Source organism: Triticum urartu, chromosome 5A (assembly GCF_056163025.1).
Source record: "Triticum urartu cultivar PI428250 chromosome 5A, HENAU_Tu73, whole genome shotgun sequence".
NCBI classification, from domain to species: Eukaryota; Viridiplantae; Streptophyta; class Magnoliopsida; order Poales; family Poaceae; genus Triticum; species Triticum urartu.
Genome location: NC_141877.1, coordinates 567,884,200 through 567,954,461, shown reverse-complemented (window position 1 = coordinate 567,954,461; position 70,262 = coordinate 567,884,200). Strand labels below are relative to the sequence as shown.

Sequence of the window (70,262 nt, the reverse complement as noted above, 5' to 3'; positions counted from 1 at the left end):
TGAGGTGAACTACTCACACTTCATCGGAGGGGCTATGGTGATGATGTAGAAGCCCTCCATGATGCATACCCCCTCCGACAGAGCTCCGGAACAGGCCCCAAGATGGGATCTCGTGGATACAGAAAGTTGCGGTGGTGGAATTAGGGTTTTGACTTTGTATCTGATCGTTTGGGGGTACGTAGGTATATATAGGAGGAAGGAGTACGTCGGTGGAGCAACAGGGGGCCCACGAGGGTGGAGGGCGCGCCTGGGGGGTAGGCACGCCCCCCTACCTTGTGGCCTCCTCCTTTGTTTCTTGACGTAGAGTCCAAGTCTCCTGGATCATGTTCAGTGAGAAAATCACGTTCCCGAAGGTTTCATTCCGTTTGGACTCTGTTTGATATTCCTTTTCTTCGAAACCCTAAAATAGGCCAAAAAACAGCAATTCTGGGTTGGGCCTCCGATTAATAGGTTAGTCCCAAAAATAATATAAAAGTGGATAATAAAGCTCAATAATGTCCAAAACAGTAGATAATATAGTATGGTGCAATCAAAAATTATAGATACGTTGGAGACGTATCACCGGGAAACCCCTGGCAAACTATATGGGCCGGCCAAGAGAGGGACGGACCTGCCCCTAAGGGGCTGGTGCGTCCCCCATATGGGCTGGTCAAATTGGAGTAGAAAAGGGGAAGGGGGAAAGGAAAAAGGGAATAGGATTCCCCCTTCCCCTTTTCCCTTCCTACTCCGAATAGGAATAGGAAAGGGGGGAGGCCGAATTGGGAGGACCCCAAGTAGGATTCCCTCTACTTGGGGCGCCCCCTCGGCTGCCTCTCCTCCCCTCCAACCTATACATATATATATATATATATATATATATATATATATGTATATATATATATATATGAAGGGGGGCACCACTAGAACACACATGAATCATTGTTAGCCGTGTGCGGCGCCCCCCTCCATAGTTTACGCATCCGGTCATATTCACGTAGTGCTTAGGCGAAGCCCTGCGCGGATCACTTCACCATCACCGTCACCATGCCATCGTGCTGACGGAACTCTCCCTCGACACTTTGATGGATCAAGAGTTCGAGGGACGTCATCGAGCTGAACGTGTGCAGAACTCGGAGGTGTCGTACGTTCGGTGCTTGATCGGTCAGAACGAGAAGAAGTTCGACTACATCAACCACGTTATCAAATGCTTCCGCTTTCAGTCTACGAGGGTACGTGGACATACTCCCCCCTCTCGTTGCTATGCATCTTCTAGATAGATCTTGCGTGAGCGTAGGAATTTTTTGAAATTCCATGCTACGTTCCCCAACAGGTAACACATGGCATTGTTTTCGTTGAGCTTACGGCTTCGCGTTGCCTTGCTCATTCTAATTTTCTGTGTTTCAAAGAACTTCCCCTGACTACCTTCTCTATGATTGGGTTTGAAGACTTTGCTTAGAATTATCTTATTCCATGGGATTTGAGTCGTTTGTCTCTTGTTTAGATTCATCTCTATTCAGTTATATATTAGGTTATGTTACTTTGTTTTTCTTTCAAGAATTGTCGAATATTCCATTCACCCCTCCCCCATCTGGTCAATATCTAATCTTAGAATTTTCAAGACGTTTTTTCCCTGCTATAATAAGGTTGTGTGCGTGCCGAGCAAAATTTGTCTTGCAAAGTTCTATATTTCATTTGGGTTTGCCTGAGAAGCCATAGGATACTTACAGGCGACTATGGAAAATTCTTTCTCTCCTTGATCTTCATATGAGCCCGTGGACTCCCATCCCTTTGTCTGTCGCTCTAGTGGCCGGTTACGAGGAGTGAAATTATGGTGCCTCGGCTCCTGCTAGTAGATAATTTTTTTAATCCTCGCAGGGCAGCACTCGGGTGGATGGCGATGCTTCATCTTCGAGTCGGTCTTTTGGCTCCGATCCTACTCTAGTTCGCCCATTGGGTGGGATTCGTAGAGCTGCGATATAGATCCCTGCTAGCTCCTTGGGGCGACAAGATTAGAATTTATCGTCGCGCGTACACGACAACGAGGTTTGGTGTGGTGATCCTAATCGATTCAAGGGTTCGACAGTGACGACTGTGGCTCCAGGGAGTTGATCATTAGGGGCACATGTTAAACACTTCCTAGCTGTAATTGACAAGATCAGAGCGTTGTCGGTATAGGAGCGGCAACATCAATGCCTCGCGGCTTGTTCTGATGGCAACAATTGTCGTTAGATGGTTGAGGGGCCTCAATGCAATTTTTTATTATGTTCGTAATGTTTTAAGTATATCTTTATAATATATTTGCATCTTTCTAAAAGATAAAAGAATTACTTTGTGTTTATTGAAATTAAAGTTTTACCATGTGTTCCTTAGAAAAACTGTTAAATTCCAATTTTCTCATATTTTTTAAAGGGATCTTGGAAGAAATTGTTGGTTTCATTTTCTTGAGCTGGAAGAAACAAGTATGGGTTAGCCCGATATCTATTAAGGCACTAAGCTCATTAGATCTGCAAACCAACCCGTTGTTTGGTTGGTAAAGAGTTCAAGTCCTAGACTTGACATTGATTCTTGCATTATCCTGGATTTATCTCAGGCTTTCGACGATGTTCGTTCAGTGGAAGGAGACGTTCCCGTCGACTGCAAGGCGTCTATGGTGACTTTGTAAAATCTCAAGATGCTGTGTCAGCTCAGTCTCTCGGAAGTGCTCATGAGGGTAGGGAATGCGTACGCATGTTCATAGAAGCAAGTGTATGCTCACCTATGTGAGCGACTTTGATTACATTCATAGAAGTAAGTGTATGCTCACGTATGTGAGCGACTTTGATTGCATTGTGTTAAAAAAAGCTCATTAGATCTAGAGTATTCTTGTGTCTCTGGGGTTGTGGGGTCGCTGGGGCATATATGTAAGGGAGTTTGTCGTTGGTTTAAAGTTTATGTTTTTTCATATCTATTTTCTATTTTTAAATCTTCTTAACTTCATGAACATTGTTAAAGTTTCTGAAATTTATTTCAATTTTTTATTATTCTTTAAAATACGTGAACATTTATGAAATTCCCTGTTGTTTTTGTAATTTAATGAGTTTATTTAATTTGCATCATTAAAGAATTGAAGCCTTTTCAAAATGTGTGAACATCTTTTGATTTAACGAACATTTTTAAAAAGAGAGTCGACTTTTATAAGATAGAAGTGGATCAAGCGAAAGAAAATGCCGAGTGGGTGAGTCGAGTAGGGAGCCGAGCTAAACGAGCAGTAGCTTCATGGGCCAGCCCATGTAAACATTATAGTAGCAATTCCACAGTTTCATCGTCGAATAAGAGCACAAAATGGAGAACGCCTTAAGCAAAAGTTATTTTAGGGAAGCCAAGTCTTTATTGCCTTAAGCACCAGCTAGCAAGTTGGCGCATGCACGCGGACCGCGGCCAACTTCAAGCTAGCTCGTTCGCTCGCATGCTTCGCCCTCTAGTTTTTTGTTTTGTTTTGTTTTCCAGGTAGTGAAAACCAAGCAGTTTCTTAGTACTATCGGAAAATTTTTGAATCGTTTTTGACAGATTTAGAAAAAAGTCCGTGAATCTGGATTTTCTTGCGAATTTTAAACAAGTTCATGCATTAAAATTTTGAAAAAAACAATTACTAAAAAAATTCTTTTCAACTGGAAAAAATTTCATAAATTTAAAAACTTTCATGAAAATTAAAAAAGTTCACAAAAATGAAAAAAAATCACGAAGCTGAAAAGAAGTGCACAAAACTTTTTAAAAGGTACACAAAATGAAGTGAAGTTCCTGAAATTGAGAACTTTTACGAAAACATCACAAAAGTGAAAAGGTTCAAACAAATTCATGAATTTTTAAAAAGTTCATGACTTGAAAAAGTTCATAATTCTGAAAATAAATAAGTTAACAAATTTGAAAAAAAAACATAAAATTGAATAAAAAGTCATAGATTTAAAAATAAAATCATGGGTTTTGAAGAAGGTTCATGAATTTGTCAGAGAGTGTTCATAGATTGAAAAAAATAGTAACTTTCAAAATGTTCATGGATTTGACAAAAAATGGATTTCAATTAAGTTCGTCGAATCGATAATAGTTCAGAAATTTGAGGAAAGATCATGAATTTCAAAAAGATGTTCATGAATTTGAACAAAGTTAGTGAATTAAGAAAATATAAAAAAGACAAAAGAAAAGAAAGAGAAAACAAAAAAATGCCAAACAGAAAACAATAGAAATCCGGATGAGGAATGCGATGTTTTTTTCTTTACAGTTGCATTTCCCACAAAAGAAGCGAAAAAGGAATCAAGTGGGCATAGTAAGTAACTTGTCCCAGTTGGTTGCTGTGGCTTGAAGTAAACCTTGAGGGTTGGAGTTCGAATCGCGGGTGGCGCATATTTTTGAAGATTCAAAAGAAAAGAATGAGTTGAGTCCATGACGGGGGGGGGGGGGGGGGGGGGGGAGGGGGAGAGGAGGGGCACCAGTTTGTGGATATGCCTTTAACTGACATTGGGTACGCATGTTTGGCTACTGCAGCCGCTTGACATTGTATCAATTCCTATGGACCTTGGTAATCAATAAAGCAACGAGTATTACCCTTAAAAAATTGGCACTGAGGGCGTGAAGTAGGGTTTGGGCACAGAACGATCATCGGCTGACACTGACGCTGAAATGTGTAAGGACACGCCAACCATACACCAAGCAACTCCATTCTCCTTTAGAACAAAATATCGCACACTAGCATGATATATGAATGAACAAAAGCTCCACAAGAACATTATTAAAATCCAAACCAATGCGGATAAAACGAAAACGAAGCAATCGACCATCATAGTCTACTAGAGGAAAACGACAACCCCAAGAGAGAATAATGGCCCGGCAAAGCTCGCATTAGCCTCCAATATGCTTTATGTTGGCTAGATGGGCGGGTTATGCCCATGCGCATAGCATGTTATGAAAACGTGATGTACTCATGTTGGTGTTGGGGAACGTAGTAATTTCAAAAAAAATCCTACGCACTCGCAAGATCATGGTGATGCATAGCAACGGGGGGGGGGAGAGTGTTGTCTACGTACCCTTGTAGACCGACAGCGGAAGCGTTATGAAAACGCGGTTGATGTAGTCGTACGTCTACATGGCCCGACCGATCAAGCACCGAAACTACGACACCTCCAAGTTCTAGCACACGTTCAGCTCGATGACGATCCCCGGACTCCGATCCAGCAAAGTGTCGGGGAAGAGTTCCGTCAGCACGACGGCGTGGTGACGATCTTGATGTTCTACCGTCGCAGGGTTTCGCCTAAGCACCACTACAATATTATCGAGGATTATGATGGAGGGGGGTGTCGTGGTTATAAGTCTGACAGTAGTGTAGGGGGGTAAGTATGGAGAGGCAAGATCTTAGCTATGGAGAAGTTGTAAGCACGCAAGGTTTACGAGTTCAGGCCCTTCTTGGAGGAAGTAATAGCCCTACGTCTCGGAGCCCGGAGGCGGTCGACTGGATTATGTGAGTATGAATTACAGAGGTGCGAACCCTTGTCTCGGAGGAGGGGGTGGCTTATATAGAGTGCGCCAGGACCCCGGCCAGCCCACGTTACAAATGGTTCAATGTATATTAAGGCAAGGCGTTACTGGTAACACTAGTAATAAAGTGCTATGATGACCATAAAAGCTACTTAATGGCTGACCGTTAGCGTGCGGAGTGACTTTAGGTCTCCTGGCCGTCGAGTGGTTGGATCTTGGTCGAGTGATTGCTTCTTGGTCGAGTGTCTTCGAGTCTGTCGAGTGGAACACCTCCAAGTCGATTGAAAGGTGATTTCTTCTAGAGATGTCCTTGGGTAGGGCAGTTAGGACAGGTCCATGACCCTACCCTAGATACATAGCATCATCATTAGCCCCCGAATGGATCGAGGTTTGAGTGGGGAAGGAGTTGAGAACTTCTCCGACTCGTTTTTCATGCCGTGAGCATATCTTGTTTCGGATCAACGGACCTGAGTGATGACAGCAACTTCCTTTTCAGTCGCCTTGATCCATTCTTAATTCTTCGTCGAGTGAGTTTCTTTACTTGTAAGGCTCCGAGTGACGGTGCGGAGGAGATCTTTGGTCTGACAAGTTGTTTACTGCCCGCAGATTTCACGGGATCCGAATTTTGGGAAGCGCGCGGGACGGGGAGGCCGCGGTAATCGGATGGGATAGAGCGGAGCCGCCTCGATCCCCGTGCCGCCTTTTTTGCCACGTATCGCGCGCGCGATCATTACGGGATTTGACAGAGCCACCTGGGCCTACCCGTCAGCCACTCAGAAGCGGCCTCATATAAGGCGTTGGACCGGAGTCTCCCGAACAATGCATTCCCATTTCCTCTTCTCCTCTTCACGCCCCTCCGCTGCGCTCGCTCTCGCCCCAGCATCACCGCTCCATACGCGTCTCGCCGGCGACAATGGGGAAGGAGAAGACGGCGGCTCTGGAGCGGGCAAAGAAGGCGATAGCGAGGTCGAAGGGGAAGGCGACCAGCCGGGGCGGATCTTCCTCGCGGACCGGCCTGCCGAAGGGCTGGATCCAGGGCGACTGGATCCACTCGAGGATCACCCAAGAAGACCTCGACGACCTGGCCGAAGGGGGGCTAATCCCCTATGACTCGGCGTGGCTTCCGGGGAAGGAATCTGAGCCGCAACCTCGGGAGGGTGAGCGTGTTCTTCTTGCCACCCACGTCGACCATGGATTTTCCTTGCCTCCTCACCCTTTCTTTCGAGGGTTTCTGAACTTCTTTGGGGCACAACTCCACCATTTTACCCCCAACTCAATCGTTTATCTCGCCGCTTTCATTTCTTTGTGTGAGAATTTCCTAGGTTGCCGGCCTCACTGGGGTCTTTTCAAGCATATTTTCACTTGTCGCTCCCAGACAGTGAAAAAGGCTAATCCGAGTGACGAGAGGACCCAAGTGATCCAGATGTGTGGGGGTCTTGGCATCCAGACAAGAGGGAAAAAGCTCCTTTCCGGCCATGATTCTTCCTGACTCAGTTCGCGGATGGCAGTCGACCTGGTTTTACTGTAAAGACCAGTCGACGCCAGGGCAATCGACTGGCCTCCCTCCCTTTACCATGGACCGAGTGGAGAAACCCTCCCCTTTGAAGGTGCTCCCGGAGGAGAAGGCGCACGTGAAGGTGTTGGTCGATCGAGTGGTCCAGCTTATTCGTGACGGGGTCACTGGTATGGATCTCTTGGAGGTCTTCCTTCAGCGGCGCATCCAGCCTCTTCAAGCTCGAGACCATCCGATGTGGATGTATTCGGGTCTTGAAGACTCCACTCGGATCCACCCGGAGGAGGTCGACGACGACACACTGGATAAGTGGCTGTCGGGTATTACCGGGAACAAGGACAATCCCAGGGGAGCCAGGAGAGTTCCCCCATTCGACCAGTCTAATGCACCAGAGCAGGTCTGATTCTGAGTTTTTGCTTGTAATCGGAATTCACTCGCGCAGCTGCCTATATTGTGTCGACTGACTTTGTTTTCCCTGCTTTCTTTCAGGCCATTATTGAAATGTATTCAATGCCCAACGGGGAGCAAGAGCAAGCACTGGAAGGCGAGGCGAGTGGCGGCGACAGTGGCGAGTGGACTCCTGATGGTGAAGGGGATGGAGGAAGCGACGACTCAAGTGATGGAGAAGAAGTCGAGTCGCCCCCTCGCAGGAAGAGGCGATCCAAGCTCGGCCAAGAACGGTCGAGTGCCCGCGACAAGGCAACTACTCAGGCTGGTCAGTCTTCGAAGCGTCCTCGGATCTCTTCACCAACCCGACTGAGAAGGCGCCAAAGCACCCCAAAGTTGCAGAGCCGAGGACTCGGAAGGCGTTGCCGAAGATCAAGATTGATATCCCCGTCGCCTCCGCGTGAGTGTCTCTCTTTGTATTCACTCGACGCTCCGCGCTGTTCGTTTTTCTTGTTTTAACTGGACGAACTTTGGAATTGTCAGCACTGCCACTTCCGGGACCTCAGCTTACAGGGATGATGATGAGGTGATGGAGGATGCAGTCACTTCTAATCCGGGTATGATTTCTGCCATACTATCTTTATTCGGTCGATTCATCTGCAATGTGCATCATTGGGTGACGTGATTTTGGCAATTGAACTTTGCACAGCTCCCAACATTATTGACCTCCCTGATGACGATGAAGAGCCCGAGAGGCCTTTGACGAGGAAGAATAGGCGAGCTCCTGTAAGTGAGGCGCTACAGTCGACACCGAGGGCGGAACCAGTCGTTCAGGACACTGGCGACGTCAATCGGGGTTCTGTTACCTTCGCCGAGCCACTGTCGACTGCCTTGCCTTCTTCGTCGACTGCTCGGACCCCTGTCGACCCGCCTTCAGTTTTTGCGACCCATCATGTCCCAGAGGACGAGGTGAATGCTGCTAGGGAAGCCATACGCCAGGCGGGCATTATGATGGAGAAGATGAAGACGGTGCGGGATGCCAGCCAAGCCGCCTATGATGCCAGCTCGGCTCTCCAGAGCAACGTCCAGGTTAGTTGGTCGCCGCTTGTTCTGTTAGGATATGCTATCTGAAGACTCTTTCCGAAAATCTTTTCATCTATACACCCACTGGGTGTGTCGATTGAATTTTTTGGACTAGTGGGGGCACGCTGAGTGCACCCACTGGGTGTAGTCCCCGAGACTACGGTGGACTGCTGGCAGTCGACTGTAGTCTTTGTATTTTGTCGAATGTATAAATAGTTTGTCTCTTCCACTCGGTCTGGTTGAGTGGGATCAGAACCGGTGGGGGCACGCAAAGTGCACCCACTGGGTGTAGTCCCCGAGACTACGGTGGACTGCTGGCAGTCGACTGTAGTCTGAGTTCTACTTTCTCTCTTTCTGCCCTTTTTTTAAACTCGACTTCGGCGGGCCGGTCGAGTGGGATCAGAACCGGTGGGGGCACGCAAAGTGCACCCACTGGGTGTAGTCCCCGAGACTATGGTGGACTACGGGCAGTTGACCGTAGTCTTAGTATTTATTGCCTTTGTTGTTTTTCGCTGTAAAATAACTTCTCCCCTTTGATTTCAGAAATCTTGTGATCTTGGAGCTCGCTTTGCTGACTTGGAGAAGCAGCAGATCCAACTGAACCTTGACTTGGAGCTGGCCAGGACAGAGCTGCAAAAGGTCAGAGACGGCGCCGCTGGTAAGACGAGTTTGTTGACTGGTCAGTTTTAGGCTCGAGTACCCTTCTGCTATTTCTGAATCAATCGTCATTTCTTTGCAGAAAACTGAGAGAAGCTCTGGCGAACAAGGATGAGGATTTGGCTGGTGCTCGTAAGGTGGCTGACGACAGGACCGCTCTGGCCGAACAGAAGTTGGCTTCGGTCGGCTGGTTGGAAGAAGAGAATACCAGGCTGAAGACCGCTCTGAATGACTCCAACAAGGAGTGCTCGCGCTGGAAGAAGGTGAATCTCGTCCAGGGCGAGAAAATGGAAAGCATTGCTCGCAGGAGGGATGATCTGGAGAGCTATCTGATAAGTCTTGCCAAGAAGTTGTTCATCAAGCTTGAAGGTGCACATTCTGTTTCGACTGATTTTTTTGTGTCGACTCAGTGTACGAAAATTGACTTATCCTTGGATCGTGAATGCAGAGTTTTGCCAGAACTTTGAAGAGGAGACTGGGCGGATCGAACCAGGTTTGGATCCAATCAACTCTCCCGTGAAAGATGAAACTGCCATGAATCTGCTCCGTCTGGAATCTCGCATCGACAGTGCCGTGGACTACTTGGCTCGACTGAAGGTCGCCATGTCGCGGATCGACCCGACACTTTGGCCAGAGGCCACACTCCAAAACGATCTTGAGTCTCTGATGACTCGACTTAACAGAATCCCTGACCGAGTGCTGGAGTGGAAGAAGTCTTCTGCTCGGTGTGGCGCTGATGTGGCTCTGTCTTTGGTTCGTGTCCACTGCAAGGAGGTGCGACAAGATAAGCTGGCCGCAATCAAGGTCGCCAACACCCAGAAGCACGACTTCCGAACTTTTATGGAGACTTTTATTGCTGTCACCACTCGGATTGCCGATGGCGTCGACCTGGACGAGTTCGTCGAGCCTGCCAGCCCTCCTCCCCCGGAGTGAACAAACTCTTATGACCCACCTTAAATTTGCCTCGGAATGCCGAGTGGTCTTTGTAACCGTTAAACTTTTTCGGGCTGCATGCCCGAGTACTTCGATCTATGATTCGGAACCTTTAGAATTTATCTGAACTTGGTTTACCATTGAATATCTTTATGAATCTCCTGCTGAGTGAACCCATTCTTCATTCGAGACAACTTTTGTATTCGCAGCGCAGCTCCGAAGGAGAGGGAAGCAGTCGACCCATGTCTTGTCGCCCTTGCGGGTCGGCGGCGGAGTGCGCATCGTATTCGTGGTGAAGCTCTCCAGGGGAAGGCGGCGGTCGACCCACACCTTGTTACTGCAGAGCGGGACGGAGCGCACATTGTATTTGTGGCGAAGCTCTCCAGGAGAAGGTGGCAGTCGACCCGCACTTCGTTACTGTAGAGCGGGACGAATCGCGCATTGCATTTGTGGCGAAGCTCCCCAGGAGAAGGTGGCAGTCGACCTGCCCCTCGTCGTCCTTGAGGATTGAGATGTGTTTCATACTTAGGCGAGTTCTGGACTGCAGCTAAGCCCCCGAGTGGGAGGATTGCTCTCCACTCAGTAGGATTTTTTCAAACTTAGGCGAGTGCCGGACTGCAGCTAAGTCTTCTAAGTGAGAGAACTTAGGCGAGTACTGGACTGCAGCTAAGCCCCCGAGTGGGAGGATTGCTCTCCACTCGGTAGGATTTTTTCAAACTTAGGCGACTGTCGGATCGCAGCTAAGTCTCCAAGTGAGAGAACTTAGGCGAGTACCGGACTGCAGCGAAGCCCCCGAGTGGGAGGATTGCTCTCCACTCGGTAGGATTTTTTCAAACTTAGGCGAGTGCCGGACCGCAGCTAAGTCTCCAAGTGAGAGAACTTAGGCGAGTACTAGACTGCAGCTAAGCCCCCGAGTGGGAGGATTGCTCTCCGCTCGGTAGGATTTTTTCAAACTTAGGCGAGTGCCGGACTGCAGCTAAGTCTCCAAGTGAGAGAACTTAGGCGAGTACTGGACTGCAGCTAAGCCCTCGAGTGGGAGGATTGCTCTCCACTTGGTAGGATTTTTTCAAACTTAGGCGAGTGCTGGACCGCAGCTAAGTCTCCAAGTGAGAGAAGTTAGGCGAGTACTGGACTGCAGCTAAGCCCTCGAGTGGGAGGATTGCTCTCCGCTCGGTAGGATTTTTTCAAACTTAGGCGAGTGCCGGACTGCAGCTAAGTCTCCAAGTGAGAGAACTTAGGCGAGTACTGGACTGCAGCTAAGCCCCCGAGTGGGAGGATTGCTCTCCGCTCGGTAGGATTTTTTCAAACTTAGGCGAGTGCCGGACTGCAGCTAAGTCTCCAAGTGAGAGAACTTAGGCGAGTACTGGACTGCAGCTAAGCCCCCGAGTGGGAGGATTGCTCTCCACTCGGTAGGATTTTTTCAAACTTAGGCGAGTGCCGGACCGTAGCTAAGTCTCCAAGTGAGAGAACTTAGGCGAGTACTGGACTGCAGCTAAGCCCCCGAGTGGGAGGATTGCTCTCTGCTCAGTAGGATTTTTTCAAACTTAGGCGAGTGCCGGACTGCAGCTAAGTCTCCAAGTGAGAGAACTTAGGCGAGTACTGGACTGCAGCTAAGCCCCCGAGTGGGAGGATTGCTCTCCGCTCGGTAGGATTTTTTCAAACTTAGGTGAGTGCCGGACTGCAGCTAAGTCTCCAAGTGAGAGAACTTAGGCGAGTACTGGACTGCAGCTAAGCCCCCGAGTGGGAGGATTGCTTTCCACTCGGTAGGATTTTTTTTAAATACTTAGGCGAAACGGATTCGCAGCTAAGCCCCCGAGTGGGAGGCTGGCTCGCCACTCGGTAGGAAACTGTTTTTACAAACTTAGGCGAAGCGGATCTGCGGCTAAGCCACCCACTGGGGGATTTCTTACACAAACAAAAACAATAATAATCGCTGGGAAAATTATAACGCTCTTGTCTTTGATAAATAAACTACAGGAGTTTTTCTTATTACATCTCATCCGAGTGAGAATTCAAGTATAAAAGGGGCGGAGTAGCTCCGCATTCCAGGCTCGTGGCTCATCAATCTCGACATTGTAGAGGTGGTATGCTCCATTGTGGAGGACTCTGGTGACTATGAAGGGGCCTTCCCAAGTAGGAGCAAGCTTGTGTGGTTTCTGCTGATCCACCCGGAGGACTAAGTCTCCTTCTTGGAAGGCTCGGCTCTTCACGTTTCTGGCATGGAATCGACGCAAGTCTTGCTGATAGATGGTCGATCGAATCAAGGCCATTTCTCTTTCTTCTTCTAGGAGGTCGACTGCGTCCTGCCGGGCTTGTTCTGCTTCATTTCAGAGTAGAGCTCGACTCGGGGAGCGTTGTGAAGCAGGTCACTCGGTAAGACTGCCTCGGCTCCGTAGACCAGAAAGAATGGGGTTCTTCCGGTCGATCGATTCGGGGTTGTCCTCAATCCCCAAAGGACTGATGGAAGCTCGTCGACCCATGCACCTGCTGCGTGCTTGAGATCGCGCATCAATCGAGGTTTCAGTCCTTTGAGAATTAGGCCGTTTGCCCTTTCTGCTTGCCCATTCGACTGGGGGTGAGCGACCGAAGCATAGTCGACCCGAGTGCCCTGAGAGGCGCAAAAGGCCCTGAATTTGTCAGAATCGAAGTTTGACCCATTGTCCGTGATGATGCTGTGCGGAACTCCATATCTGAATATCAACTCTCTGATGAAACTGATAGCGGTGCAAGCATCGAGATTCTTGATAGGCTTGGCTTCAATCCATTTGGTGAACTTGTCGACTGCTACTAGCACATGAGTGAAGCCGCTCCTGCCTGTTCTTAGTGGTCCAACCATGTCCAGCCCCCAAACAACGAAGGGCCAGATGAGTGGAATGGTTTTCAGGGCTGACGCGGGCTTGTGCGGCATATTGGAGTAATACTGACATCCTTCACATTTTTCAACTATCTCTTTTGCCATCTCATTGGCTCTTGGCCAGTAGAACCCCGCTCGGTATGCTTTAGCCACAATGGTCTGAGAGGACGCATGATGACCACAGGTCCCCGAGTGGATATCGTTAAGGATCATCTGTCCTTCTTCTGGTGTAATACACTTCTGGCCGACCCCAGTCGCGCTTTCTCTATATAACTGTCCCTTTATGACTGTAAAGGCCTTGGATCGACGGACGATCTGTCGAGCCTCTTCTTCGTCTTCTGGGAGTTCTTTCCTTAGGATGTACGCGATGTACGGTTCTGTCCAGTCGGGAGTGATAACCAAGACTTCCATGATCAGGTCGACCACAGCTGGAACTTCAACTTCAGTCGGATCCGTGGTGCTTTTTGGCTGCGGGACCTCTTCAGTGAAGGGATCCTCCTAGACTGATGGTGTGTGGATGTGTTGCAAAAACACATTGCTGGGAATGGCTTCTCTTTTGGAACCTATTTTTGCCAGATCATCAGCTGCTTGATTTTTCAGTCGGGGTATGTGATGAAGCTCTAACCCTTCGAATTTCTTCTCCAGCTTTCTCACTGCATTGCAATAACCAGTCATGGCTGGACTTCTGACGTCCCATTCCTTCATCACTTGATTAACCACCAAATCTGAGTCGCCATAGACCATGAGGCGACGGACGCCGAGTGAAATGGCCATGCGCAACCCATATAAAAGTGCTTCGTATTCTGCCTCGTTGTTAGAGGAATCAAAGTGGATTTGAAGAACATATCTGAGTTTATCTCCTCTGGGGGAGACCAACACTACTCCGGCGCCAGAACCATTTAGCATCTTGGAACCGTCGAAGAACATGGTCCAATGCTCCGAGTGAACCTGAGTCGGCAGTTGCTGTTCAATCCACTCGGCGATGAAATCTGCGATTGCCTGGGACTTGATAGATTTCTTTGCCTCAAACTTGATATCTAGAGGAAGGAGTTCAATCGCCCATTTTGCCACTCGACCAGTTGCATCCCTGTTATGCAAGATCTCTGACAATGGAGCATCGCTGACGACTGTAATGGAATGATCAGAGAAGTAGTGGGCAACTTTCTTTGTGGTCATATAAATCCCATATACGAGCTTCTGATAATGAGGATATCTTTGCTTCGATGGGGTCAAGACTTCAGAAATATAATACACTGGGCGCTGAACTTTGAAGGTTTTCCCTTCTTCTTCCCGCTCGACCGTAAGTACCGTACTGATGACTTGTCCTATGGCTGCAATGTAAAGCAGCAAAGGCTCCTTGCTGATTGGGGCAGCAAGCACTGGCTGGGTGGAGAGCAGAGCTTTGAGCTCTGCGAACGCTGCGTCAGCTTCAGGAGTCCACTCGAACTTGTCAGACTTCTTCATCAATCGGTAAAGAGGCAATGCCTTTTCACTGAGACAAGATATGAACCGACTTAGGGCGGCCAAGCAACCAGTAAGCTTCTGAACATCGTGCACTCGCACAGGACTTTTCATTCGGAGTATAGTACCGACTTTTTCTGGATTGGCGTCGATTCCCCGTTCGGAAACGAGAAAACCAAGTAACTTTCCGCCAGGAACCCCGAATGTGCATTTTGATGGATTAAGCTTGATATCAAACCTTCTGAGGTTGGCAAAGGTTTCAGCAAGGTCAGTCAGCAGGTCGGAACCCTTTCGTGACTTGACCACAATATCATCCATGTACGCCTCCACATTCCGACTGATTTGGGTGAGCAAACACTTCTGAATCATCCTCATGAATGTGGCTCCGGCATTCTTGAGGCCGAATGGCATGGTAACATAACAGAAGCACACGAATGGAGTGATGAAAGCTGTTTTGATCTCGTCAGGCCCATACAGACGGATCTGATGGTACCCGGAATAGGCGTCTAAAAAATACAGTCGCTCACATCCCGCAGTCAAGTCAACTATCTGGTCGATGCGGGGGAGAGGAAAATGATCTTTCGGGCAGGCCCGATTGATATGTTTAAAGTCAATGCACATGCGAAGTGACTTGTCCTTCTTGGGGACCATGACAACATTGGCGAGCCACTCGGAGTGGTAGATTTCTCGGATGAACTCCGCCGCTAAGAGCCGAGCTACCTCTTCGCCAATGGCCTTTCTCTTCTGGACGGTGGACCATCGGAGATGTTCCTTGACAGGTTTTATTTTTGAGTCGACTCTTAGGCGGTGCTCAGCCAGCTCCCTGGGAACACCAGGCATGTCAGAGGGCTTCCATGCGAAAATGTCCCGGTTCTCACGGAGGAACTGGATGAGCACTTCTTTCTATTTGGAGTCGAGTGTTGTCGAGATATGAGTTGGAGCAGCGCTGGGGTCATTCGGGTGGATGTGAGCTGTCTTCGTATCGCCAGTCGACTGAAAAGCTGACTCTGTAGCGGGCTTCTTGGCTCGCAACAAATCACTCGGATCTGCGGTCTTCTGGTATTCCTGCAACTCCATCACTGCCATATGAGCATCGGCGATCTTCGAACCTTTCTGAAAACATTCTTCCGCTTTCTTCCGATTGCCCATAATAGTGATCACACCTTTGGGGCCAGGCATCTTCAATTTGCGACACACATAACACGGTCGGGCCATGAAGCGTGCATAAGCCGGCCTGCCCAAAATAGCATGGTAGGCACTCTGGAAGTCTACAACTTCAAATGTCAACTTCTCTTTGTGGTAATTCTTGGAATCACCGAAAACCACATCAAGAGCAATCTGGCCGAGTGATTCAGCCTTCTTCCCAGGAATGACCCCATGGAAACTCATGTTACTGGCACTGAGTCTGGACATCGGAATGCCCATCCCTTTCAACGTCTCAACATACAATATGTTCAAACCACTGCCACCGTCCATCAGGACTTTGGTCAGTCGAGTGCCTTCAACAACTGGGTCGACCACCAAAGCTTGCCTCCCAGGGGTGGCGATGTGCCTTGGGTGGTTGGACTGGTCGAGTGTTATGGCAGTCTGAGACCATTTCAGGTAACTAGGTGTCACCGGAGCGACCATATTCACCTCTCGGTTAATAACTTTTAGTCGACTTTTGCTTTCAACATCGGCAAAAATCATCAGAGTGGAATTGACCTGAGGGTATCTGTCATCACTGTCTTCTTTGTCCTCGACCTTGTCTGACTCCTTTTCCTTACCTTTGGGCTGCTTGCCCTGGAACTGTTGTATCAAGAGTCGACACCGTCGAGTGGTATGTTTCGGGTAAATGAAATTACCCTCTTCATCTTTCTTTGTGTGGACGAGACATGGTAAGTCCAACACATCATTTCCGTCCTGGTCTTTAACCTTTTTGGGGTTCCAAGGTCCTTTAGGTTTCCCTTTAAACTTTCCTTGGGTTAAAGCCAAGGCTTCCCCGGGAGCCGATGGCTCGGCTTTCCGCTTCTGTTTCCGATTGGAATTTCCTCCGGTTTCTTGGGCGACTAACTTGAGCTTGCCACTCCTGAGTCGATCCTCATCTTCACCATTAGCGTACTTGGTGGCAATCTCCATCATCCGATTCAGGGACATATCTCCGGTTCGACCGAATTTCAAATTCAGTTCTCTGTACTTGACGCCTTCCTTGAAGGCACAAACTGCTTGGTGGTCAGGCACATTCTCCACCGAGTGATGTAACGTGATCCACCTCTGGATGTAATCCCTCAAAGTTTCATTCGGCTTCTGCATGCAAGACCGTAGTTCCGTCAGCCCAGCCGGTCGCTTGCATGTGCCTTCAAATGTGGTGACGAACACTCGAGAGAGATATTCCCAAGTGTAAATGCTGCTAGGTGCTAACTGGTTCAGCCACGCTCTGGTCGAGCCCTCTAACATGAGAGGCAGGTGCTTCATGGCCACTTCATCATTGCCGCCGCCAATCTGGATGGCCACTTGGTAGTCCTCAAGCCAAGTATCGGGCTTGGACTCACCAGTGAACTTACTGACTCCAGTCGCCAACCTGAAGTTGGGAGGAATCACAGTGGCCCTGATGGCTCTACTAAAGCACTCTGGCCCCGAAATATGTACTCTGCTGCTGGTAGGTGCATCTCTATCGTGACCTTCTCGGTGAGCCCTGTTCCTGTCGACCAAACCTTGGACGAGAATGGATCTCGGGTCAAAGCCTGGCCCTCTGGGGTCGACTGGAATCCTTCGCCCACCACTATGGGGGCGCCTGTCATCCTGTTGGCGAGGCACATACGACCCGCTCCTCGGGGGAGGCGTGGGCACTCGACGTCGACCGTCACGATCGACTCGGTGATCATACTGCTCATGGTTCCCATACTGGTCACGCCGGTCTCCACGTCCCTCACGCCTCGGGGGCGATCTCGGGCTATGAGCCGACTGGACTGTGTCCGCGGCAACGGATCTGCTGTGAATCCTGTTCCGCGACTGAGAAACAGCGGAATTCTGATCTCCTGCTGCCCGGAGTAACGCTCTGATCTGCAGCAAGCCTCTGCCAGCCTCCGACTGGGAAGGCTGAATCGACTCCGCTATACGGGCCGCAGCTGCTAAATTCTGAATCGGAGTTCGATATACCTGCGGGGGCGGGAAGAGCTGACATCGACTGGATTCGGGAACCCGTTGTCGCGCACGCTCGTCGAGTGCTCGCTGGAGGTTCTCCAGTTGAGTGCGCTCGGCCAAGTTTGCCAGGCGCGCATCCTCCAAGGCACGAGCCTCGGGGGTTTCTCCAATGATAGGAGTGTGCAGTGCATCCATGTTCCGGCGGCGAAGTTCTTCTCTCTGCAGCAGAGGCTCGGGAAGATACTCCTCAAGGAGACGCGACGGGTCGCCTCCACCCGCGCCTCCGTCGGTGCGGGGAAAACCGGGAGGACTGGGCGGTCCATCGACCATCAGAACCTCCACCGCCGGATCGCTGGTGTCGCACTCGGATGCGGTCTCTGCGGAGCCAGTCGAACAGGCCGTAAAGGGATTCGTCGGGCTCGATTGCCGCGACTTGAGGGGTGGCCGACTGACGTGCCACCGCGTGTCTCACCCACCGCTGAAGTCTTGACCAACCGGAGCGCTTGCGCCGGCGGGAAACGGGGAGGGAGGACAACACAGGAGCCAACCGGTAGGGGGTCGACGGTTGCCGCAGGAGAACGCCACGGACGCACGCGCTAAAGTGCGTTGCCCCGCGAACAAGGAGTTCGTCCATGTCGAGCAGAGCCTCCTGGAGCCAAGCAGAGTCGTCGATGATGAACGCGAGCGCGCCGAGACAGATCTCGCGGCCCTCCGTCGAAACTCCGCCGAAAACCATGATGATTCGGGTCGGAAAAGGTCGCAACTCCTCCAACAAACGCTAAAACACCTGCCCCACGGTGGGCGCCAACTGTCGTGGTTCTAAGTCTGACAGTAGTGTAGGGGGATAAGTATGGAGAGGCAAGATCTTAGCTATGGAGAAGTTGTAAGCACGCAAGGTTTACGAGTTCAGGCCCTTCTCCGAGGAAGTAATAGCCCTATGTCTCGGAGCCCGGAGGTGGTCGACTGGATTATGTGAGTATGAATTACAGAGGTGCGAACCCTTGTCTCGGAGGAGGGGGTGGCTTATATAGAGTGCGCTAGGACCCCGGCCAGCCCACGTTACAAAGGGTTCAATGTATATTAAGGCAGGGCGTTACTGGTAACGCTAGTAATAAAGTGCTATGATGACCATAAAAGCTACTTAATGGCCGAGCGTTAGCGTGCGGAGTGACTTTAGGTCTCCTGGCCGTCGAGTGGTTGGATCTTGGTCGAGTGATTGCTTCTTGGTCGAGTGTCTTCGAGTCTGTCGAGTGGAACACCTCCAAGTCGATTGAAAGGTGATTTCTTCTAGAGATGTCCTTTGGTAGGCAGTTAGGACACGTCCATGACCCTACCCTAGGTACATAGCTTCATCAGGGGGCACCGCACACGGCTAAGAGAACGATCATGAAGATCAACTTGTGTGTCTATGGGGTGCCCCCTACCCCCGTATATAAAGGAGTGTAGGAGGGGAGGGCCGGCCCTCTCTATGGCGCGCCCTAGGGGAGTCCTACTCCCACCGGGAGTGGGATTCCCCCTTTCCTAGTCCAACTAGGAGTCCTTCCATGTAGTAGGAGTAGGAGACAAGGAAGGTGAAGAGGGAAGAGAAGGAAGGAGGGGGCACAGCCCCTCCCCGTAGTCCAATTCGGACTAGGCCTTGGGGGGGCGCGCGGCCTGCCTCTCCCTCTCCCCTAAAGCCCAATAAGGCCCATATACTTCTTCTCTCGTATTCCCGTAACTCCCCGGTACTCCGAAAAATACCCGAACCACTCGGAACCTTTCCGATGTCCGAATATAGTCGTCCAATATATCGATCTTTACGTCTCAACCATTTCGAGACTCCTCGTCATGTCCCCGATCTCATCCGGGACTCCGAACTCCTTCAGTACATCAAAACTCATAAACTCATAATATAAATGTCATCGAAACCTTAAGCGTGCGGACCCTACGGGTTCGAGAACAATGTAGACATGACCGAGACACGTCTCCGGTCAATAACCAATAGCGGAACCTGGATGCTCATATTGGCTCCTACATATTCTACGAAGATCTTTATCGGTCAGACCGCATAACAACATACGTTGTTCCCTTTGTCATCGGTATGTTACTTGCCCGACATTCGATCATCGGTATCTCAATACCTAGTTCAATCTCGTTACCGGCAAGTCTCTTTACTCATTCCGTAATACATCATCTCGCAACTAACTCATTAGTTGCAATGTTTGCAAGGCTTATGTGATGTGCATTACCGAGAGTGCCCAGAGATACCTCTCCGACAATCGGAGTGACAAATCCTAATCTCGAAATACGCCAACCCAACATGAACCTTTGGAGACACCTGTAGAGCTCCTTTATAATCACCCAGTTACGTTGTGACATTTGGTAGCACACAAAGTGTTCCTCCGGTAACGGGAGTTGCATATGAAGGAAATATGCCCTAGAGGCAATAATAAAGTTATTATTTATTTCCTTATATCATGATAAATGTTTATTATTCATGCCAGAATTGTATTAACCGGAAACATAATACATGTGTGAATACATAGACAAACAGAGTGTCACTGGTATGCCTCTACTTGGCTAGCTCGTTAATCAAAGATGGTTATGTTTCCTAACCATGAACAAGGAGTTGTTATTTGATTAACGAGATCACATCATTAGGTGAATGATCTGATTGACATGACCCATTCCATTAGCTTAGCACCCGATCGTTTAGTATGTTGCTATTGCTTTCTTCATGACTTATACATGTTCCTATGACTATGAGACTATGCAACTCCCGTTTGCCGGAGGAACACTTTGTGTGCTACCAAACGTCACAACGTAAATAGGTGATTATAAAGGTGCTCTACAGGTGTCCCCAAAGGTACATGTTTGGTTGGCGTATTTCGAGATTAGGATTTGTCACTCTGATTGTCGGAGAGGTATCTCTGGGCCCTCTCGGTAATGCACATCACATAAGCCTTGCAAGCATTGCAACTAATGAGTTAGTTGTGAGATGATGTATTATGGAACGAGTAAAGAGACTTGCCGGTAACGAGATTGAACTAGGTATTGAGAAACCGACGATCGAATCTCGGGCAAGTAACATACCGATGACAAAGGGAACAACGTATGTTGTTGTGCGGTCTGGCCGATAAAGATCTTCGTAGAATATGTAGGAGCCAATATGAGCATCCAGGTTCCGCTATTGGTTATTGACCGGAGACGTGTCTCGGTCATGTCTACATTGTTCTCGAACCCGTAGGGTCCGCACGCTTAAGGTTTCGATGACAGTTATATTATGAGTTTATGAGTTTTTATGTACCGAAGTTAGTTCGGAGTCCCGGATGTGATCATGGACATGACGAGGAGTTTCGAAATGGTCGAGACATAAATATTGATATATTGGACGGCTATATTCGGACACCGGAAGTGTTCCGGGTGATTTCGGAGAAAACTGGAGAGCCGGAGGGTTACCGGAACCCCCCCCCCCCGGGAGAAGTAATGGGCCATATGGGCCTTAGTGGAGAGAGAGAGGGGCTGCCAGAGGTGGGCTGCGCGCCTCCTCCCCCCTGGTCCGAATTGGACTAGGAGAGGGGGGGGGCGGCGCCCCCCTTTCCCTCTCCCGCCCCACTTCTTTCCCCCTCCTAGTAGGAGTCCTACTCCTACTAGGAGGAGGACTCCTCCTGGCGCGCCTATAGGGGCCGGCCGGCCTCCTCCCCTTGCTCCTTTATATACGGGGGCAGGGGGGCACCCCTAGACACAAGTTGATCCACGTGATCATATTCTTAGCCGTGTGCGGTGCCCCCTTCCACCATAGTCCTCGGTCATATTGTAGCGGTGCTTAGGCGAAGCCCTGCGACAGTAGAACATCAAGATCATCACCACGCCGTCATGCTGACGGAACTCCTCCCCGACGCTTTGCTAGATCAGAGCCCGGGGATCGTCATCGAGCTGAACGTGTGCTAGAACTCGAAGGTGCCGTAGTTTCGGTGCTTGATCGGTCGGGCCATGGAGACGTGCGACTACATCAACCAAACGCTTCCGTTGTCGATCTACAAGGGTACGTAGATCATACTCTCCCCTTTCGTTGCTATGCATCACCATGATCTTGCGTGTGCGTAGGATTTTTTTTGAAATTACTACGTTCCCCATCAGTGGCATCCGAGCCTAGGTTTTATATGTTGATGTTATATGCACGAGTAGAACACAAGTGAGTTGTGGGTGATATAAGTCATACTGCTTACCAGCATGTCATACTTTGGTTCGGCGGTATTGTTGGACGAAGCGGCCCGGACCGACGTTACGCGTACGCTTACGCGAGACCGGATCTCCCGACGTGCTTTGCACATAGGTGGCTTGCGGGTGACAGTTTCTCCAACTTTAGTTGAACCGAGTGTGGCTACGCCCGGTCCTTGTGAAGGTTAAAACAGCACCAACTTGACAAACTATCGTTGTGGTTTTGATGCGTAGGTAAGATTGGTTCTTGCTTAAGCCCGTAGCAGCCACGTAAAACTTGCAACAACAAAGTAGAGGACGTCTAACTTGTTTTTGCAGGGCATGTTGTGATGTGATATGGTCAAGACATGATTTTATTGTATGAGATGATCATGTTTTGTAACCGAGTTATCGGCAACTGGCAGGAGCCATATGGTTGTCGCTTTATTGTATGCAATGCAATTGCCCTGTAATGCTTTACTTTATCACTAAGCGGTAGCGATAGTCGTAGAAGCATAAGATTGGCGAGACGACAACGATGCTACGATGGAGATCAAGGTGTCGCGCCGGTGACGATGGTGATCACGACGGTGCTTCGAGGATGGAGATCACAAGCACAAGATGATGATGGCCATATCATATCACTTATATTGATTGCATGTGATGTTTATCTTTTATGCATCTTATCTTGCTTTGTTTGATGGTAGCACTATAAGATGATCTCTCACTAAATTTCAAGATAAAAGTGTTCTCCCTGAGTATGCACCGTTGCCAAAGTTCGTCGTGCCCAGACACCACGTGATGATCGGGTGTGATAAGCTCTACGTCCATCTACAACAGGTGCAAGCCAGTTTTGCACACGCAGAATACTCAGGTTAAACTTGACGAGCCTAGCATATGCAGATATGGCCTCGGAACACTGAGATCGAAAGATCGAGCGTGAATCATATAGTAGATATGATCAACATAGCGATGTTCACCATTGAAAGCTACTCTATTTCACGTGATGATCGGTTATGGTTTAGTTGATTTGGATCACGTGATCACTTAGATGATTAGAGGGATGTCTATCTAAGTGGGAGTTCTTGAGTAATATGATTAAATTGAACTTAAATTTATCATGAACTTAGTCCCTGATAGTATCTTGCTTGTTTATGTTAATTGTAGATAAATGGCCTGTGCTATTGTTCCGTTAAATTTTAATGCGTTCCTTGAGAAAGCAAAGTTGAAAGATGATGGTAGCAATTACACGGACTGGGTCCGTAACTTGAGGATTATCCTCATTGCTGCACAGAAGAATTACGTCCTGGAAGCACCGCTGGGTGCCAGGCCTGCTGCTGGAGCAACACCAGATGTTATGAACGTCTGGCAGAGCAAAGCTGATGACTACTCGATAGTTCAGTGTGCCATGCTTTACGGCTTAGAATCGGAACTTCAACAACGTTTTGAACGTCATGGAGCATATGAGATGTTCCACGAGTTGAAGTTAATATTTCAAGCAAATGCCCGGATTGAGAGATATGAAGTCTCCAATAAGTTCTATAGCTGCAAGATGGAGGAGAACAGTTCTGTCAGTGAGCATATACTCAAAATGTCTGGGTATAATAATCACTTGATTCAGATGGGAGTTAATCTTCCAGATGATTGCGTCATTGACAGAATTCTCCAATCACTGCCACCAAGCTACAAGAGCTTTGTGATGAACTATAATATGCAAGGGATGAATAAGACTATTCCCGAGCTCTTCGCAATGCTGAAAGCTGCGGAGGTAGAAATCAAGAAGGAGCATCAAGTGTTGATGGTCAACAAGACCACTAGTTTCAAGAAAAAGGGCAAAGGGAAGAAGAAGGGGAACTTCAAGAAGAAAAGCAAGCAAGTTGCTGATCAGGAGAAGAAACCCAAGTCTGGACCTAAGCCTGAAACTGAGTGCTTCTACTGCAAGCAGACTGGTCACTGGAAGCGGAACTACCCCAAGTATTTGGCGGATAAGAAGGATGGCAAGGTGAACAAAGGTATATGTGATATACATGTTATTGACGTGTACCTTACTAGAGCTCGCAGTAGCACCTGGGTATTTGATACTGGTTCCGTTACTAATATTTGCAACTCGAAACAGGGACTACAGATTAAGCGAACACTGGCAAAGGACGAGGTGACGATGCGCGTGGGAAATGGTTCTAAAGTCGATGTGATCGCGGTCGGCACGCTACCTCTACATCTACCTTCGGGATTAATATTAGACCTAAATAATTGTTATTTGGTGCCAGCGTTGAGCATGAACATTATATCTGGATCTTGTTTAATGCGAGACGGTTATTCATTTAAATCAGAGAATAATGGTTGTTCTATTTATATGAGTAATATCTTTTATGGTCATGCACCTTTGAAGAGTGGTCTATTTTTGATGAATCTCGATAGTAGTAACACACATATTCATAATGTTGAAGCCAAAAGATGCAGAGTTGATAGTGATAGTGCAACTTATTTGTGGCACTGCCGTTTAGGTCATATCGGTGTAAAGCGCATGAAGAAACTCCATACCGATGGACTTTTGGAACCTCTTGATTATGAATCACTTGGTACTTGCGAACCGTGCCTCATGGGCAAGATGACTAAAACACCGTTCTCCGGTACAATGGAGAGAGCAACAGATTTGTTGGAAATCATACATACAGATGTATGTGGTCCGATGAAGTTGAGGCTCGTGGCGGATATCGTTATTTTCTCACCTTCACAGATGATTTAAGCAGATATGGGTATATCTACTTAATGAAGCATAAGTCTGAAACATTTGAAAAGTTTAAAGAATTTCAGAGTGAAGTTGAAAATCATCGTAACAAGAAAATAAAGTTTCTGCGATCTGATCGTGGAGGAGAATATTTGAGTTACGAGTTTGGTCTACATCTGAAACAATGCGGAATAGTTTCGCAAATCACGCCACCCGGAACACCTCAGCGTAATGGTGTGTCCGAACGTCGTAATCGTACTTTACTTGATATGGTGCGATCTATGATGTCTCTTACAAATTTACCGCTATCATTTTGGGGTTATGCTTTAGAGATGGCCGCATTCACGTTAAATAGGGCACTATCAAAATCCGTTGAGACGACACCTTATGAACTATGGTTTGGCAAGAAACCAAAGTTGTCGTTTTTTAAAGTTTGGGGCTGCGATGCTTATGTGAAAAAGCTTCAACCTGATAAGCTCGAACCCAAATCAGAGAAATGTGTCTTCATAGGATACCCAAAGGAGACTGTTGGGTACACCTTCTATCACAGATCCGAAGGCAAGACATTCGTTGGTAAGAATGGATCCTTTCTTGAGAAGGAGTTTCTCTCGAAAGAAGTGAGTGGGAGGAAAGTAGAACTTGACGAGGTAACTGTACCTGCTCCCTTATTGGAAAGTAGTGCATCACAGGAAACTGTTTCAGTGACACCTACACCAGTTGGTGAGGAAGCTAATGATGATGATCATGAAACTTCAGAACAAGATCCTACTGAACCTCGTAGATCAACCAGAGTGAGATCCGCGTCAGAGTGGTACGGTAATCCTGTTCTGGAAGTCATGCTACTAGATCATGATGAATCTACGAACTATGAAGAAGCGATGGTGAGCCCAGATTCCGCAAAATGGCTTGAAGCCATGAAATCTGAGATGGGATCCATGTATGAAAACAAAGTATGGACTTTGTTGACTTGCCCGATGATCGGCAAGCAATTGAGAATAAATGGATCTTCAAGAAGAAGACTGACGCTGACGGTAATATTACTGTCTACAAAGCTCGACTTGTCGCAAAAGGTTTTCGGCAAGTTCAAGGGATTGACTACGATGAGACCTTCTCACCCGTAGCGATGTTAAGTCTGTCCGAATCATGTTCGCAATTGCCGCATTTTATGATTATGAAATTTGGCAGATGGATGTCAAAACTGCATTCCTGAATGGATTTCTGGAAGAAGAGTTGTATATGATGCAACCAGAAGGTTTTGTCGATCCAAAGGGAGCTAACAAAGTGTGCAAGCTCCAGCGATCCATTTATGGACTGGTGCAAGCTTCTAGGAGTTGGAATAAACGCTTTGATAGTGTGATCAAAGCATTTGGTTTTATATAGACCTTTGGAGAAGCCTGTATTTACAAGAAAGTGAGTGGGAGCTCTGTAGCATTTCTGATATTATATGTGGATGACATATTACTGATTGGAAATGATATAGAATTTCTGGATAGCATAAAGGGATACTTGAATAAGAGTTTTTCAATGAAAGACCTCGGTGAAGCTGCTTACATATTAGGCATAAAGATCTATAGAGATAGATCAAGACGCTTAATTGGACTTTCACAAAGCACATACCTTGACAAGATTTTGAAAAGGTTCAAAATGGATCAAGCAAAGAAAGGGTTCTTGCCTGTGTTACAAGGTGTGAAGTTGAGTCAGACTCAATGCCCGACCACTGCAGAAGATAGAGAGAAAATGAAAGATGTTCCCTATGCTTCAGCCATAGGCTCTATCATGTATGCAATGCTGTGTACCAGACCTGATGTGTGCCTTGCTGTAAGTCTAGCAGGGAGGTACCAAAGTAATCCAGGAGTGGATCACTGGACAGCGGTCAAGAACATCCTGAAGTACCTGAAAAGAACTAAGGATATGTTTCTCGTGTATGGAGGTGACAAAGAGCTCATCGTAAACGGTTACGTTGATGCAAGCTTTGACACTGATCCGGACGATTCTAAATCGCAAACCAGATACGTGTTTACATTAAATGGTGGAGCTGTTAGTTGGTGCAGTTCTAAACAGAGCGTCGTGGCGGGATTTACGTGTGAAGCGGAATACATAGCTGCTTCGGAAGCAGCGAATGAAGGAGTCTGGATGAAGGAGTTCATATCCGATCTAGGTGTCATACCTAGTGCATCGGGTCCAATGAAAATCTTTTGTGACAATACTGGTGCAATTGCCTTGGCAAAAGAATCCAGATTTCACAAGAGAACCAAGCACATCAAGAGACGCTTCAATTCCATCCGGGATCTAGTCCAGGTGGGAGACATAGAGATTTGCAAGATACATACGGATCTGAATGTTGCAGACCCGTTGACTAAGCCTTTTCCACGAGCAAAACATGATCAGCACCAAGGCTCCATGGGTGTTAGAATCATTACTATGTAATCTAGATTATTGACTCTAGTGCAAGTGGGAGACTGAAGGAAATATGCCCTAGAGGCAATAATAAAGTTATTATTTATTTCCTTATATCATGATAAATGTTTATTATTCATGCTAGAATTGTATTAACCGGAAACATAATACATGTGTGAATACATAGACAAACAGAGTGTCACTGGTATGCCTCTACTTGACTAGCTCGTTAACCAAAGATGGTTATGTTTCCTAACCATGAACAAGGAGATGTTATTTGATTAACGAGATCACATCATTAGGTGAATGATCTGATTGACATGACCCATTCCATTAGCTTAGCACCCGATCGTTTAGTATGTTGTTATTGCTTTCTTCATGACTTATACATGTTCCTATGACTATGAGATTATGCAACTCCCGTTTGCCGAAGGAACACTTTGTGTGCTACCAAACGTCACAACGTAAATGAGTGATTATAAAGGTGCTTTACAGGTGTCTCCAAAAATACATGTTGGGTTGGCGTATTTCGAGATTAGGATTTGTCACTCCGATTGTCGGAGAGGTAACCCAGTTAAAGAAACTACCCCTCGCGACTTGGTTACACCTCCCCTCGCAGCCTTCCTTCGCGCAATTAAAATAAATAATAAAACAGGACCCACGTCCCGTCTCCCAGTCTTCCCCACCTCTCTCCCGATCCATCCTCTCTCTCGATCTCGTGAGGAGAATCGCGGCCGCCGCCTCCGCCCCGATGCTCGTCTCGCTCGCTGTGGCACAGCCCGTGCAAGCCGCCCTTGTACGGCCTCCTCTCCTTCGCCACCGCAACAATCGTCGCTTCCATGGACTATGTCAACGAAGTCTTCGGAGGTTGACCCCTGTGGGGAAGCTGGCGGGAGCTCACGGCCAACCAGATCCAGTGCAGCGCCGCCGATGTCTGGGTGGAAGACGGGCGCTAGCTTCCTGGGTCAGCATACCACCGGGCAGGAGGGCAGACGGATGACAGAGGCTCTCCAAGGAGGAAGTCGACCAGCTTGTCACCAGGGGAAGCCGACCAACATATATAGGCATGGTTGTCATTGACGGAGATTGTGAGTTTTGATTTTTTTTGCTGATAGGTTTTCGCCCCATAGCCTCTACTTCTTCTGCTAATAGCTAGCCATGATCTTGATCTATTGGTGGTTCGTGATGGATGACTATCCTTTGTTTCTCTTGATTGGATTTGGTGTAGGGGTGGACTATCTTTGAGATCCTGCGGTACATGTGAGCATAACTGGTCGGCGTACGAGGAGGCCCTCAAGGACAATCCGGTACTTGCCAAGATGATGGTCAGCGGCGGCTTCTACTCCCTCGGCGACTGGATAGCCCAGGTGCCAATCCAATCCAATTCTTTTACATCCCCTTTCTGCTGCTGCAATAGCTAATTCGGTTCGTTCTTGTTTGTGTTGCTCCTAATTGTTTTATTTGTTGATGTTTACAGTAGAAATTGAATTAACAGGAGCTTACTTGCTCTACCTTTTGGTATTGCTGTACGCAATAAAGCCTTCCTCCTGCTAACGAAAATTTCGCTGATTCATGTCATGATTAACCAGATTTTTTGTTGCATATAGTTCAGTCCTCATATAGTTCAGTGAAATGATGGATTTGGACCAGCGCACTATGGATCGTTGATGAAGTTCAAGAAACTACAAATAGAAAATGATTGGTACAAAGTGAGGCCCAAGCTGTCCTGCTAATGTGCAGGCCAGATAATAATTAATCGTGCACTTGAAGTAGCATGTTCTTCCAGATAATATATCTTCATGTCCATGTCTTCTTATATAATCAACTAATTAGCGTACCTACTACTCTAGCATTTCTGAGCAAAATAACAATGATAAGGACAGGTGCTCTGCTAGCTAAACTGAAGTAAAATATACTATGCAGGCATTTGAATACTTTGGTGAAATGCCAATTACTTCTCTGTAAGGGTAATAAGATAAAGATTGATGCCTCATGTGCAATCAACAGAAGTGACAAAGTATTGTCTTCTAAAAATTATATAAGCTTGAGTTGTCATGATAACCAAACATTGTACATTACCAAGATATTTTTTACTAAACTGAAATAGAATAAGGTGCTAATACTTTTGTTGCACAAATCTGTAAGTTTGCTCATTAAGTACATGCACTGATGATGTTTGTGGTACCAGGGTGCTCGAGCGCGACGACATGCCTACTGAGTTCCTAGCGCTTGCGAACGCCAGAGTTGGATGCGCCCATGCATGCATTTTAGCTCCGAGGATGGCATCGAGAACGTACACACTCAGGTGCTCCTCAGCAGCAGTTGATCCACGTGGGGTTCTATTTGAGTTCCTCCGTCCCCTGGCAGCGAGGCAGCAGGTCCCTGTCCCCCCTCTCCGTCTCCGGCATGTTGATCCGGTGGCGTCACAGCGGTGGCGTGTGTGGTGTCATGTCATAATAAGGTAGCATCTTTTCTTTCCCCACCCTAATTTTTGTGGTCAGCGTCCGGAGCCCAACCTACCAATCGTTGTCCCCAAACCTCACCGACTTCTTCTGTGGGTGCTCTTTCTCCCCCCTCTCTCATTTCACTTGACGCTGATAGCTGATTGCTAGCATCCTCAATTGTGCTCTTGTCTTCTAAATTTGGCATGGTATGCATTTGCTTGAGATGAGGGTATGGGATGGAGGTGGCTCTAATTTCGAGGCTGTGGTTTATTGGGCTTATAATTTCGACATGATTAATGATATGAACCGTATGTTCTGTTTTCCACAATATAGCTTTTTTCTATGCAATATGAGGCTACGTTTCAAGTTATTATTATCTATTGCTTGCATTCGATGGTTGTACAGTAACATGCTCTCTGAGAAAAGGTTATGTTTCATATTATTATCTATTGCCTTGCATTCGATGGCAAATAGACAACCGATGTGTCATATCTTTGCCCACTCAGGATGCCGATAAACAGTTCAAAAAAATAGAAAGACTTATATATTTCACCATGCTAGCTACATATGTTTATGATGGTTTATTTTCACCAAAATTTTGCTGCACTTTCACAGTTGAGAGAAGCTGAGCAACACACAGTTCCGAAACTGTGCACTGCACAAGGAAGGAAACACTGTAGTATTAGCTGTTGTAATCTACGAAATTTTGTACTGCGTGAGTAAGGTTAAGAATGGCCAACTGATTGAACTTGTTCACAACATTAATAGTAGTCATGATAAACTTATTATTCCTGACTTTCTATGTCTTGTTGTTTTCTACTGTGGACCTATTTGCAGGTTTTTACAGAGGAATTAGTTTACGTGATACTGGTTCACTTGCTACAGCTGAAACATATTTTGATGTTATTGTTATTGACTGGAGCACACTAATCCTAATCTAAGAGGTCATTTCTCTCACTTATTTGCTGGAGGAGTTAGAGAGAAGATATTTTCTATGACTACTGTGTTTTCTTTCCAGAAAATCTGCATGACGCGGTGTAAAATTTATACTTGTTCTCAGCATGTTACTAGGATCTAGCTGCCCAAATGGATTTTTGTATGTCCTGCATGGAGTTCCCAATAAGTTATTCCTTGTCATTTTTAGTGCCACCAATGCATGGGGTCTTTGTATATTAGAACTTTTCATGTCTCTGTTTTGGCTCATGTAATACTTACCGATACGATTTACTTGTTCATCAGAATAATGTGTTGATTCCTTGACACAGCATAAGTTTTTTTTAAGCTCATTCCAGGAGATACACTTGCATCTTTTATCTACATGATGTGCCTTGTGAAGTTATGAAACAAGGAATGTGACCAAGGCTCCAACAAATCATCATCACTAAATGCTACAGAAGGAAATGATCTATGCCATCTGTTTTGTCTAGAGAGATCATGGTGTGAAGGGACTCAATGTAGGGTACTGGTACTGAGTGCTTGTTGCTATAACATATTTATTTTGTTTTCTAATAGAGAAATAAATGAGTTCTTTCGGCCAACAAAAGAAAACATATATTATCTTCAAGGAACTAGCCTTTTGAGTCAACAAATTATTCCCATCATGCCAAAACGGAATCCATGGTAGTCTAGCATACTCGAATACTGTGATACAAGTAGGAGTATAAAATACAAGAAATTTCTTTCTTTATGCGCACATTCCCGGAAGCATGAATGTATGTTCATGGAGAAAACATGGTCAATTTTTGTGTAAAAAAACTGATAATGTTCAATGCATGTTTAGCATGGGCAGCCAGATGTTCTTGTGAATTACTAGGCATATGGATAATTCATCTCTTAAGCATTGCAATCTTGCCTCAGATCTTTCTGTTTGCTCCGCCAGACAAAACCTGGCAGCAATGGGTTGGCCAGTGGGACAAACAGGAAAAGAGAACTGAGAAGTGCCAAGTGGTCTGCTTTGAGTTAGGGGAAATTTTGAAATGGTAACGAAGATCCAGATATGCATGGTAGTCTAGCATACTCATTATTGTTATTGTTAACCTTTTGAAATGGTAACGAAGATCCAGATATGCATACATGATTCTCCGGATGATTTTTTGTAGCCTGCACCAGGAGTGCCCAAGAGCAAAAAGGTTGGGTTTGTACAAGATAATATTTGTTTGAACACACTCATAACCTGCATATGACATACATGACGTGACTTAGTGATAGTTCAACAAATGTCTCTTTGTCTAAGTTTGTTATATATCCCGTGGCAACGCACGGGCATTCGACTAATGTCAGCTAATGGTGTGATACCGAACTGTAATGAGTACAGGTGACTTGTCACAACGGCTGAATAAAGTAAGCCCATTTACAGGTGAATTGCATGTTTGTTCTAACTTGTATTTTCTATATATTCACAAAAATTGTTCAAACAGAAAGATACTTCCACCAATCCATAGTACTTGTTTAAACTTATCTTTTAGTGTTAGATACGAGTAATACGGACGGATCGGAGGAAGTACTAGCAAAAAAAACTGCTCCCTCAGACAGCTCCAAAAACAATTCAAAACCAGTTGTTCTTATAAAAAAGGAACAAAGAGTAATTATATTTACTAGTGTAACCAATTTTTTTTCAAACTCAGCTTAAAAAGTAAACAGCCTGCTAAAATGTTAAACATGCAGTATAGCAGATAAAGGGGTATTTTTTTTAGGAAAAACTACATTGATCAGTCAATATTAAGCTTGTATTGTTGGGGCCCACTCAAAGAGTAGGTACCCTTTAAAAATTATTGTATGCTGCTTAATGTCACGTGCACACGGTATTCTTTAGTAAAAGGCGAAAGAATAGTTCGCTATGTGCTCATGACGCAGCTGCGTGATTTGTTCGGCCGGACGCAGCTCCATTATATAGCCAGTTGGCGGTAGTCCATTCCTCTCTCCGGCGATGTGGGACTATTAGCACGGGACAATGCTTCTTTCTGTTCGGCCGTTCGGGCTGGCATTCGGTGTGGCGGGCGTCTTTTATTCGTGGGCCAAAGAGTGAGTTTAGCCAATTTGTGGGCTGGCATTAGTTAGCCTCACGCTCGGTTACTCAAAAACAAAAACAAAAAAAAACAAATAACCTCATGCTCACACCTAAAAAGAAGTCGGCCTCACTCTCTATACATCGCCTCAAGCGATGTTAAAGTATTGTCTAAAAAAAGCGATGTTATAGTATGCCGGCCCAATATATAGCCTGAATTTTTTTAGGCAGGTACACCTAAAAAAATGCTACGCAGCTCTTTTACCTTCACTTTTTAAATTTTTGATTTCTTTTTTACCTTTTTAATATTTTTAACATACTTACAAATATATTTCAGAAATGAAATACTTAAATTTATTAAAATGTTCATCGCACATTTATCTATTATTCATGGAGTGTATAAATGACGTTCATGCAACATTAAAACAAATTTAATATCGTTAGAAAAAATCATGACATCTCAAATATGTTAATAAAATGTAAAAATTCCATGTAATTATGCCTTCTTGCCTGCCTTCAGTTCCTGCCTTCAGGCTGGCCTGCTCTTGCCTATGAATGAGACGTCTACTTCCCATTAAGTCAAAATACCTCATAGATATATTTTTTAGGATAATTCATTAGTTATAAAGAGAAAGATGGCTTCTGACAATGTTTTTAGTCCCCTCGTCCCCAAGCAAGAAAATGGATGTGCTAATGTGCAACGATTTTCGCGCTAGTTGCTCAATCCGTTGCTTATTCAGAAGAATCCTCAAATGAATATTCTTTATTTCCTCTCACAAATGCTCCCCTTTTCCATTCGAATGTAGATGATTGAACAAAATGTTTCATGTGATTCAAAAAATGTTTATGGTATTTTAAAAATGTTCTTATTTTTCAAAATATATGTTTGTGACATTTCCAAATATATGTACACAATTTTTAAAATTGCCTGCAAAATTAAAAAATGTTTCGTGCCATTCAAAAAATGTTCATGGCATTTAAAAAACTTGTCCACACTTTTTTAAAGATGTGTTCTTGACATTTTAAAAATACGTATACAGTGCAAAATTGTTTAATGCAGTTGAAAAATGTTCAGCGTGTACAAAAAAATGTTATTCGTGCATAAAAAAGGTATATTTTTTGAAAAATAAAAAATTTGATGAAAACACAGAGAAAAAAAAAGAAGGAAAAACTACACGAAAGGTTCTAAACCCGAACTGAACCGGCACATAACCCAAAACCGCAACGGGGCTATAGTGTTAGGCCGGCCCATTTAGTCAAGCGCGAGAGGCTCAGAAGGAGCGAGATATAGCCCTGGTGAATCAGAGTGATTTATATAAAAAATTCTAGATCGGGGTTGATTCTTCAGTGCCTTGTTCCTGGACACAGTGTGTTGGATTACAGATTAGGTGCTCTCGTTGCCTTGAGAATGGCCAACGAGCGCGTGAGTATCGCACTGCCTAGTGTCCGCTCTGCTTGTTGGCAAACCTTGCCACGTCGTCGGCATCCCGCCTTGCCAGTGGGAATTGCCAAGCACCAGGCCTATTCCAAGGCAATTCGGTGTGATTCATGGGCGTTGGTTGTATCCGCTCCCATGGGCTTGGTAACCCAAGACCAGGTTCTGCGCTCTAAAGTGTTAACCTTAGGTTCATTCCAGCTAAAGGAGGCGATCCAGCCTTTGCTTAATGCCGTTGAATCAATGCATGCATGGTTGGTTGCTTCAGTTTGGGAGTTTTTCGGAGCATGCGAAGGTTGCGTCAAATAGACTCTCTCTTATGCTGAATATGAGGCATGCCCCTCTATGGTGGATCTTGATGTTTGATTTAAGCACAAGTGAGTGATGCATAGATCTATGATTGTTCTCACCTCATACCATGGCCAGTCCATCGTCACTACATGCATTACCATTTGCCAATGTTACCGCCATGGTTGAGGCAATTGTCGGGGACCTGGCTCCGATGTTGCAAGTCATGCTTGGGCATAAGGGATGCATGTGGAACCGGCTTTGCCGTTGTCAGGGGAGCATGGGGAGGAGGTGCTCGATTGTGACTTTGGCTCCCGTTCCAACCACTCTGCAGCCTAGCCAAGTGTTTGAAAATGGAGAGAGGAGTTGTCTTTTAATATTCCTATGGGTGAGGATATTGTTGTGGCCGGTGTGGTTGTGCCTAATCCCGAGGCCCTCTTCGCCGCTAAGCTTTATGATTTCCTCATCGAACTAGATTCTATAAAATATGAAAAGACGATTGGATGCCTCTTGAAGAAAAGCGCATTGACGGACAAATGTAAGTAGGGCAGTGCAATGCTCAAGGAGAAATCTAGTGGGAGCAAATGCAAGAAGGGTGGTGCTAAAGGGAATGCACAAGATGTTTCATCATGGATGATTCTAGTTTTGTGGGATGTGTACCTGGACTCCGTAACCTTCCCTGGACTACGTAACATGTTAGGTGATCCTATGTAACCTTCCCTCTAAATATCCCCTCCCCCTGATTTTCACAGGATGGCCCCCCTTCCTCCCATTATTCCAATCCAAACCTGCCAAATCATCTGCATCACGTAAATCGTATGTAGCTTTGCGTGGATGCAACATTCCTTGCAGTAGTATCATTGGGCATGTTTGTCGGCCAGCCACCGTGGTCGTGTGTATGTGTGTGTTTGTTCAGGCAAGATCGTAACGCCTTTCGTTCGATTTTACATAATTAACTGTGCAACTCTTTTCTTATGATATCTTTAGAGTAAATTTGTCCAACAATGAATTTGGGATACTGGTAGAAAACGGACCTTTAGTCTCAGGGGACTAAATAAATTTTTTTGATTTTTTTCCTGATTTTTAAATTTCCGAATTATTTTACAATTTAATCTCTAATCACCCCTCATCACTGCTCTGTTTAATCTATAATCTTTATTCTTTAATCACCCCTCATCATTTCAAATCGTCTAACTTCCCGGCCGGTCACCCATCCTGTCACTACTCCAGCCTGAGCACGTTTAACTTCCGAGTTCTATTCCCCCTATTTTCCAAGTCTGCATTTGTGTTTTCCTGACAATAGTAAGATGTCAATCCTATTAACCCCAGGAGTTTAGTTTGAGCATGAAGTCACACGTTTCACTGTTTGAGTTTAAAACTATTATTCTTAAAAAACAACAATTATTTAGTAACACTAATATTTCTTGAATAAGTAGTTTGACCATAGTTTGACCAGATTTGACCAAAATTCAAAAAAACTCAAATAATTATTTAGTAACACTAATATTCGTGAATAATTATTTAGTAACATTAATACTTCTTGAATAAGTAGTTTGACCACAGTCTGACCAGATTTTACGAAAATTCAAAATAACTGAAATTTGAGCATAACTTTTTTTTCCTTTTAGAATTTGAGGATTCAAAAAAATTGCAAAACGACCTACGACAATCAAAATTGGATGCGGATTTTCGTGCTGAGCATTTTGATATATTATACGTTTTTTTCCGACATCGTATGCAAAAATTATAGCCGTTTTACTTTTTCATAACACTTTTTTGCAAAACATGTCCAAATTTAAGTTTTTAAATTTTCCTAACTATTAGATGTAGTAATATAACTACATCTCGAATGATTTTATTTTTTTGAAGTTTTTATCATTTTCTTTTGTTTTTTCAAAACTAAAATGACGATACACAGGGGGAGGGGGGTAGAGTTTGAGACACGAACCCCTTTAGTCCCGGTTCGACGCACCCTTTAGTCCTGGTTCGTGTCTCAAATCGAGACTAAAGGTCTCATTTGAACTGGGACTAATGCCTTTCCGACGCCCTAGCCGCTCGAACCGGGACTAATGCTCACATAATGGAACCGGGACTAATATGTACATTGAGCTGTGATCAAAACCCTGTTTTCTACTAGTGCAGATTCCTGGGTGCTCCTGTCACTTATTCCACTGTGAAAAATATAGAGTTGGACTTTTTGGACGCTAAGATGATTAAAAAACTTGATGCTTGGATTGCATATTCAGCATCATCTGGGGCTAGATTGACTCTGTTAAATTCCAGTCTGGATGGAATCCCATTATATCTTATGTCAATGTTTTTGTTCAACAAAACTTTTATTGACAAAATGGACAAACACCGTAGAAGATTTTTTTGGAGGAGAAAAAATAAAAAGCGTGCTTACCATATGGTGAAATGGGCTAGGGTTTGCCGATCCAAGAGTATTGGGGGATTGGGACTCAAAGATCTCCATAAACAAAATATTAGCCTCTTAACGAAATGGTGGTGGAAGCTTGAGACTTGTGATGGGCTATGGCAACGTATTATTCGTGCCAAATACTTTAAAAATAGGACTGTAGCTAATATTCGTAGCCGCTTCTCTGATTCTCCTTGCTGGAGGGCAATAATGAAAGTAAAAGAGACGTATATGGCTGGAAGGGTCGTCCAGGTTAATAGTGGTAACCTGGCTAGGGTGTGGCACGATCCATGGCTGGATGAAAAACCTTTGCGAGATAAGATGCCTGTCTTATTTAGTATATGTCAAGATCAGGATGGGACTATTGCTGAGTTTGTGGCAAAGGACTATAAACTGGGGTTCAGACGGAGACTGTTTGGAGAGGTTAATGATCAGTGGGACTGGGTGGTCTCTGAGGCTAAAAAATATACCCTAAGCACCTCCCCTGATGTAGTTTCATGGAGCCTTAATAAGAAGGAGAGGTTCTCCACCAAATCAGTTTATGAGTGGCTGGAGAGGGATTTGGCTGGTCCGAATAACAAATGGATTTGGAAAGCTAGTATCCCTTTAAAAATTAAAATCTTCTTGTGGCAGTTGTTTCAAAATGCTGTGCTTACACGAGACAACTTGCGAAAAAGGGGCTGGCCTGGAAATCCTGCTTGTTCCTTCTGCAATAACATGGAAGATGCTAATCATCTGTTTTTTACATGCTCACTTGCTCGAACTGTATGGGGGGTCTTGGGTGTAACAGTTGGGGCTTCCTGTTGCCCTCGATCACTGTGGCAATGTTGGGCTTGGCTTTATAAATTCTTTCCAGGCGAAAAGAAATTCTATATGATGATTATTGCTGCGATTTGCTGGGGGATTTGATGCCTCGAAACAAAGTTACTTTTGATAAATACAATGCTCGTACTCCGCTGGAGGCTGTTTTCAGTGCTTGTTCTTTTATGTTGTACTGGGCAGGACTACTGAAAGAAGAAGACAGGACGAGGTTCAAGGCTAGGGTGAAAAGGCTGGCGTTTGCGGCAGCGGCTCTGGCAGACAGGTCGTACACTCAGGGGTGGATGCTGCTGAGGGATGGAGATGAAGTTCAGATTGGCTAGCTTGGTCATCTCGCCAGTTTCACCGATTCCACTGGGGTTTGATGCCCGTTCTGGTGTTTGTCAGAAGTTGTTTCGCAGTTGCCTTATGCCTCTCCTGGATGGCTGCGTAGTTTCTTCCATATACTTTGCTGCACTGGCGGAGTTTCAGCAAGGCTACATGGGCCATGGCCCGCCCAGCTTTGCACCACATCCTTCTTTTATAGCCGGCCCATGGGCAGGGGAAAAACCAATTTCATGCAATTTAGTCTACCCAGCCCGTCTAGGAATTTGCTGCAAGCTCCGCCACTGCTTTGCTGTCTAGGATAGTAGCATGTTAGTGTCGTCAGATTTTCGCCCCATGGCGGTTGATCCGTTCCAGGGTCTTCTTGTTGTGGGTTTCCTGGCGGTGCTCCAGCTCGCTCTACCCCTTTTAGTCCTATTTGGGTTTTGATGGTCGTTTTATTTTGGATGTGGTTCTTAGAGACTTGTTGAAACCGAACCTATGTATTTTCATTGATTGCAAAATTAATGAAAAGGGGTGTGAGCCCGGTTGGAAAAGGAACGGGCCGTCTCATGTCACGGGCCTGTATATATGTCTAAGAAGAAGACTTTGAATGGTTCTGACTGTGCAACTGGGTGAAAGCGAATCCTCTAAAAAAGCTTGGTGAAAGCGAGCGCTAAACAGAATAGCATCATTTTCCGCTGAAGGTGCAGCACTAGAGCGCGCGATCCATTCCCTCCACGACATATATCGTTTTGCCTGCGTCTCCGAGAGAAAATTGGATCAGTGATTAAAATCCGCGCTTGCTTCCGCGGTCATCCACGCTTCCGACCTCCTCCGAATCGCAGAACGCAACGGAGGGGTGGCGCCACCGCCGGACGGCGACGCGACCGAAGGCTAGCTGTTTGTCTCGCTCGCGCGGGAGGAGAAAGAGAAAGAGAACGCCGGTTGGTGACAGACAGTGCGGGATGGAGAGCTACGAGTCTACGCCCCGCGACGGGTGGCTGGGCGACGCCAACGGCCCGGCCGGATTTGATTCCACGAACGCGCGGATCCCTGCCTCCCTCCTGCGGTGGCGGACCTGCGAAAGCGGAAAGGGAAAGCGAAAGGTGGCGCGTACACACGACACGACTCGCCCCGGGGTCAGCGCTGCCCGTCCCGTCCGTGCTACTGCTCCATTGGCTCCAGCACACGTGGTACAAAATAGCATGACCCGGATCTAGGCCCTAGATACTACCTCTGCACTCGGCTGCTGTTTGTTTGTGCAGCCAAAGGTGCACACACATAGTGATACCGGCACTACCTCGGGGTAGGCGTTGCCGGCGCTGGCTCTGGCCCACGGGTGGTGTGCATAAACCTATGCCGAAAAGCCCTTCCACTACAACCGCGCGCGCCACACACGGCGGCGCGCGCTAATCAGGCGGCCGAACGCCGATGTGGCGGCGAGGTGGCGCGCGCGGGGCCCCCGCCCCGGCGACAGGGTGCGCGGGCGCGTGCCGGCGGCGCGACGGCCACACGCGGGCGGGCGTTGTATAGGTGCACCGTGCACGCCCACCACCATTGTCTTGTCCATTGATGTATCGACCTACCGATCGGCGATCGTAGGCGAGTAGCGGCAGCGATCTGTCGCTACATATACGGTCCACTCCCACTTGGCCAGCGGACGCGCACGGCGAGCGGCACGCGCGCGCGCAGCGACGGGGGAGCGGAGACCGGTCGATCGATGGAGGTCCACACCAGCATGCATGCGCATGCGGCATCGTTGGACCGATCGATCCATCCATCGCGCCTGCCGTAGGGTCACTGTTGGAGAGATGCTTAACCTGCTACGTGGACGGCCGGCGTGAGACTCAGCCATTTTACTCAACCAGCGACGACGCGCATTATCGACGGTATCGTCAACGATGCAGGCCCCAAATCTCTTCATGATTTGCTCCTACTGGCATGATGCATGCATGGAAGCTGCGCTAGAGCCCAGTAAAAACAGATGAGAATCATTTATCCACACGGTCTTCATGCAATCGTGCTCATGGCATCTACTCCCTCCATTCCAAAATATAGTGCGCCCGCGCTTCCCGATGTCGAACTTTGACCATAAATTTTACGAACAAGACCGACTGCGGCGGGAGAAAAAGTTACATAATTAAAAACTTCTTTTGAATATGAATTCACTGATATAACTTTTGCTCCCGCCGCAATCGGTCTTGGTAGTTAAATTTACGGTCAAAGTTAAAGCACAGGGATAGAAGAAGCACTACATTGTGGAATGGAGGGAGTATCCAGTTTACTTTTCAATGCATGGATGATGGATGGGTTCACTTCTTCCGTTCTTCACATGATGAGAGAGGACAAGGGCACCGGAAAGCTGGCCACCTTTAATCGCCGATCCCCATGTCAAAAGCGATTGGTACCTGCTGGCCACGGCACAGTAGCCAGCGATCCTTCCTGTGCATGCCGTCCTCTTGTACAGCAGGCGGAAGAAACAAGCCACGCCCATGCATGCATGCACCGCGCGTGGCCGCCACCCACGTCCATGTGCGCTCGCTCACTCGAACCAGATGCCTTCTTCCTCCACCCTCCACTTGTGCCTAGCTCCATCCCTCGGCTCCATCCATGCACGCCGATGCCAGCCATCGGCAGATCGAGTACAAAATCCTCTTGAACAGTCCTGTGGATGACACGAATATATCGATATTGTAGATATTTGGTTTGAGGCGTGAGGCAATTGGGGCATGCATCGTTTGCTTTTTTAGGCGGGAGCATCTAAATGATCCGGATGAGGCAGAGAAGAGAACAAAGGTCGGGGCATGGGAAACTACCATCACACACGTCAAGCATGCCAAAAACTTTAGCCAAGGCGCTTTTGACGACACCTGATTCCCGCTCAATGCCCAAGGTTTCGTCTCGAATTGTTTATCGAGGAAATTGATGTTCCCTGTTTCCGGACCATAAATTAATACACGAGGTTGCTAACTATTTTACTCGATATATACTGATGCTCTGATGCTCTGAATACGGGTTAACCGTACGTGCAATGCTGAGTAGCCTGCGTCCCTCCGCTACGAGACGACCCACAATAAGCTGCGCAACTGGCAGGCCCGTCTCGCCAATGGCGCCGCGCGTTGCACGATCAGGGCCAGGACTAAAAAGCCACTTTGCTAAAGCTCAAGAGCAACCCAGCGGCTTTAACAGCTTTCACTTGCCAAGAACCCCAATCAGCCGAGCGCGATCACACGAAGTGGCAACGCACGATGAGTCGTGTGCCACGGCGCGCCGCGCGCGTGCCACCGTGTGCCGGGGGTTAAGCCGGCGCGTGCCCGTCGGGGTGCCCCGGTGTCCATTCGCCCGCCGTCCGATCAGAGCCACGGACGGCCGCGATGTGTTTCCTTCGCCCAAACCCAAGGCGGCGGCAGGGGTACGAGGAGTGGAGGGAACACGGAGACGCGAATGTGGAATATAAATTGGGACGACCAGAGGTCAGACGCTACCATCCAAGAATCTCCGCAAGTGTACCGAGCTACTTGTCCACCGGAGATACATAGGAGCAAATCATTGTAGCTTCGTAGCTCTGCTCGGGGGCAGCCACACCCCACAGCCAGCGAAGCAGAGCGTGTGTGTGACAGAGCGTGAGAGAGATGTCGTCGACGAAGCCGCCGGCCGACGCGACGGGAGGGAAGGCAGCGGCGCAGGGGGAGGGGGAGGGGGAGGGGGAGCGGTACCCGGTGGAGGAGGTGGCGCTGGTGGTGCCGGAGACGGACGACCCGGCGACGCCGGTGATGACATTCCGGGCCTGGACGCTGGGGCTGGCCTCCTGCGTGGTGCTCATCTTCCTCAACACCTTCTTCACGTACCGCACGCAGCCGCTCACCATCTCGGGCATCCTGGCCCAGATCCTCGTGCTCCCCGTCGGCCGCTTCATGGCGTCCGTGCTGCCCGACCGCAAGGTCCGGCTCCTCGGCGGCCGCCTCGGGAGCTTCAACCTCAACCCGGGGCCCTTCAACATCAAGGAGCACGTCATCATCACCATCTTCGCCAACTGCGGCGTCTCCTACGGCGGCGGCGACGCCTACTCCATCGGCGCCATCACCGTCATGAAGGCCTACTACAAGCAGTCGCTCAGCTTCCTCTGCGCCCTCCTCATCGTCCTCTCCACGCAGGTCCGATACCTTCATCATCAATCTCGTTCGTTCAATTTCGTGGGCCATGGTTTTTGTTAGCGCCATTCACAGAACCAAAAGTTCGAAAATTTATTTTGAAGTTCTGTTGATTGATCAATGCGCATCAAGGAATTGACAGTGCCCTCTGTTCCGTTTGGTGTTCGATTCCACACGCGAATGCGACGGGCACGACGGGCACGAGGCATCTAGCTAAGGGCTAGGAGATGTGACCAACACTATAGATGTCTGGCTGCCAATCGATGGTGTGATGTTTTGGTCCGCGTAGAGAGTTACCGCCAATGATTCTTCGGAGAAAGGATGGAGGAAAATCTTGGCGCCACCGAGAATCCATGGCCCTACGAATAATTGGCGGAACTCTGTTCTTCTTGCGTATGCATGCACCTCTTGTGGAATTTCGACGTGGTCAACTTTGAAATTCTGTCAAAAAAACTAAAAAATTCTGTCAGGTTGCGGTCATCAGTGCAATATTGCATCGTGGATGTATATTCTCCAAAAAAAAATACATCATGGATGCACTGTCATGTCATTAAGCGATTATTAGTTAAAAAATATAATCCAGAAGAAAAGTGTCTGTGTTTTTACTCATGTGATGTTTTTTTAAGAGTACGAAAGCAAACACTGGAGAAAGTGCACTGACTTGTGCAAAACTGCATGCAGATTCTGGGCTATGGCTGGGCTGGCATGCTGAGGAGGTTCCTGGTTGACCCTGCCGAGATGTGGTGGCCTTCTAATCTCGCCCAGGTCTCCCTCTTCAGGTAGATTCTACCCACGAGCTCTGCTAAAGCTAATCTTAATTTGGGGAGGTAATTTGGGTTACTTACAACTTTGGATGGAATGCAGGGCGCTGCACGAGACGAAGGAGGGCGGGAAGCCGGCGAAGGGCCCGTCGCGGATGCGCTTCTTCCTCATCTTCTTCTTCGCGAGCTTCGCCTACTACGCGCTCCCCGGCTACCTGCTTCCCATCCTGACCTTCTTCTCGTGGGCGTGCTGGGTGTGGCCCCGCAGCATCACAGCGCAGCAGGTCGGGTCCGGCTACCACGGTCTGGGCGTCGGCGCCTTCACCCTCGACTGGGCGGGCATCTCGGCGTACCACGGCAGCCCGCTGGTGGCGCCGTGGGCGTCCATCGCCAACACGGCCGTCGGCTTCGTCATGTTCATCTACGTCATCGTGCCGCTCTGCTACTGGCGCTTCAACACCTTCGACGCCCGCCGCTTCCCCATCTTCTCCAACCAGCTCTTCACCTCCACGGGCCAGAAGTACGACACGACCAAGGTGCTCACCGCCGACTTCGACCTCAACGTGGCCGCCTACGACAGCTACGGCAAGCTCTACCTCAGCCCGCTCTTCGCCATCTCCATCGGCTCCGGGTTCCTCCGCTTCTCCGCCACCATCGTGCACGTGCTGCTCTTCCACGGCGCCGACATGTGGCGGCAGAGCCGGAGGGCCATAGGCGCCGCGGCCAAGCTCGACGTGCACGCCAGGCTCATGCAGAGGTACAAGCAGGTGCCGCAGTGGTGGTTCCTGGTGCTGCTGGCGGGGAGCATCGCCGTGTCGCTGCTCATGTGCTTCGTGTGGAAGGAGCAGGTGCAGCTGCCATGGTGGGGGATGCTCTTCGCCTTCGCGCTCGCGTTCGTGGTCACCCTCCCCATCGGCGTCATCCAGGCCACCACCAACCAGGTGAACATCTTTCTTCCGTTCTTCATCAGTAATGCTACAATTTTTGCTACCGCTGCACTGATCATTAACGGATTCATCGCCTGATCTGCTTGCAGCAACCCGGGTACGACATCATAGCGCAGTTCATGATCGGCTACGCGCTACCCGGCAAGCCCATCGCCAACCTGCTCTTCAAGATCTACGGCCGGATCAGCACCGTGCACGCGCTCTCCTTCCTCGCCGACCTCAAGCTCGGCCACTACATGAAGATCCCGCCACGCTGCATGTACACCGCCCAGGTACGTGACAGAGATCGATCTCTCAGCCCCCACAATGCACTAGATGCTCATCACTCGCTGAACTAACCGGCGTGCGCTTGGCCGGTGCAGCTGGTGGGCACGGTGGTCGCCGGCGTGGTGAACCTGGCGGTGGCGTGGTGGATGCTGGACAGCATCGACAACATCTGCGACGTGGAGGCGCTGCACCCGGACAGCCCCTGGACGTGCCCCAAGTACCGGGTCACCTTCGACGCGTCGGTGATCTGGGGCCTCATCGGGCCGGGGCGCCTCTTCGGCCAGCACGGGTTGTACCGGAACCTGGTGTGGCTGTTCGTGGTCGGCGCCGTGCTGCCGGTGCCGGTGTGGCTGCTGAGCCGGGCGTTCCCGGAGAAGAAGTGGATCGCGCTCGTCAACGTGCCCGTCATCTCCTACGGCTTCGCCGGGATGCCGCCGGCCACGCCCACCAACATCGCCAGCTGGCTCGTCACCGGCACCGTCTTCAACTTCTTCGTCTTCAGGTACCGCAAGGGGTGGTGGCAGAAGTACAACTACGTGCTATCGGCGGCGCTCGACGCCGGCACCGCCTTCATGGGGGTGCTCATTTTCTTCGCGCTCCAGAACGCGCACCACGACCTCAAGTGGTGGGGCACCGAGGTCGACCACTGCCCGCTCGCCACCTGCCCCACCGCACCCGGCATCGTCGTCAAGGGCTGCCCGGTCTTCTGAGCACTGAGCTCGCCGGAGCATCATCGGACACTGCCCTCCATGTATGTAGCTAGCAGCGTTCATCGTCTGGGTTGGCAGAGGAAGCCATGAATTCAACCTCTGTCACATTGTGAACATTGTGTGTTTTGTTTTTCTCCAAGGAAATCAAATGCCTAGCTTATATAAAATCATCGCCCTGACTATACTCGTAGGCAGATCACATCCTTCAGTATTAGTGTGAGGATTCACATAGAAATGGTCAATGCAAAGCAGCAAACAAAGCTATTTGCAAGGATACAGGAATACACACAATTTGACAGAACATAATGATAAGAACAGAGCATATTCACTATTCTCAGTTGTCACCTATCAGGCTATCGGCAGAGTGACGTGAGAGGGAGGCACCTGTGGTCGTGGGCCGTCGGGCACGCTGGAGTGGATGGTTCAGAGCGGCAGCTCGAAGACCTCGTCGCCTCTCGCGGCGATGTGCTTCCTGCAGACCCACCCAATGTGGCCGTCGTCTCTGTACCGAACGCGCCACAGGCCAAACCTCTGCGCTATGTCCATCCCTGTCAGAACTCCTTGCCCTCTCAGGAAATCCACAAGCCACTGCCTGGCCGCTTTCATGTCCTCCCCCATGTCGTTGGTGCCACTGTTCCTCGCTCTTCCGTACATCACTGCCGCGCCTAGAGCCCCCACCGACGCGGCGGACACGCCGTACATTGCCGAGGAGTCAAGCAGGTGCACCACCTCCCTGCTGAGGTCAGGGATCATCTCCCCCATCCCAACGATGAAATGCGCTCCGATCTTCAAGGCGAATGTTAAGAGCTTCATGAACTTGCTCATGTAGGGCAGCAGGGACTGCACCGCTTGGTTGTCCACCTGGATCAGATCACATCCGATCTGATCCTCCACCACATGCATCTCTCTTCGGAACTCGCACAGCATGTGCACCCGTAGGGATTGCATGCCGGGCAGGATCCTTGTGACCAGCTTCCTGGAGCGGTTGTCTAGGCTGACAAGATAGAACATCTGAGGCACTTTTCTGTCTTCCAGTTGAATGCTGTAGTTCATCACGTAGTCCATTTTCCTGTGGAGCTCTGTCACAAGGTGATACTCGTAGTACCTCAAGCTTGCAATCTCTTCCTTCAGGTCCCTTATTCCTTGCTCTATTATCTTCAGTCTTTGGAGAACCATCTCGACTCCTCTCGCGATGCCCAGGATGGAGGGATCAACCACGTCTGCTTCAGGGATAGTTTCAGGCTGCTGCAGATTGTCAGGGGTGACAGCGAGTTCAGTCGCAAGAAACTGTAAATCATAATACCTACGGTGCAGAACTTCATGGAAGTCATCATCTGATAGCAGATCTCTGGCATGGTCAGATCCTGATCTTAAGATGAGCCTTTTATTGCTTTCAACTGCACTCCAGGTATGCTCATAATCATATATGCTTTCTGCCGGCAGTGACAGTAGAATTTGCTTTAATTTTTTCAGAGGGAGCTGTTGAGTTGCACGGAACCTTCTTGGTATGAGATATTTCACACAGTCAGGCCTGAGAATGCTTTCCTTGAACGTCATATTGGGAGACAAGTTCAGTATCGCTGGGATTACAAACTTGTGGAGTAGCCTCACCATGTCCGTAATATTTCTATTGGAGCATGCAAGCACATCTATAGATGAGCCAAACTTCATTCCCAGCTCCACCTTTACATGGACACCATTAATCACTGTATAAATAAGGTTTTTCTCCAGGTTATAAACTGCTTCCTGCTGCCCAAGACACATGATTTTGTTATGCAGACGAACCTGGAAAGCAAAATTTCCTTTAGAAAATCGAATCTGTATCTATACTACACTGAAGCAATATCCAGGTGTAACCGCCAGTCAGTATATATGTTCAAGAGTAAATATCAGAAAAAGCAGAACAACTGTGGCATTGTTTTTGCAAAGCCTCAACTTCTAAAAAATAAAGGACCTTGCAATATATTGGCAGCTACAAACTACATTAGTAATTAGCTGTTGGTGTATGTTTTTACCTGCAGTCTTGGAAAGAAGTCACTTGTTAGGAGCATGCGTACATCTTCACATTCGAGACGCCTTCCAACAAATCTGCATTCCGGCATAGTTAACTGCCATTTCTCAGCCCCTCCTTTGTTTTCCTCAAGAATGGCTGGTAGTAAGAGTAATGTATGTGGGTTCCCAGGGTCCTGTTCATAGCATAATTCGAGTTCCAGCAATATATTTATGATGTCACTGGCCTGTAAGGATGCACCAGTTCTCCAGTTTGTTCTTGGAATTTGGTTGCGCAGCTTCTCTTGCAGAACCTTCTCCAACTCCTCTTTATGGACAAAACCACCACTGCTCTCTATCTTGATTGACTTCAATGTAGCTAGTTGGCTGAGGACATCTCGGCAGAACCATTCACAATTCATCACCAGAAGTCCAAGTTCCTCAAAAAATACTATTTCACCCAAGGTATGCAGTGATTTCGCAACAGCACGTCTCCGTGTGTCCACTTTCTCCACATTATCACGCCTCGATCTCAATCTTAGCGATGGAATGTTGAGCTGGCATATCTCGCAGAACTCAGCCCACCTGATCACTGCTCTGCTATTCTTCAACCTCCAGTCATGCAAAATCTTGATCAAATCATTACATACTTCATAAACTTGAGGAACTTGTTGGATTATTGTCTTTGTTGTCTGTCGCAGGTGATGAGTGAGTTTGCTTACTGAAACCAATGATCTCGAGTCCACAGCAAAAACAGTGGGGTAAATTTCTGCATGTGAATGGAAATCTTCTCTGAGCCTTTGTACAACGGTAGCAATTGGCTGTAGCCCTTCTGGTAGATGAGATACCTTGTCATAATGGGTGAGAACTATAGTTACACAGGGTCGGAACGAGTGTGACCGTGATACTCTCCGCCTATAATTTGAAATCAAGAACCTCAGCCAGTATATGAGTTCCCATTCAATCTCATCTATGCTTTTTGGATATTTAGTAGCAGGCTTTCCAACCAAACTAGACACAATCATGAAAAAGCTTGGACCACCAAGCACCACGAACATGAAATCATGCAACGCAAAACTTCCTTCATTTCCACCAAGATTACACATTGTCAACTTTGTGTTGCCATCAAAGATTGAGTTCATCTTATTCTCATCGGTAAATGGCATTTGCTCAACTGGAGTCTTCTGAGTTTTTCTTACATCCATGTGAGGCAAATTCATTGAATTCATGCACTGATTCATGGAGCTACATAGCGTGCTTTTACCTGAGAGCACATGCAAATTGAAGCATCACATTTATAACCAATTCTTAGACAACATAATGGGATTTGTTTTTGTAGAGCTGTCATGTAAGGTACAAATATTTGTATAGCGAAGTCAACAAAATGTTGGAACTAATTTAGCAGGCCCACATGTCATGTGAATGTGAAGCACATTCCATCAAAATGATATTTGACATAATCTATTCAGAAAATTCACAGGTTACCAAAATTGTATGCTGAACAAAATAAAACTAGTATTTCTTTATTGAGGCCTATAGATTAGAAAAAGGATGGTGCTGGTGGGTGAAATTGCACCTGCTAATTCTTGGCCACACAGAACAACTCGGCAGCATGTAGGAGCACTTAGTGGCAAATCAAGCAAATCATTTGGCAGAACCAAACTCCCGTTCTGACCAAGTTTCTCATATATTTGGCCTGTCTTGCCTGCAACATGCAAAGGTGTTTCATGAAGATCAATTTCTTCAATCCATGGATTGACCTGCAAAGTATCCATAATGGTCTGTAAAACTGCTTCCCCCTCAACTCCCTTGCACCCTCTGAATGATAAAATTCGAAGAGTGGCATTCCTTTGTAAGGTTGTAAAGATATTGACAACATCACTTGATCTCAGGCTTGCATCATCACATATTGCCAGCTGAATAAGGCTCTGGTTTGTCTCCAACATCTGCAAGATTGCAGCCACACCATATCTACCTATATTTGTTCTCTCTCCCCCAAAACTCAAAACCTTCAAAGTGGAATTGGCTTGTGTCTGAAGTGGCGAGAATGTGCTAAGAGGGCATAACAAATGCTCCAATCCAACTCCACCAAAGCGATTCCCATCCAAAGTCAAGCTCTCTAAATACTTGTTCTTGAACAGTCCTGCAGCTATATACACCACTGCTTTGTCCCTGAGGCAACACTTGGTAAGTTTGACAACTTTTAGGCTCCTATTCCGGTTGAGGACCTCTCTAAGTTCTTTGGTCCATCTGGACTTCAGAGGGACACCTGTCATGTCCAATGTTGTCACCGTGGTGTTCCATGCCAAAGCACAAGCAACCCGTTGTAAGCCTGTAGAATTGATATTGCTGTAAATCCTCATGTTTCCAGTTTCTGGCAGGAACTCAACAATTTTACAGTTGTTCATGCCACCTCTTGTATCACGACTGCGTCCCCATATATGCACCTCCACTCTGCGGTTGCGTGCCAGCACAGCAGAGATAAGCGGAACCGCTGGAATGGAGTTGTTGTCAAGTATAATCAGCAGCTTCAACATATAGTTCACCTCAATCATCTTGGAGAGTTCTTCTGCTCCCTTGGAGCCCATGGAGTCTTCCCATACTTGAAACTCTTCCACACTTCTGTTCTTTGCCAAAGCTGACGCAAGCAGTGTCGCTCCAGCAGCTCCAATTCTACAATCATTGAAAACAACTGCTTTCAAGGTGTTGTTCCTTTGGAGCATTTCCGAGAGTGGGACTAAAGCAACAGCTGATTTTGTGCTAAACACATTTTTTTGGAACTCCACCTGCTTCACATTCGAGCCAGGGCCTAAGTATGAACAGAGAAGTTGGATTGCTTCAGGCTGCCATTCAATACCATGAAAAAGGAGATTAGTCACGCCTCTGTAGCTCTCTTTCGAATCCACAAGATGATGCAGAAACTCAAGCAGAAAGTTGACACCATCCTGGTCTGTACAAATATGGATCCTTAGTGATCTCTCACTTTCCATAGACAAGCCCGATCCCGAGTTTGCTGCAACCTGGTAGAACGCGATGTTCTCAATGTCCTTGTACTCCTGTAAATCAATTTCTGCAACATCTCTGATATACTCCTGGTTAGATGGTGATGGTACCATGATGATCCCATCACCCATACTTGGAGGTGTCGATGAAGAGCAGTTGAATCAGGGACAGGAAGCAGAGGTGAAGGTTTACCTTTACCATGCAAGTAGAATTCAGATGTATATAGGTGTCTGAACAAAACAGATTTCAGAGGCAGATGTCATATATGGCAACTGGAAAGAAAGTTTTCTAAAGAAAACGAGTGCAAGGCAAGGTCAGGCATCAGATTCCTGGCTTGTCTAGGGAGCATGATAAAGAAAGGAATAATCTTTATTTTGCTTTGCTTGTCTGAAGGAACATGATTGGCAAAGCTAATAAGTTCCAAGTATACGAAATCACTTGCGTAGTTCCACGTACCAAGGTATCAGAGTTGGTATGCTGAAAGCCTGAAAATATCAAAGTTTTGCTTTGATTTTCAACTTTTTAAAGCATCAACCATGACTCCACTATATGTATGATCCATCCTAACTACGTGCACCCATCCAAAATATCAGATATAACACATAGAAATTGCAACGCCAGCACAAATTTTGACAGGAAACATCTACACTGTCAAACAATAAACTTAAAATTCTGTTCACTTGTTTCATTGCAGAATTCAGGAAATAAAAGAAGATTTACTTCCCATTGTCTTACATCACTGGTAATCAATTTTCTTATTTCTTAATTTTAACATTATATTGCAGTGCGCGCTTTAGTCAGAAAAAGATTCTCAGAAGTGTCCAGGAAGTAAAGAACAAGTGCAGGATGCCTTTAATATTCAGATAATAAAAGTTAGCCCATCCTTTTCCCATCTTAATGTCTACAGAGACTGAGCCTTATATGACCTTCACACAACTTGTAGATTTCCATCAAACCAAGCACATTGTAGAGTTACTTAATTGTTAAGGTGCTAGGAGTAGAAAGAAGCAAAATGCATACATACTTACCACCAAGTGCAGCCAGAGTGAAGAACTGCTATCTGAAGAAGCAAGCAGCAGCAAGGCTGATACTGCTACTTTATTTTATCCTTCACTTCACCACAGTTTTGGCTCAGCAAGGTATGAAAATAACTTGTGGCTCCTGATTCCAAAATGCTCATGCGCTATTTATCCTTTATTTTTCATTTTTAATCTTATTATCTCTAATCATCCCAGTGTTTCTTCTTTCAAAATTCTATTAACATAAAATCCAATCTCAGAGTAAGCAATATAGTAAAGACTAACAGTCTGAAACATGCCGTATGGTAGCTTGGTAGAGAGAGGATATGTGCATATCTGAAATAGCATATACCGAGTGATTCAACTCTGTTACTGAAAACAAAGATATGCAGACTTTAAACCATGCAAACCGGGGGAGGGGGGAGCCGCTATTGCCAAATCCACTGCTCAAAGTTACATAAGCAGATTTCTGTCAGATTCATTAGTGGGTATATTTATTTTGCTCTTGAGATACCAGAAACTTTTGAGCCTGAGAAATCATGGCCTCATTGCTGTTCATACTTAGATTCATGGGGTGCTATGCTAGCAAGATAAAGTCAACTGTAACCTTGACCCCATAGTAAATACAGAAATAATCACTGAACATTGAAAAGAACCATCCAGTAACTGAAATAGTGTGATCTGAATTCATATGTCTCCCAGATAAATAAATGAAACACTGAACCATTTAAGGAATTTGAAGAAATACTTACACCTATAAATTTTCAAGCAGAGGATCGCAACTGGGAGAAGCAGTGGTGCATAGTGGATGAGCAAACACCAGATGATATCCTACAGATTGCTCTTAGCTGGGCATGTGGTCCTGGAGGTGCAGATTGTACGATGATTGAGCCTAATAAATCATGTTACCTTTCCAATACAGTCAGGGACCATGCATCTTATGCCTTCAACAGCTACTGGCAAAAATACAAGAAACATGGTGGTTCTTGCTACTTCAATGCAGCTGCAATGGTCACCGACCTAAACCCAAGTATGTTCACAACCTAAACCATCATTAGGAGCATACACTTTTGCAGGTTGAAATTCCACTAGAAAGATCAAACATGCAGAGCACAACATACACACACACACACACACACACACACACACACACACACACACACACACCACAAGCCCGCACACACGCACGTGTACTCTTAGAGAATTTAGGATAGCATCCAAATATAAGCAACTTATCTTACTCCCCCTCATTCATAATATAAGCAGTTTTCAAATTTGTGCTAGTCAAACATTTTAGGTTTGACCATCGATATAGAAAGAATTACCAGCTTAGACAATATGAAACTGACATGAATATTGTCATAATTATATTTAGAATTTGTTTGAAACAACATATTTTTTGAGAAAATTATGATCAAAGTGTTACTTTGAAAACCGTGTAAATGGTCTAGGCTACTTATATTGTGAATGACAGGGAGTATACAAAAACATTATCGTTCTCAGCCATGTCATTCACTTTGTGTTTTCATGCCAATGCAGGTCGTGGTCTTGATATAACGGTGGTCAAAGCACTGGAAGACGCATGCATTCCTGGTTTTCTTCCACTGATCCTTCAGGAAAAGAATGGAAAAAATGTTCGACACATTTTTCGTCTTTGTGGAGGGGATGCCATTACTCGAATCAGGTGGGCAATGTCTAGTACTGCTCCATACTTCAAAATGTGTCAACTATGTGTCTCATTTGTAATCAGACTCTTTTCAATTTTAGTCATGTGCCTGGTTTTGTATCAATAAAAGTTGAGCGGGTTTTTATATGGTGTGTAAAGGGGTAGAGACCCCAAACAGCTAGGATATAATCAAGCGCAATAATCACTATGGTTATCTGACACTTATAGCGCAAATAGATGAAATCATTGCTACACTAAGTAGTGCCCGTGCCCGTGCCCGATCTCTACAATGTTAAATAAATTATAATGATACAAGTTATGGGAGCACGGTGAACCAAACTATAACCTGAAAATGAGGATATTTTGTAGATGGATGGAAGCAGAGAGATTGGCAGAAATCAAGCTGACCATGTTTGCAAGGCCAGCCACGAGAGCCAAGATACCGTGATTATCATGGAAAAAGTATTGGCATTAAATCTAAAGAAACAAGAGACGCAGCTTCATTGGCATGAGCAATTGATCGGACTGTTAAGCAGGATGTACAAATGAGGAAGTGTGAAACATCAAGGGAACTGTTTTATTTCAATTATTATCTATAAAGGCCACGAGAAAGATGTGTGCCACAGCAGTGCAATCATGACCTAATAGAGCGACTGATACAAAGCCTTGTGTAAGGTAGACATAGTTTTCACCCGATAAAACACAATACAATCAGAAGAGCAGGCTGGCCCAAGCAGCAATGAATGCAAAGCCACCGATCGGTGCTGGTGAAGAGAACTTCCTGTCTTCAAGGTAAGCCACAGTGTAGCACCTAGAAATGAAATGAGCAACAATCATTATGCAATCCCATCATTCCAAACAACGCAAACGAAATCCAAGACCAGTGGTCCTTATTTTCTTTGCATCCCATGAAAGTTCACAGTGCAGTTTAAAGACAAACACACACACTTACGTTCCAGAGAAGAGCACAATTCCAGTTGTCAGAAGGCCTCCGAACTGCATACACAGCAAAGAACCGCATGAATTAGCGCGCAGCTAGATTAAAAAAAGAAGCAAAAGCAGGATGCGGGTGTTAATGCTGACGATGTTGGGGCGCTTGGTCATGGGAGCCCCGAGCAGCGCCGCGGTGTGGACGAGATGGTACAGGGACGCGGTCTGCCAAATCTGTCAAAAAAGAAAATCCCCCAACTGTAAGACGCAGATTGATCTACATGATTTGGAGGGACGGGTCGGAAGTGGAACGAGGGAGCGGCCGGGGATCGATGGACGGAGAGTGGCCGAGTGTACCTCTTTGTATCTAGGGTTCTGGGGGCGGAACATGTGCGCTCCATAGGTGCCCAGTCCAAGAGCAGCGACCCCTGCCCGACCAATTTCACACAGCCGTCAGAGTGCGGAAGCAGCCGGAGGAGGAGGAGGGGGAGGGCAGGGGAGGGGGGTGGGGTTACCGGAGACGGCGGCCACCTTGTGCCATAGCATCGGGTCCGTGGGCATCACCATCTTCTTCTCCCTCTTCGGGTCGTCGCCGCCGTTCGCTCGGTTGCTTCTGCTTCCGCTTTCCTTCCTTCTCCGCTGGTGGTTGGCGTTTTTTCAGGGAGTTGGCGTTTTGCTGCCAGCAGTAACTATTTTCTGTGGCCAAATCGGTCAAAACAGTTGTGAGACGTTGGATACTTGGATCAATGGCCAGCACGGCGCATTGCTTAGAGCAACTTTAGCATACCCCGCAAAAAGCCCGACCCGTAAAATAACTGCCAAAATGCGGGTCGGCGCGGAAAATCCCGCCCGAACAGACCCCACAAACGCGGCCGGCCCGCAAAAAATTTTGAGGGGCGCGGCAAAATCTCGGCCGTTTTCCCTTCGCCCCTGCGGTGCCGCGTATCTCAGTGAAGCGGTTGACGGGAGAGACATTTCAGCCCGTGCGTCTTTCCCCATCTCCTTCCGCCGCCCGCCTTTGGATCCGCCCGTCCGCCGCCGGCGATTCCGGCCAAATCTGCGGGCGGAATCGCGCCGCGGGGGCGTCCCGCACCCTTCAGCACCGATACGCTGCACCGCCACCCCCCGGATCCGGTGAGAAGAGCCGCCCCTCGTCGTTGTCGCCGCAGGGGATCGACCGCCGTCGAACCCGCCCCTCGTCGCCGCCCGGGATCACCCGCCATAGCCGCCGCCGGTTAGTGCTTGTTTTGTGCTTTGTGCCGAGCGGTATGCCTAGTTGATTGACTCACGCGGCATGCGATTCTTGTCCATGTAGATGGAATTGAACCCGTGCGAGAAGTCTTGCTCTCCGATTCGGACGACTCAGATGTTGAGACGATGCTTGCAACCTTTCGGTAGCAGACATTAGTGATGGCACTTTCCGTGAAGGAGCACGAAGACGAGAACCGGAAGAGGCGGCGAGGATCGACCGTCGGGCGTCTTTGCATTCCTCAGAATCACCATCTTGGGAATGAGATGTTGATGCAAGACTACTTCGTGGAGAATCCAACATATCCACCGCACCTCTTCCGGAGAAGGTACCGAATGCGTTGATCCCTCTTTGTGAAAATTGTTGAAGCTTGCGAGGCAAATTATCGGTGTTTTACTCAAAGAAGAAATGTTGCGGGCTTAAAGGGATTTAGTGCATATCAAAAAATCTCCGCAGCTATGCGGGTGATTGCATATGGCGTTCCAGCTGACTATGCCGATGAGTACCTTTGCATTGGTGAAGATACCACAATTGAGTCAGTGCGTAGATTTGCCAAAGTGATCATCCGTGTCTTTGGTCCTGAGTATCTTCGGGCACCCAACGAGGATGCCACAAAGAAATTGATGGCATCTAATGAGAGGATAGGTTGGCCTGGCATGCTAGGTAGCATTGATTGCATGCATTGGACTTGGAAAAATTGCCCGAAGGCATGGCAGAGAATGTATTGTGGCAAGTCTCGTGATGCAACAATTATGCTAGAGGCCGTAGCATCCGAAGATTTATGGATTTGGCATTGCTTCTTTGGTATGACGGGCACTCTCAATGATATCAATGTGTTGCAACGGTCTCATTTGTTTGCTAGGCTTGCTAGTGGTGATGCTCCTGCTTGCAACTACACTATCAATGGGCATGAATACACAAAAGGTACTATCTTGCAGATGGTATATACCCTCCTTGGTGCACCTTTGTCAAGAGCATCAAAGATCCCAAAACGAGAAAACATTATGAATTCTCAAGGGTGCAAGAGGCAGCCCGAAAAGACATTGAAAGAGCATTCGGGGTTTTGCAATCTAGGTTTGCCATTGTTCATGGTCCTGCTCGTTTTTTGGACAAGAGGACCTTGAAAAATATCATGACATGATGTGTTATCCTTCACAATATGATTCTCGAAGATGAGAGAGGAATGAAAATGCAAACCAGCTAGAGACCCTGACCACATTAGAGCTTTTCTTAAGACATACAAAGAGATTGAAAATGCAAACACCCACTTTCAACCTCAGGAGGATCTCATTGAGCACCATTGGTGTCGGTGTCAAAACCGGCGGATCTCGGGTAGGGGGTCCCGAACTGTGCGTCTAAGGCGGATGGTAACAGGAGGCAGGGGACACGATGTTTTACCCAGGTTCGGGCCCTCTTGATGGAGGTAAAACCCTACGTCCTGCTTGATTATTCTTGATAATATGAGTAGTACAAAAGTTGATCTACCACGAGATCGGAGAGGCTAAACCCTAGAAGCTAGCCTATGGTATGATTGTATGTTGTCCTATGGACTAAAACCCTCCGGTTTATATAGACACCGGAAGGGGCTAGGGTTACACAAGGTCGGTTACAAAGGAGGAGATATACATATTCGTATTGCCTAGCTTGCCTTCCACGCCAAGTAGAGTCCCATCCGGACACGGGACGAAGTCTTCAATCTCGTATCTTCATAGTCCAACAGTCCGGCCAAAGGATATAGTCCGGCTGTCCGGAGACCCCCTAATCCAGGACTCTCTCAGTAGCCCCTGAACCAGGCTTCAATGACGATGAGTCCGGCGCGCAGTGTTGTCTTCGGCATTGCAAGGCGGGTTCCTCCTCCGAATACACCACGGAAGAGTTTGAATACAAGGATAGTGTCCGACCCTGCAAAAATAAGTTCCACATACCACCGTAGAGAGAATAATATTTCCATAGATCTAATCTGCTAACACGTTTTGGTAGCATGACACCACGCCACGGTCCGGTAATTATTTGAACTGTTTTTCTTTAACCAGCCCCACACATAACACGAGGCGGTTTCTTGATACGTCTTGTCAAAGCAGAGATCGTGCTCCCCTTATTACGGGATTCTCATCAATACGGACGTGGGTAACCCAACCGCGCCATCAATTACGGCGCTTGGGGGATAAGCGAGTTTTACCAGGCTAGTGGGGGCGCATAGTTTAGTCCGCCCTTATAAAGGGATAAGATCTTACCTTTTTCAACCCACGCCTTCTTCCTCCTTGCTCATCCATTCTCGCGCACTCGAGCTCCAGCGCCCAAGTCCACATCCTTCTCCTCAACTCTCTCCAAACATGTCCGGAGTGGGAGGCAAGTGGATGGCCTCCTCCGTCATGGAGGGGCACATCAAAAAGTTACATGGAGCCGGATACTTAGCCGCGGATATCGCGCATCGGCTGCCAGCCGCGGGGCAGATCGTCCCTACCCCGGAACCTCACGAAAGGGTGGTTTTCCTCCCCCACTTCGTCCGCGGACTGGGGTTTCCCCTCCATCCATTCGTCCGCGGCCTCATGTTCTATTATGGGCTGGACTTTCATGATCTGGCCCCGAATTTCATCCTGAACATCTCGGCGTTCATCGTCGTGTGCGAGGCTTTCCTCTCCATCCGGCCCCACTTTGGCCTATGGCTGAAGACCTTCAACATCAAGCCGAAGGTAGTAGGCGGCCAACAAGCGGAATGCGGCGGAGCCATGGTGGGCAAAATGCCCAACGTTACATGGCTCGAGGGCTCCTTCGTGGAGACCGTAAAGGGGTGGCAATCGGGGTGGTTCTACATCACCGAGCGGCACGACACCAACTGGGAGGCGGCCCCCGAGTTTCGATCCGGAGTCCCCACGCGGCTCACTTCCTGGAAGGAGAAGGTCCTGTATTGGGGCTCTTCGGTGGAGCTGGACGGACTCCAGAAATGTATCCGGAACATGACAAGCAAGAAACTTAAGCTTGTCAACATAGTCCAGGTCATGCTCTTCCGCCGGATCCTCCTGTGTCAACAACATGCTTTCAACTTATGGGAGTTCGACCCGGCCCAGCACCAGACTCTACGTGAGCTCTTCGACACGACGCATAAAGACGTCTGGAAGGCACTGTTCAAAGGTGCCGAGGTCCCTCCTTCTCTTACCGAGGACCGCGGGCTAAGCGCGAAGCGCCTTGCGTATTCGGTAAGTTCTGTACACAGGGTATTTATTTCCCATAGCTTAAATATGTGAGGGATTTGAGCTCCCATGCCTTTGACAGGACTGGGTGGAGACATCGGAGCAGATTAACTGTCCGGCCCCTCTTCCCGAAGACCCTGCGGATGCTCTCCTGATGGAGATGCGGACTCCGGCTCCTTACGAGGTGCCGGATAAGACCAAGAAGGCCAAGGGAACCCGAAAGAGTTCCCGGCACCAGGTGGTATCGGACTCATCGTCCGATAACTCCGAGGCACACTTCTCCCGTGAAAACGAGGAGAAGGAAGACGAAGACTCTCCCCCTCCAGCCAGGGAGACAAGAAAAGGAAGGCCGCCCCAACCGGGGAGGCCGAAGGGTCTAATAAGGGAAGGACTCCCCTTCCGGACTATTCCACCACCGCCGCCGATAGCGAAGACGAGTGGTTGCTCAGGGCCAAGCCACTGGCGAAGTCGTAAGTATTCGGATACCAGAGTAACTCATAGCATACTTTTGTTGCACTACTTCTCCTAACGTCGAATATGATTATGCAGTCCGCCCCGAGCCCGTATCAACGTATCATTGTCGGACGGTTCCTTGGACTCGTCGGACATGGACAGTGATACGCTTCCAACCGCCACCTCTCCTGGCCCTACGGACAACGCCGAGGTACTGTCTCAAGGGGCACCGAGCCGGGGGAGACAGTCCCGTAGGCGCCTCAAGGCGACCTTCCGGACTCCAGGAGCAAAGGGAGTAAGGCTCCTAGGGGCTCCAAGTCCGGACCGCAGCCGGACACTGCGCCAGAACCTCCAGTGGTTCCGGACTCGGGCAGGTGGCCCCCTTCCAAGAGGGGAAAGCCGTCCGCGCCGGTGACCTCTGTCCATCCAGAGGCACCGGACGAACTGCTGGGAGCGCTTAACGGCACTTCCATCGACGAAGGGCACCGTACTATTATGAGTGCGGTGATCAAGAAGGTTCAGTCCGCCAAGAGCGGACTGACTGAAGCCTGTACCAGCCTTCTGACAGGCTTTGAGGTGAGTATTTAAAATATAGAAAAAATATTACCGCATAGACAGTAGCCCCTGATGCTCTGTTTGGTGTTCACAAAGAAAAGCCGAATAGAGGATCGAATAATATCTGCAGGAGTCTAATATAAGTATGTCTGTATGCGTATGCAGGCTTCACTGCTGACCTCTGCCGCACTGAGTGCGGAGGTCGCCGCACTGAAGCAGGACTTCAAGCGGTCCGAGAAAGAGCTCGACCTTGCCAAGAGGAAGCTCGAGGAGAACAAGGGTAAGTAGTACCTTGTCTATATAAAAAAGAAAATGTGGTTGCGAACTGACAGGATCATCATGAATGTGCCAGGAGCCACGACCGAAGTGGCAACCCTGAAGCAAGCGTTGTCCGAGGCTGAAAACAAAGCGGCCAAGGAGCGCACCGAGCGGGAGAGACAAGAGGCACGGGTGGGCGAGGTGCAGCAAGAGCTCCAGGCACTCGTGAAGAAACACGAGACTTTGGAGCTTGACTCGAAGACGCGAGAGTCCGAGCTTGCCGCGGCCTTCGAGAGCACCAAGCAGGCCAAGGCCAAAGCCTAAAAGGCCCTCCAGGAAATTGAGGCGATGAAGAAGATAGCGGTGGGTAAGGCATTCAATATGCAAAGCAAGCATGTGAAAGTAATTACTTGTTACTTACCCGAATCTGGAGCTCTCCAGGAGCATTTGCAGATTTGCCCCGCAGCGTGTCGGATGCCGTGAAGTTTTACCAGGCCGAGGAGGAAAGCTCGACGGAGAAGTTGTTCTGGTCTCAGTATACTGGGACCGAACACCCGGTGCCTATGAGCAACCAGCTGAAGCAACTGGTCGAGCTGCACAAGGCGGCCGAACAAGCCATGTGTTGGGGAACGTAGTAATTTCAAAAAAATTCCTACGCACACGCAAGATCATGGTGATGCATAGCAACAAGAGGGGAGAGTGTTGTCTACGTACCCTCGTAGACCGAAAGGGGAAGCGTTAGCACAACGCGGTTGATGTAGTCGTACGTCTTCACGATCCGACCGATCCAAGTACCGAACGCGCGGCACCTCCGAGTTCAGCACACGTTCAGCTCGATGACGTCCCGCGAACTCCAATTCAGTAGAGCTTCACGGGAGAGTTCCGTCAGCACGACGGCGTGGTGACGATGATGATGTTCTACCGTCGCAGGGCTTCACCTAAGCACCGCTATGATATGATTGAGGTGGATTATGGTGGAAGGGGGCACCGCACATGGCTAAGATATCAAGAGATCAATTGTTCTGTCTATGGGGTGCCCCCTGGCCACGTATATAAAGGAGTGGAGGAGGAGGGGGCCGGCCAGGAGGAGGAGGCGTGCCCAAGGGGGGCAATCCTACTCCAAGTAGGTTTTGCCCCCCTTTCCTATTCCAACTAGGAGAAAGGGGAAGGAGGAGGTGGAGAGAAGGAAGGAGAAGGGGGGCCGCGCCCCCTTCCCTTTCCCAATTCGGATTGGGGCAAGGGGGCTGCGCGCCACCTCCTGCTGCCTCTCCTCTTCCACTACTTTGGGCCCATGAGGCCCAATAACCCCCGGGGGGTTCCGGTAACCCCCCGGTACTCCGGTATATATCCGATAACCCCCGGAACCATTTCGGTGTCCGAATATAGTCGTCCAATATATCAATCTTCATGTCTCGACCATTTCGAGACTCCTCGTCATGTCCGTGATCACATCCGGGACTCCGAACAACCTTCGGTACATCAAAACTCATAAACTCATAATATAACCGGCATCGAAACGTTAAGCGTGCGGACCCTACGGGTTCGAGAACTATGTAGACATGACCGAGACATGTCTCCGGTCAATAACCAATAGCGGAACCTGGATGCTCATATTGGCTCCCACATATTCTACGAAGATCTTTATCGGTCAGACCGCATAAGAACATACGTTGTTCCCTTTGTCATTGGTATGTTACTTGCCCGAGATTCGATCGTGGGTATCTCAATACCTAGTTCAATCTCGTTACCGGCAAGTCTCTTTACTCGTTCCGTAATACATCATTCCGCAACTAACTCATTTAGTTGAAATGCTTGCAAGGCTTAGGTGATGTGCATTACCGAGAGGGCCTAGAGATACCTCTCCGACAATCGGAGTGACAAATCCTAATCTCGAAATACGCCAACCCAACAAGTACCTTTGGAGACACCTGTAGAGCACCTTTATAATCACCCAGTTACGTTGTGACGTTTGGTAGCACACAAAGTGTTCCTCCGGTAAACGGGAGTTGCATAATCTAATAGTCATAGGAACATGTATAAGTTATGAAGAAAGCAATAGCAACAAACTAAACGATCAAGTGCTAAGCTAACGGAATGGGTCAAGTCAATCATATCATTCTCCTAATGATGTGATCCCGTTAATCAAATGACAACTCATGTCTATGGTTAGGAAACATAACCATCTTCGATCAACGAGCTAGTCAAGTAGAGGTATACTAGTGACACTCTGTTTGTCTATGTATTCACACATGTATTATGTTTCCGGTTAATACAATTCTAGCATGAATAATAAACATTTATCATGATATAAGGAAATAAATAATAACTTTATTATTGCCTCTAGGGCATATTTCCTTCAGTCTCCCACTTGCACTAGAGTCAATAATCTAGATTACACTGTTATGATCCTAACACCCATGGAGCCTTGGTGCTGATCATGTTTTGCTCGTGGAAGAGGCTTAGTCAACGGGTTTGCAACATTTAGATCCGTATGTATCTTGCAAATTTCTATGTCTCCCACCTGGACTAAATCCCGGATGGAATTGAAGCGTCTCTTGATGTGCTTGGTTCTCTTGTGAAATCTGGATTCCTTCGCTAAGGCAATTGCTCCAGTATTGTCACAAAAGATTTTCATTGGTCCCGATGCACTAGGTATGACACCTAGATCGAATATGAACTCCTTCATCCAGACTCCTTCATTTGCTGCTTCCGAAGAAGCTATGTAATCCGCTTCACATGTAGATCCTGCCATGACGCTTTGTTTAGAACTACACCAACTGACAGCTCCACCGTTCAATAAAAACACGTATCCGTTTTGCGATTTAGAATCGTCCGGATCAGTGTCAAAGCTTGCATCAACGTAACCATTTACGATGAGCTCTTTGTCACCTCCATAAATGAGAAACATATCCTTAGTCCTTTTTAGGTACTTCAGGATGTTCTTGACCACTGTCCAGTGATCCATTCCTGGATTACTTTGGTACCTCCCTGCTAGACTTATAGCAAGGCACACATCAGGTCTGGTAGACAACATTGCATACATGTAGGATCGAAAGTATGTCTAGAGGGGGGTGATTAGACTACTTGACCAAATAAAAATCTAGCCTTTTCCCAATTTTAGTTCTTGGTAGATTTTAGTTATCTTAGCACAAGTCAAGCAATCTCCACACAATTCAAGCAAGCATGCAAAAAGAGTATATGAGCAGCGGAAAGTAAAGCATGCAACTTGCAAGAATGTAAAGGGAAGGGTTTGGAGGATTCAAATGCAATTGGAGACACAGATGTTTTTGTCGTGGTTCCGATAGGTGGTGCTATCGTACATCCACGTTGATGGAGACTTCAACCCACGGAGGGTAACGGTTGCGTGAGTCCACAGAGGGCTCCACCCACGAATGGTCCACGAAGAAGCAACCTTGTCTATTCCATCATGGCCGTCGCCCACGAAGGACTTGCCTCACTAGCGGTAGATCTTCACGAAGTAGGCGATCTCCATGCCCTTACAAACTCCTTGGTTCAACTCCACAATCTTGTCGGAGGCTCCCAAGTGACACCTAGCCAATCTAGGAGACACCAATCTCCAAGAAGTAACAAATGGTGTGTTGATGATGAACTCCTTGCTCTTGTGCTTCAAATGATAGTCTCCCCAACACTCAACTCTCTCTCACATGATTTGGATTTGGTGGAAAGAAGATTTGAGTGGAAAGCAATTTGGGGAAGGCTAGAGATCAAGATTCATATGGTTGGAATGGAATATCTTGACCTCAACACAAGTGTAGGTGGTTCTCTCTCAGAAAATGTGTATTGGAAGTGTAGGTATGTTCTGATGGCTCTATCCACGAATGAAGAGTGGGTGGAGGGGTATATATAGCCTCCACACATAATCTAACCGTTACACACAATTTGCCAAACTCGGTGGGACCGAATGGTTAAACTCGGTCGGACCGATTCAGCAAACCTAGTGACCATTGGACTAAGATGCAACTCGGTAGGACCGATATGGTTAGGGTTAGGGCATAACTTAATCTCGGTGTGACCGATTACACAAACTCGGTGGGACCGATTTTGGTAATAAGCTAACCAGAGAGTTGGTCAGGTAAACTCGGTGGGACCGATTCGCTCATCTCGGTGAGACCGAAATGTTACAAAAGGGAAACGGAGAGTTTACATTGCAATCTCGGTGGGACCGATCGCTCATCTTGGTAAGACCGAAACGTTACAAAGGAAAATAGAGAGATTACAATCCCATCTCGGTGAGACCGAGATCCCTATCGGTGAAACCGATTTGCCTAGGGTTTGTGGCAGTGGCTATGACATTTGAAACTCGGTGGCGCCGGATAGATAGAATCGTGGGGCCGAGTTTGACTTTTGGTTTAGGTCATATGTGGATGTGGGAAGGTAGTTGAGGGTTTTGGAGCATATCACTAAGCACTTTGAGCAAGCAAGCCATTAAGCAACACCTCATCCCCTCTTGATAGTATTGGCTTTTCCTATAGACTCAATGTGATCTTGGATCACTAAAATAGAAAATGTAGAGTCTTGATCTTGAAGCTTGAGCCAATCCTTTGTCCTTAGCATCTTGAAGGGGTTCCACATCCTCTAGTCCATGCCACTCCATTGTTGAACTTATCTGGAACATACTAGGTAAAAGTGTTAGTCCAACAAGAGATATGTTGACATTAATTACCAAAACCACCCAGGGAGCACTTTCAATCTCCCCCTTTTTGGTAATTGATGACAACATATAGATCAAAGCTTAGACAAATGATAATAAGAGTGAAAGATATCGTCGCTTTGAGAAGTATGTGAAAAACAAGAGCTCCCCCTAAATTTGTGCATATCTTAAAATTTGCTTTGGACTGCAAATGCACAATGAGTTAGGATCATGGGTTACTCTTCCATGTCACATACATCTTGGTGGAGCGCTCAAAATGATAAGAATTAAATACATGCACTCATCACCAAGCAAAGTGAATGATCATATAAGGATAAGTAAGATAATATCATCTAACAAGCATAAGTGTAGCTTATGATCAACCACATGATCATCAATGTCTCACAGATAATGGCATAGTATCTCAAGCAATCAAAAGACAAACAAAGTTCAACCAAGAAGACAAGAGAGAACAAAAGCAAACTCTCTCTCTCGAAGCCTATGATCTATACATTTTTCTCCCCCTTTGGCAACAAGTTACCAAAAAGTTCATAGAAAATGCATAGCACTAGAACGTCTCTCAGGCTTGGTCTTCAGGTGGTGGTGTCCGGAGAACGCCAAGGACGAAGGCTTCAGTCGAAGTAGACGGAGCTGATGGGGTAGGTGCTGGAGCTGGCGGCACTGAAGCTGTAGCTGGTGCAGATGAAGTGGCTCTGGTGTTTGGAACAGGCACTACAACAGATCTCTGAGCTCGAGGCACTCTGGCAAATGCATCAGTGGTTGTCTTGCCCTTCCTCTCCTGCATGTCATCCTGTAGCTGCTCCACAACAGACTGAATCTCAGTTACTTTGACATCTAAATCATAGAATTTTTGTTCAACGATTCTTTCCAGGCTCTCCTGGTTTTGAGTTAGGGTGGCCAACCCCTTCTCAATCCTCAGAGATGATGCTATCAAGTAACCAAGCTGGTCCTGCTTGCTTTTCAAAAAGTACTCAGATGCCTCCTCTTGAGTTGGCATCTTGGCAGCCTTCTCCATCTTTGCCTTCTCCTTCTTTGCTTGTGCTTGCACTGAGGAGGGTTCATCTTCATTCATCAGAACTTGGTTGTCCTCGAAGTCAGGATAGATAGGCAAGTGTTCCTTATCCAACAAGTATGTGCCTGTGCCCATCTTTGAGTTTATCAACTCCTGGATCTATCGGGCATATCCACAACTTCTTTTCTGGTCAGCTGCAGTCCTCTTGATAGTCTCAACTATAAGGCTCATGACCTTGAACTTCTGTGGCACATCAAATATATGTAGCAAGTTAATTGCATGCCCTCTGATCATGTTGTGATCACCAGACTTGGGCAAGAGAGTGTGCCTTAGGATCCAGTTGATCGTTGGCAGTCCTGAGAGAAGAAAATGGACCGACCCAAACTTGAAAGTCTCAAGGGCATCTTCAGGAATCTCTTTGTACATATTTGCCATAGAGTTGTGATCCATCTTCTTCTTGGCATAGACATCCAAGTCATCTTCTTTTTCCTTAGGAGCATTGATCAGATTTGCCCATTCCTCAATAGTTGAGTGGTACCTTGTACCTTCAGACATCCATACTATCCTGCCATCTGGATAGAAGTGTGCTGTGGAGTAGAATTGCATTATGAGCTCCTCATTCCACTTTGTGAGCTTCTGCCCAACAAAGTCTGCAACTCCACAAGCACTGAAGCTGTCAAACACACCAGGATAATGTTCCTCATTTTCCTTGATATACTTCCAGTCAACCCACCTCATTTCACACACTATAGGCTTCTTGTCCAGCAGCACTGTCTCATAGAAATCCTGCTGTTCCTTTGTGTGGAACCTGTAATCAACAACAGTCCTTCTCCTGGTGGCATATGGATCTGACTCTCTCCATTTCCTCAGTCATGAGTCTCTCCTGATCTTCATGTTCTCAGCCACAGGATGAGCATCATTGTGGTCTGGAATTTTTGGCTTCAATTTTCTCAGAACATGCTCTTCATCTTCTTCTTCAGCAACAGTCTCAGGCACCGGGGCCTTGTTCTTCTCAGCTGCTGGTATGTTTCTGGTATTTCTCTTTGGTGCAGTCTTGGGCTTGGAGATAGCTTTGGGTGCTTCTTTGGGCTTTGATGATGCAGCCCCTGTCCTGATAGCATCACCCATAAGCTTCTGTGCCTTGGGTGCTGGTGCAACAACCTCTTCTTCCTCTTCTTCTTCCATCATGGAAGCCTTTCCAATCACTCTGGCCATGGTCTTCTTGACCCTTTCCTTCCTTTTCTTTCCTTCTGCAGCAGGCTCTTTGGGTTGAGATTCCAAAGATGCTTGAGAGGATGCTCTGGCCTTAGACATTGGTTGTCTTCCTGCTGGCCTTTTGATCTTAATCCCTGGCTTAACTGCAGCTGAGCTGTACTCCTTCTTAACCACTTTCTTCTTTGATGTGGCCTCATCCTCAGTGGCCACATAGTCTTCATCCTCAGACTCTGAAGTTTTCTTCTTGCTTGCTCTAGTGGCAGCCTTTGGCAAATTGCTTGGGGTGCTCCTGCTACCATCATCTGAACTGCTAGAGGGACTAGTGCCCTCACTCAGGTGAACCTGCTCCTCTGACCTGTTCTGGCTGTCACTCTGGTCAGACATGTTGCAAACACTGACATCAGACCCTGTGAATAGATATAGATGAGATAGAGTGGATGAGCATCACAAAATGCAGAGATTTTTGCAAAAGAATGAGTCAAAAACTTAGTTTTAGTTTTCCACAGAAAGCATTTCGGATCAACCGGTTTGCAAACTCGGTGATACCGAAGCAGCTGTTGGAACCTAAACTAGTGAACTCGGTCAGACCGAGTCATAGTTCGGTGGCACCGAGACTGCTAGGGTTTCACAAAGTCCTGAACTCAGTCACACCGATTTGCAATTCTCGGTCAGACCGAAAATTACATGTGCAATGGCCTTGGCCGAATCGGTGGAACTGAGTTCTACAACCCGGTGGGTCCGAGATGGTTTCGGCGGAAACCTAACCCTAAATTTTCGATTCAACTCTAATCTACGGAGTGTTTTGACTGGATAGAAGCGTTTCAATCGTGGTAAGAATCATAATGAATACAATGTGCTAGGAATCGGACGGGGATAGCACTGTGATTGAGTCCATACCCTAGTTCAGTAATGAACTCGCTACGGCGGCAACGACGGGGAAGAATTCCGTTGACGGCGGCGGAGACCAGTGACAGGAGGCGGCTGGCGACGAGGAGGACGATCCGGAGACCTAGGAGGCAGAGCGAGCTATGCGCGGGCGAAGGGGTTTCGGAGAAATTTCCAAAATTTTGCCCGTGAGTATATATAGCCCGACCCTGTCGGTGTGACCGAGTGGAACAACTCGGTGGCACTGAGATGCATAACTGTTGACAGTTACAGCAACTCGGTGTAACCGAAAAGTTCAAATCGGTTGCACCGAGATTGAAAACCTAGATCGACTTAGTGATCTTGGTATGAAAGAAATGGAGGAATCGGTCAGACCGAAACACACAAAGAAGTTTTGGAACTTTAAGTCTATGACGAATCGGGGACTCCGAGTGCTCCTCACACAGAGTGGTTCGAATCTGACTTGATCAAATTTTGTGATGTAGCATCAATAGAGTTTGAGACGAGAAAAGCATAGATAGCTAGAGAGGGTTCTTAGGCATTCTTGTCCATCCACTTGGCAAAAGAAAAGAAAACCAATCAATCAAAACAACAAGTGGATGTCCTCGAATGAGTAAAATATGCAATCAACATGCTCACACAATAAAATGGCAATTGAAATATGTGGCAAAGCATGCACAGCCAATTCTAGCATCTATCAAACAATTTGCGATGACTAGGTCATCTATATATGAGTATATTGACTTAGGAGTCAAATGAGAACATTTGATCATAGGTCATACTCATCGTTTAAGCACAAGTGGGGTTACCACTTTTACATAAAGAATTGTTGTGTTCACACCATTAGAGTTGCTTTAGCTCAATTCTTAGAGTAAAGCTCCCCCTAGATGTGAGATCCCCCCTAAGAGGGATGAACTAACCTTGGGTTTTGTCGATGATGACTTCATGTATATGTTGAAGATGTGGATGCTCAATGTTGATGTAGATCATTTGGAGCTATCCATTGGAGTGAGTTGCACTTTCAATACCTACATGGGTTAGTCCCACAAGGAACAAACAAGGATATCCATATACATAGAGTGATGCACACACAAGATGATGTCTATGAAAGCTTTTAGGTTACCTTGTCCCTTGTCTTACCAACAAGAGGGTTTGTGACTCCTTGAACTAGTGCAAGATGTGGAAGTTGATTGCACTTGTTCTTGACAAGATGATAAGAGTGAAGTATGTTGGCGGAGTCACCCTCAAGAACTCTCTAGTTCTTCTTCTTCGGGATCCACACCATCTTGATGGGAATCCTCGGTGTTGTAGTTGTACTTGATGAAGTGGAACTTGAAGTAGTCTTGGGAACCCACTTGACCAAGGCCTTATGAGCTTCTTCAAATGCATCAATTTCCTCTTGAAGCTTGTCCTTGCCTTTTTGCTTGTGGTCTTGTGGTGGAAGATCATCTTGAGCTTGTGTCCCTTTGAGAGAAGTAGGATCATACTCCTCTTGTTGAGGAACAAACTTCGTCTTGGGGTATTGATCTTCTTCCCACTCAACTCCATTGGCATTGAACTTTCATTCAAAACCAACACCTTGATTCTTCCGGTGCCTTCCTTGCTTGCGTACAATTTCCTCGAATTGCTTACTTCCGGCAAGGCTCTTGTAAACACCTTTCTCTATAATTCCCTTAAATAAGCTATTTTCTTGCTCAAGTGTAACTTGGCTAAGAGAATCATTTGTGGAATCAAGAGAACTACTAGAAGCAACAATATTGGATTTAGCATGATTATTGTTACTACTAGAGGAAGAATCTTTCTTGTTCTTGTTACTAGACTTAACTTGAGGCATGTAAGTGGATAAGAGTAAACGCTTGGCAATGTAAGAAGAACTTTTCTTGCGAAGATCATCATTGATTGCTTTTAAGAACTCATGCTCTTGCTCAAGGTTGAGCTTTTCAAAGTGCAATTTCTCATGAGTCCTTAAAAGTTCTTGATGATCTCCTAAGATAGTTTCATGAGCTAACTTAAGAGTGTTTAGTTCTTTAGTTAGAGACTCAATCTTCTCCTTATCATTGTCATTCGTTTTATCTTGATTAGCATGATTAATTGACGTTTCATCATAGTATTCATCACTAGAGTTGTCAACAAGTAAATCATCATCACCTAACAAGTCATCTTCATCACTATTGAAATCATAATACTCGGGGTGTGATACCTTTGGGCCTTTAGCCATGAAGCATGTTCCAAATCCTTCATTTGGTGAGTCAAATATGTCGTAGGAGTTGGTTGTCACAAGTGCTAGACCGGCAACACCTTCATCTTGAGTATATTCAGAGTCGGAGTGATAGCTTCTCTCGGAGTGGTTGTCGGAGTCAGAGCCGGATACCCATTCACCAACATGAGCTTGATGTCTTCGTTTTGTGTAGCTCCTTGATGACTTGTCCTTTCTTTCCGAATCCTTGCTTCTCCGCGAGGGTCTTTGTTCATAACGATCATCTCTACTCCTTCTTTCTCTAGATGGTGATTCTTCTCTTCTACTTCTTCTCTTGGGAGAATCTTCTCTTCTCTTGTAGGGGGCCGTACACTCATTGGAATAGTGTCCGGGCCTTCCACAATTGTAGCAGTTTCACTCTCGACTAGAAGATCTTTTGTCATTGTAGGACCTTGACTTGGAGCTTCTCTCTTTGCTCCTACTCTTGTAGAACTTGTTGAAGTTCTTCACTATTAAGCTCAATTCTTCATTGAAGGTTTGTTTCTCACTCGATGATGTGGGGGCTTCACATGAGGCTTTGTAAGCACCACTTGATTTGTTGTGAAGTTCCTCTTTATCCTTGAGTGACATCTCATGAGCAACAATTCTTCCGATGACTTCCGTTGGCTTGAGATCTTTGTAATTGGGCATCATTTGGATCAATGTGCACACGGTATCATATTTTCCATCCAAGGCTCTTAGGATCTTCTTGATGATGAATCTATCGGTCATCTCTTCACTCCCTAAGCCGGCAATCTCATTTGTGATAAGAGCAAGCCTAGAGTACATTTCAGCGACACCTTCACCATCCTTCATTTTGAACTTGTCAAGTTGACTTTGAAGCACATCCAACTTGGATTCCTTGACGGAGTCGGTTGTTGGGTAACGTAGCAGAAATTCAAAATTTTCTTACGTGTCACCAAGATCTACCTATGGAGAAACCAGCAACGAGGGGAAGGAGAGTGCATCTACATACCCTTGTAGATCGCTAAGCGGAAGCATTCAAGAGAAAGGGGTTGAAGGAGTCGTACTCGTCGTGATCCAAATCATCGGAGATCCTAGTGCCGAACGGACGACACCTCCGCGTTCAACACACGTACAGCCCGGTGACGTCTCCCATGCCTTGATCCAGCAAGGAGAGAGGGAGAGGTTGAGGAAGACTCCATCTAGCAGCAGCACAATGGCATGGTGGTGGTGGAGGAGCATGGTGATCCAGCAGGGCTTCGCCAAGCACCGCGAGATATGAGGAGAAAGAGAGGTAGGGCTGCGCCAGGGAGAGGTCAGAAAACTCATGTGTTGGCAGCCCCAAAGACCTCAACTATATATAGGGGAGAGGGAGGGGGCTGCGACCCCACCTAGGGTTCCACCCTAGGGGCGGCGGCCAGCCCAGATCCCATCTGGTGGGGCGGCCAGGGGAGGGGGAGAGGGAGGCGCACCAGGCATGGGCCCTAAGGCCCATCTGCCCTTAGGGTTTGCTCCCCTTCTTCCCCTTAGGCGCCTTGGGCCCTTGTGGGGGGCGCACCAGCCCACCTGGGGCTGGTCCCCTCCCACACTTGGCCCATGCAGCCCTCCGGGGCTTGTG

General features: G+C 47.2%; 4 protein-coding genes, 1 long non-coding RNA gene and 1 other non-coding gene across 9 annotated transcripts; 3 read left to right on the top strand and 3 right to left on the bottom strand.

Annotated features, from left to right (window-relative positions):
- Positions 1–27,432: 27,432 nt before the first annotated feature.
- Positions 27,433–30,529, top strand: LOC125526423 (uncharacterized). Of its 2 annotated transcripts, XR_015602701.1 has the most exons (4): positions 27,433–27,887; positions 28,028–28,166; positions 28,988–29,967; positions 30,081–30,529. It is a non-coding gene; the product is annotated as an uncharacterized LOC125526423 (long non-coding RNA). The 2 variants fall into 2 exon arrangements; XR_007291665.2 differs by having other exon boundaries at positions 27,443–27,887; positions 28,988–30,529.
- A 1,450-nt stretch (positions 30,530–31,979) lies between these two features.
- On the bottom strand, positions 31,980–32,098 carry LOC125526424 (U5 spliceosomal RNA). Its single transcript, XR_007291666.1, has one exon. It is a non-coding gene; the product is annotated as a U5 spliceosomal RNA (small nuclear RNA).
- Positions 32,099–40,987: 8,889 nt separating this feature from the next.
- On the top strand, positions 40,988–44,529 carry OPT3 (oligopeptide transporter). The gene is made up of 5 exons (XM_087521758.1): positions 40,988–41,665; positions 42,344–42,441; positions 42,527–43,364; positions 43,460–43,642; positions 43,733–44,529. The coding sequence occupies exons 1-5, from the start codon at positions 41,144–41,146 to the stop codon at positions 44,345–44,347; spliced, it is 2,256 nt and encodes a 751-aa protein (XP_087377884.1). The 5' UTR covers positions 40,988–41,143; the 3' UTR covers positions 44,348–44,529.
- On the bottom strand, positions 41,672–49,472 carry LOC147972933 (tornado 1). 3 transcript variants are annotated; one of them, XM_087521757.1, is made up of 4 exons: positions 47,913–49,472; positions 46,363–47,600; positions 44,732–46,132; positions 41,672–42,115 (listed from the first exon to the last, which is right to left on the bottom strand). In XM_087521757.1, the coding sequence occupies exons 1-3, from the start codon at positions 49,468–49,470 to the stop codon at positions 44,771–44,773; spliced, it is 4,158 nt and encodes a 1,385-aa protein (XP_087377883.1). In that variant the 5' UTR covers positions 49,471–49,472; the 3' UTR covers positions 41,672–42,115; positions 44,732–44,770. The 3 variants fall into 3 exon arrangements, with proteins under 3 accessions (XP_087377883.1, XP_087377882.1, XP_087377881.1); XM_087521756.1 differs by having other exon boundaries at positions 41,672–42,103; XM_087521755.1 differs by lacking the exon at positions 41,672–42,115 and having other exon boundaries at positions 44,536–46,132.
- An 872-nt stretch (positions 49,473–50,344) lies between these two features.
- LOC147972932 (glucan endo-1,3-beta-glucosidase 1-like) lies at positions 50,345–52,427 on the top strand. Its single transcript, XM_087521759.1, has 2 exons — positions 50,345–50,478; positions 51,131–52,427. Exons 1-2 carry the CDS (start codon positions 50,352–50,354, stop codon positions 51,403–51,405), a joined length of 402 nt encoding a protein of 133 aa, XP_087377885.1. The 5' UTR covers positions 50,345–50,351; the 3' UTR covers positions 51,406–52,427.
- A 153-nt stretch (positions 52,428–52,580) lies between these two features.
- Positions 52,581–53,630, bottom strand: LOC147972931 (uncharacterized). The gene is made up of 5 exons (XM_087521760.1): positions 53,470–53,630; positions 53,312–53,382; positions 53,108–53,188; positions 52,977–53,020; positions 52,581–52,835 (listed from the first exon to the last, which is right to left on the bottom strand). The coding sequence occupies exons 1-5, from the start codon at positions 53,519–53,521 to the stop codon at positions 52,736–52,738; spliced, it is 348 nt and encodes a 115-aa protein (XP_087377886.1). The 5' UTR covers positions 53,522–53,630; the 3' UTR covers positions 52,581–52,735.
- Between the last annotated feature and the right edge of the window lie 16,632 nt (positions 53,631–70,262).

Bases quoted from the DNA above. Each gene is read 5' to 3' on its own strand.
- LOC147972932 (XM_087521759.1), top strand. From the start codon at position 50,352: ATGCATACATACTTACCACCAAGTGCAGCCAGAGTGAAGAACTGCTAT. The intron at 50,479-51,130 runs GTATGAAAATAA...ATTTTCAAGCAG, and splicing joins CACAGTTTTGGCTCAGCAAG to AGGATCGCAACTGGGAGAAG.
- LOC147972933 (XM_087521757.1), bottom strand. From the start codon at position 49,470: ATGGGTGATGGGATCATCATGGTACCATCACCATCTAACCAGGAGTAT. The intron at 47,601-47,912 runs GTGCAATTTCAC...ATGTGCTCTCAG, and splicing joins GTGTGGCCAAGAATTAGCAG to GTAAAAGCACGCTATGTAGC. The intron at 46,133-46,362 runs GTAAAAACATAC...TTTGCTTTCCAG, and splicing joins ACTTCTTTCCAAGACTGCAG to GTTCGTCTGCATAACAAAAT.
- OPT3 (XM_087521758.1), top strand. From the start codon at position 41,144: ATGTCGTCGACGAAGCCGCCGGCCGACGCGACGGGAGGGAAGGCAGCG. The intron at 42,442-42,526 runs GTAGATTCTACC...GATGGAATGCAG, and splicing joins GCCCAGGTCTCCCTCTTCAG to GGCGCTGCACGAGACGAAGG. The intron at 43,365-43,459 runs GTGAACATCTTT...ATCTGCTTGCAG, and splicing joins TCCAGGCCACCACCAACCAG to CAACCCGGGTACGACATCAT.
- LOC147972931 (XM_087521760.1), bottom strand. From the start codon at position 53,521: ATGGTGATGCCCACGGACCCGATGCTATGGCACAAGGTGGCCGCCGTC. The intron at 53,383-53,469 runs GTAACCCCACCC...TTGGTCGGGCAG, and splicing joins CAAGGTGGCCGCCGTCTCCG to GGGTCGCTGCTCTTGGACTG. The intron at 52,836-52,976 runs GTAAGTGTGTGT...TTTCATTTCTAG, and splicing joins ATTGTGCTCTTCTCTGGAAC to GTGCTACACTGTGGCTTACC.